Below are 72,089 nucleotides of genomic sequence, written 5' to 3'. Positions count from 1 at the left end.
AGGACCAACGGTATAATTTTTGTGAATTTTTGAAAACTTTGAAAAATGCACATTTCTGGGTATTAAGTTTATTATTACTGGCCAGGAATTTTTTTTGAAATCTCTAATCAACTAAGGAACTTTGCAAAACAAAAGTGCTACAGCAAATAAAGCAAGTGGAGGGAGAAAGAGATGTTGTTTACCTCCTCTATGCATATAAAAGGTATTTGTTAACAAGGTTGATCAAGTCTTGCCACCAAATAAATTTTACATAGCATATGAAGAAATAAACCTCAAATCAATCATGTTACCTTGAATTGTATTGATATGGATCCAATCATAAGATTTTGATAACCTTCTTTAGGCTCATATATAGGACAACCAATAGTTCCAACTTTGATAGTTCTCACATTAGAAATAGTATTGACTCCACATACTTTATCAATCCTCTTGGGGAAATAAACGGTATGCTCCTTATCATCAACATTGAAAGTAACCTTTCCTTTATTGCAATCAATAACAGCCCCTGCGGTGTTAAGAAAAGGTCTCCCAAGAATAATAGACATATTATCGTCTTCAGGCATTTCCAACACAACAAAATCAGTTAATATCAAGCAGTTATTAGTAACTTGAACAGGAACATCCTCACATATACCAACAGGAATAGCAGTAGATTTATCAGCCATTTGCAAAGATATATCAGTAGGTATCAACTTATCTAAATAAAGTCTCTTGTAAAGAGAAAAAGGCATAACACTAACACCGGCTCCCAAATCACATAGAGCAGTTTTAACATAATTATTCTTAATAGAACAAGGAATAGTAGGTATACCTGGGTCGCCCAACTTCTTTGGAACTTTGCCATTGAAAAAGTAATTAGCAAGCATAGTGGAAATCTCCTCATTGGGGATTTTCCTTTTGTTAGTAACAATATCTTTCATATACTTTGAATAAGGAGGCAATTTAATAGCATCAGTCAAAGGGATTTGCAAGAATAAAGGTTTCATCCAATCACAAAATTTATTATAGTGTTCTTCTTCCTTTAATTTTAGTTTCTTAGCAGGAAAAAGGCATTTGCTTTTGCACCCAAGGTTCTCTTTCATTACCATGTTTCTTAGCAATAAAATCTTCTTTAGTATACTTTTTATTTTTATCATGTTTTTTAGGCTCATCTTCAACCTCTTCTTTATCAGAAGCATCATTCTTATCATTATCATTATCATTATCATGTTCATTACCACTTTCAGTTTCAGCATCGGAAATAGAAATACTATTAGGATCATTAACAGGTTCAGAGGATTCTACAACATTTTTATGTTTCTTCTTCTTTTTCTTCTTAGAAGGAGCACTAGGTTCAATTCGTTGAGAATCTTGTTCAATTCTTTTGGGATGCCCTTCAGGATATAAAGGATCCTGGGTAGAGACACCACCTCTAGTTGTTACTTCATAAGCATGTTTCTCTTTAGAATTATTTTTTAGCAAAGTCACTTTGCACTTTAGTGAGTTGATCAATTTGAGTTTGAACCATTTGAAAATGTTTAACAAACATCTTAACATCATTGGAGGTTCTCTCCACAATATCATGCAAATTGCTAATAGCTTGAGAATTTTCCATTAGATGATTCTCTACTCTCATATTAAAATTTTCTTGTTTAACAATATAATTATCAAACTCATCTAAGCATTGAGCAGGAGGTTTCGAATACGGAATATCTTCCCTAGTAAAGCGTTGAAGAGAGTTTACCTCAATCATGGGTGAAGGGGGAATTATCTCACATATATCTTCTATGGGAGGTAGATTCTTCACATCTTCGGATTTAATACCTTTCTCCTTGAGAGACTTCTTAGCTTCCCTCATATCTTCATCATTCAATTCAATTAAACCCCTCTTCTTCAATATTGGCGTTGGAGTTGGTTCAGGTGTATTCCAATCATCATGATTCCGGCTTATTCTAGCCAATAATTCTTCAAATGTCTGAGTTCTTTTCCTGAAAACACAACCAGCACAACTATCCAAATATGCTCTAGATTCAATGGTTAGTCCACTATAAAATATATCAAGTAGATCATTCTTTTCTAAATCATGTCCAGGTCGAGCTCTGATAAGAGAACAAAATCTTGCCCATGCCGCAGGCAATTTCTCTTCATCTCCCTGGTCAAACCTATAAATTCTCTGTAAAGCAATATGTTGAGCACTAGCAGGAAAATATTTTCGAAAGAAAACATCACGCAAATCATCTGGACTTTTAATAGAACCAGGAGGCAAATTATTATACCAAGTTTTAGCATCATCCTTTAATGAGAAAGGAAATTTTTTAATGACAAAGTAAGTACGTATCTTGTCATCATCAGAAAACAAGCTACTCATAGAAGAAAGTTCATTCATGTGTTCTACAGCACTTTCTTTTTCAGTACCACAAAAGGGTGCTTTCTCTACAATAGCTATATGAGATAGATCAAGAGAAAAATCATAATCTTTATCCTTAATGCATATAGGAGATGTGGCAAATTTAGGATCAGGAGATAGCTTATGTCTAACAGTATATTGTGTAAGAAACTTTTTAATTTTACTTGCATCAGCAGTAGCATTGCATCTATTAATAAAATCATCATTAAGCTCCACATAATCTTCATCAGGATCATCACTAGAATAATCAAGTTCAGGTGAACTAACAGGTGTAGTGGCATTTTCATCAGGAGTTTCAGCATTTTCAATTTGTCTAGACCTAGCAATTGTAGCATCTATAAAGGATCCCAACAAACCACTATCATCAAGCACAGCAGAAACATTATCAATATTATGAGAGTTTTCAGATTCAGCAGACGTACCAGCTTGTGGCGGTGAAACAAGTTGACTTATCACAGATGGTGAATCAAGTGTAGCAGAGGTACTCAGAGTTGTACCTTTTCTTATAGTGGATGGTAATATGGCGACTTTAGAATCGCGAGCTTTACCCATGATGGAGAATTTGCAGCGAACAATATCAATCCAAGTGAACTTCCAAATAAAGCTATGCTCCCCGGCAACGGCGCTTTAAAAACAGTCTTGATGACCCACAAGTATAGGGGATCGCAGCGGTCTTCGCGGGAAGTAAATCCCAATTTATTGATTCGACACAAGGGGAGACAAAGAATACTTGGAGGCCTTAACAAATGAGTTGTCAATTCAGCTGCACTGGAAACAGACTTGCTCGCAAGAGTTTATCAGTAATAGTTTTATAGCAAGCAGTAGTGAAATAACAAAGAGCGAGTAACAGAGACAAGCGATAGTGATTTTAGTAAACAGCAGGATTAAAATACTGTAGGCACGGGGACGGATGACGGGCGTTGCATGGATGAGAGAAACTCATGTAACAATCATAGCAGGGCATTTGCAGATAATAATAAAACGATGTCCAAGTACAAAGCAATCAATAGGCATGTGTTCCAATTATAGTCGTACGTGCTCGCAATGAGAAACTTGCACAACATCTTTTGTCCTACCAGCCGATGGCAGCCGGGCCTCAAGGGAATCTACTGGATATTATGGTACTCCTTTTAATAGAGCACCGGAGCAAAGCATTAACACTCCGTGAACACATGTGATCCTCACGTCACTACCATCCCCTCCGGTTGTCCCGATTTCTGTCACTTCGAGGCCATTGGTTCCGGACAGCGACATGTGTATACAACTTGCAGGTAAGACCATAAACAATGAATATCATGATGAAACAATAACATGTTCAGATCTGAGATCATGGCACTCGGGCCCTAGTGACAAGCATTAAGCATAACAAGTTGCAACAATATCATCAAAGTACCAATTACGGACACTAGGCACTATGCCCTAACAATCTTATGCTATTACATGACCAATCTCATCCAATCCCTACCATCCCCTTCGGCCTACAGTGGGGGAATTACTCACACATGGATGGGGGAAGCATGGCTGGTTGATGGAGAGGCGTCGATGGTGATGATGGCGATGATCTCCTCCAATTCCCCGTCCAGGCGGAGTGCCAGAACGGAGACTTCTGGCTCCCGAGACGGAGTTTCGCGATGTGGCGGCGTTCTGGAGGCTTTCTGGCGACTTCGACTTCTCCCCGTGCGTTTTTAGGTCGAAGGCAATATATAGTCCGAAGGAGGGCGTCGGAGGCCGGCCGAGGGGGCCACACCACAGGGCCGCGCCGCCCTATGGTGTGGGGCCCTCGGGCCTCCACCTGACTTGTCCTTCTGGCTCCGCCAATATTCTGGGAAAATAGGGCCTTCTGCATAAATTCCGAGGATTTTCCTGAAAGTTGGATTTCTGCACAAAAACGAGACACCAGAGCAATTCTGCTGAAAACAGCGTTAATCCGTGTTAGTTGCATCCAAAATACACAAATTAGAGGCAAAACAATAGCAAAAGTGTTCGGGAAAGTAGATACGTTTTGGACGTATCTCCTACTGATCACATATCGCCACCATCACCCCGTGGGTACGACGTCGACCACGACATCGGTAGTCCATCTCCATCTCCAGCGCCGCCGCCTCCGCCCACTAAGACTCGGAATGCACCCAGCCGGAAGCGTTTCAAGAGTCCTGTCCGCAAGATATCGCCCCTCCCAAAAGTACCAAAGGTTCCTCCCCCCCGTCCTTACGATCGTACTGAGGAGGAAAATGATGCCATTGTTAAGAAATACAATTATGATTTTTTTCATAAGCCAAAACCTCCAGCGCCAGAGCCATACACAGAGAAGCAAATAGAATATGCTACTAGTTTTCTGAACACACCATCGCAGTATGAGTTACACGAGAAGAAGGATGACTATACACGCACTCTTGCGAAGGTAATTGACCAAAAGAAGGATGAAAAGGCTAAGGAGAAGGACATTGCTGGCACGAGCAAATCATCAGCTAGAAGTGCAGCCGAGAAAAATTCAAGTTCAACAAGTGCACCCCTCAAGGCCAAGCAAACGACAAAAGGCAAAAAGAGAAAGGAAGTTCCCCTCCTCGGAGATCAGCCCAAACAATCGATCCCAGCACTCAAAGTGTTTAATGTTCCCAAGGTGTACCAGGAACATGGTGGTCTCGATATGGAAGAAGCTGCAAGGCTAGCGGCTTCCTGTTCAGTTACCGTGGAGGAATTGCTGTCTGCAGCAGATGCTGCACTACCCACTGCTGATATAGCTCCTAAATTTGTCTACGGGGCCGACTTGGTCAGCAGAGAGCAGCTGCATAAACTGCCAACACATATGCGGAATTTGCATCAGTGGTACCTTGATGCATGCAAGGAGAACATAATGTACATCGTGGCGAGTATACCATGGGAATATTACTACCGAAAGGAGGAGATCCATATTGAGATGAATGAACTCTGGCAGTTATTCAATCTAGATGCCCTCGACAAATCTCTCATGAGTTGCTATTGCTTGTAAGTTGTTAACTACATATAAGTTCATTTTCATTCAGTTCATGTTCGTTTTCATTGCATATACTCATTATATCTTATGTGTTCTCTTATGCGGTGAAGATCAGTGAATGCAAAAGTAATAATATTATCAATGTTGGGTTTATTGACCCAGATAAAATACATGCTGAAACGGTAAAGCATAAACGCGAAGAAACGGGGGGAAACCTACTAAGGTTTTTGGGGGAGCAATATTTCTGTGATTCAATATTTTTTCCTTACAACTACAAGTGAGAGTCTTAATGATCTTTTATGCACATTCAATTTTTCTTACTCGATGTTAAGTGTAATTCCTGACGTATATGCATAACATGTGCAGCTTCCACTGGATTCTACTAGACATTCAACCTGATAAGGTAATAGTTGAAGTAAGAGACCCACTGAGTAGAGGCGTGGACGGGTTCCAGGACTTGCAGAAGTTGCTCCAAGTGTAATTTCCTTCATCGCCGCGCTTTATCTTTCGTGAGATATCAATTAATTATCCACTCATTCAATCATTCTTTTGCCTGGCAGGGCTTGGCAAGCTTTGAAGAATCATCATAAGGACATTACCTTTGCAAAGAAGCTAACATTTACTCCTGTACCGTGCCCCCAGCAGCCACAAGGGACGAATCTATGTGGATACTACGTTTGCGAGTCCATTCGCATGTTAACCACTGAGAAGCAGAACAAAAATAAATTCGACGTAAGCAATAACATTCACAACTTTATTTATTATCATCAATATTTCGTTATCAAGACTGATATAATCATACTCATCTCATTTTCGTATATAGGTCGACTTCATGCGGGATAGACTCCAACCAAAGGAACACCTACTAGGAATCGCGGAGGAACTGGCGGGACTTTTGGTTAGAGAAGTAATAAACAACAAAGACTTGTTTAGTCCAAATAGATGCTCTACCTCCAAATAGACGGTCGTTAGTACCGCTTGTCGATCGTGAGCTCCATGTATATATATAGGGAATCTACGAATATGTGTAAGGGGAATTGACTTTTGCTTCCAATATTTGTTTGATCGATCTATATATATATATATATATATATATATATATATATATATATATATATATATATATATATATAATGAATGAATGTGTACCACTTCTAGTAGCGTACAAATATATGCAACTTTTATTTTCGAATGAAAAAATGAAATAAAAGGGGGTCGGTGGCGCGGGGGGGGGGGGGTGCTGCACCTCTCAAACCCTAAAGCAGCAGCGTTGTGCGCGCGCCACGTAGAGGGTCTTTTGTCGCGGGTGGTAATACCGCCCGCGACAAAAGGGCCTGTGCCCTGCGCGCCCCGCGGCTGCCACGTGGTGGACCTTATGTCGCGGGTCGTAAGCGACCCGCGACAAAAGGTGGACCCTTTTGTCGCGCCTCCCTTGTCGCGGCTGGCCGCCCGCGACAAAAGGGTCATACCACCCGGAACAAAAGCCCTGTTTTCCACTAGTGTAAGTCAGGTGCCATGTCATCTATAGTCATCTTAGAGCCAACATGTACAATAGTGAGCTATAAAATTGTACTACTTTATTAGTGCATGGTCCACCATTCACTCTCACATAGTGCCTAGGAGCACGTGCTAGAGCTAGCTCTTGCATAAGAGCCCACTCATCTTCTCTCTCCTCTCCTCTCTCCTCCAACTAAGCAACAATATATTATTTTAATCCTTATAGCCAGCTGACTAGGACTTATTGTACTTGCTCTTATAGTTGGAGTAAGACTGCTCATAGTGGGAGTAACATAGCTAGTAACATCACACATCTCAAAGCATTTTGGTGACATGACATGCTAATAAATGAAGAAAGAGAGTGAGGTGGTAACTAGCTATGTTACCATCACATCACACACCTCAAGGCAAGATGAGTCTACAACATAATAAATGATACAATGCATAACACCACATATAAGTTACTACCCACTATGGAGGTAGTAACCTAGACTAATAACATGACATATGTTACTAGTCTAAGTTATTCCTCATTATGACCAGCCTAATATAGTTGTAACATCACCGAAAATCACACTCTACATATATGTGGGCGTCCCAGGCTTATCTTGGGCGTCCAATTATGCTTCAAGATTCGTGCAGCTCGACTGTGTACATTACAAAAGAACCCCTCCAGTGCAATTTATGTTCACTATAAATTCACCTCTAATCTATCGATGATTTACAATGAGATCCCTCTGTTACTCGTCTAGTAGGACCTTGCCGGTTGCCGCATGAACCATCAACATAATTAGCACATAATCAATTAGTACAGATTAAATAAATCAAGTACATAATCATTTTGTTGGCCATTTTTCCACCAAATCATGCCTGGCACTTCGTACCACATAATAGGTTCCGAATAATTTCCTTCTAGACAAATCCAAAATGTAAGAAGACTGTCACATTTGGTATGGATTTAGTTAAGAACCAGATTAGTTCGTATAAAAAATAGATACAAAAAGCCGTCCTTGGAGACTGCATTCCACCATACGGTTTACTGTGAGAGTAAAGTTTCATGGATTTAGACTAGGATCAATTAGATTCACCATATGTTTATTCTGAAAGGAAAGTTTCATGGGGGAACAATGGAGCCACGGAAACCAAACAATCTTTGGGGACCAAGAAGTTATAGGATGTGGTGGGAAATGTACAAAATCCAAAATTAAAACACGCAGAAAAATCAAATCTGCTCTCTTTACCATGAACTGCACAGCCAGCATCATCAAAAGAAAATGGATCTGGATCGAGCACAAAAAAGAAAAAAAAAGAAAAACGAATCTGTAGCTATCACAAAGAAGGAAACATGTCTTGGACGGTGAGGCGATGGAGACGACATGGTCCACTTCTCCTTCTTCCTGCCGCCGCCGACCAACCTGAACTTGCCGTCCAGCCTACCGCCGCCCGGTGGGGTGTGTGCAGGGGAGAACGAGAGGATGGGAGTTGGGAGGAGATAAGGTGTACATGTCCACTTTCGTTTCTATGGGGGGAAGATATGAACAAAGACAAGGTTGTGGATGAAAAATAATGTACACGGATCTTGAAACATTGTAGGCCATTGGATAGGCCAGGGACACCCACGCCTATGTAGAAAAACTGCGTTGTAACATCATACATTTCAAAACATTTTGGTGACATGGCATGATAATAAATGAAAAAAAGATTGAGGTGGTAGGTAACATACCGCAAAATCACACTTTTCAAGATAAGATGAGTCTACCATCTAAATAAATATGACCTTGCATGATAGATATACCACGCATACTCCCTCCATTCGAGTTCAGCATGCGCGTATCCCTAGGTCGTAAGTTTGACCATGATAATACAAAGGATATATTACAAAATATATATCATTAGAAAGCTTAGAAGTTCTACTTTCTAATGATATAATTTTTGTGATGTAAAATTATTATTATGTTGGCTAAATTGACAACTTAGAAATACGTGCAAGCCCTATGAACTAGGACGGAGGTAGTATGTTACTACCCATTATAGAGGTAATAACATAGAGTAAGAATATGCACATCCCAAAGCATTTTGGTGACATGGTGTGATAATAAATGAATAAAGAGAGTGAGGTGGTACTTAGCTATGTTACCATAACATCACACTTACCAAGATAAGGTGAGTCTACAATCTAATAAATATAACATGCATGATACTCCTGCCACATATATGTAATTACTATTCCATATAAAAGTAGTAATATAGAGTAGTAACATGATGACTAGTCAAGATGAGAGAGACATAACTTGTCTACTTTTTCCTAGATGTATACTTATTCGCGGACGGAGGAAGTACACGTGCTTTCAATTGTTACCATGGTGATTGGTTCTCCAACCCAAGGATCGCACACTAGCTGGCAAGCTCTAGTTGTAGTTTTACCCACTAATACTATTCTGATCGTATATCATTTATCTGTATTTTTTATGAGATAATAATAACTTGGTTGCCTGAGTCAAGTACGAGGTGCTATACCAACGCAAAGAATTTTCATTTATAATTTCTTAGGTTTGTGCGATTCAAACCCATAGGATATTTCCTAGCTATGTCATGTAATTCCAAAGGAAAGTTTCAACTAAATCAAAATTTGTGGAAAAAAGTCTTTATGTTTTATGACAACCATGTCTCGCACATAATCTTTTTGAGGGTTTCTCATGTCACTATGACACAACCAACAATGTTTATCATAGGTACGTGTGCCTCTGATTTTAATCATGCAAACCAAAGACACCCTAAATTAATATGTATGTGGCCTAACTTGGAAGGAGTCAAACAAGGTGATGCAAGAATTCTATAATTCAAAACTCTGGCCAAATGAATGTGACTGTTAACCTAGCAAAGTGAGTAAGAAAATTTGCACTACCTAGCTATACCGCTATGCCCAATTAAAAGGGCGTGCCAAATGATTGATATTTGATTACCTTTTCTAGCTTTGACTATGCAATGCATGCGCCATGCGGTAGTAAAATAGGTTGCTAAAGCATCTAGGTTAACGCATATTTCATCTTAGCAGTAATCTTCACAAATATTATTATAAGATTAAAATTAGTTACCGGTCATGTAAGCAGAGACGGAGCTGCCTTGAGGCCGCTGGGGTCAGCTGACCCCATGGAAAATACAAATTCCTTCACTAAATAGTATTACCTAGTTCTAATTTATAAACGATGACGTACCCCAAGTGAGATAGATAAGATTATAGTGAGATAGATAGATAGAGGTTAGGTGTAATTGATATCTTTTGATATTAATATATTCCCTTTATCGGAAAAAAGATTATAGTGATGACCCCAGTAGTATTTTTTCCAGCTTCTTTTATGCAAACATGACTCGTATTAGTTTTGCCTATTGTGATTTGAGTATCTAACCATTATTACTGGCCGGCAGGAGTTTTTGTAAATGTATATGTTCCTTCAAAGAAAAACAAAGTCAAGGAAAAGACTGCCATATGACGCATATTGACGCATCTCCTACTCCTAACTACGAAACTAACCTTTTTTTTTCTGCATACTCCAAGAGGAACACCTAACGTCCCTAGAAAAACAGAAACCCTTCTTGTTTAACACAAGATTCGCAACTGTGATTTTGATTTCTGACAGCGATTAGGGCTTAATAATCGCCCCGCCCTGACTTTGTCAGTAGTTGGTGTGCCGACACGAAGAACACAAGCTGCTGAAGTAAGCAACCTGCCCCTGCAATTGCAAACAAACTAACATGACATAAATACTCTTTTGAGGTACAAGTTGCAAGATCTTGCAGGTGAACATTTGGCAGAGAATCTAGCAGGTGACGGGTACTACTACACCGATAGACATAGCTTTGAACTGTCACGGTGACACCTGAAAAACATTCTTGAATAGAAAGCAAATGTGTCGACGGATAATGCATATATGAGATTGATTTGACTTGTGAAAGACATATTTTCTATAGCAAATGTATCTCACTATTATTGTACTTGGCAAGAACATGGGAGTACGTATTGGATTTTCGAAACTCCATTGTGAAAATGCTCCCGTGAGCACATCTTGTTGTCGGATGTCGAGCTATCTGTCCATCGATCATTGCATGGGCTGTATGCGCCTGTACATTTTGGGTCACTGATAATCCATCATGTTACTCCTTCGTGCGCATCCCAATACTCAATTACCAGGAGATTATGCGTTATTCATGCAAGTTGCATCATACTCACATGATAGGGCATGTGGCGCTTAGATCCATAAATTTTGGTGAGGCTGGCTAGCTAGGCTGCAGAAATATTCCTGGAATAATTGAGCAGCACATGTACTTTGCACGTACCATCAAGAAAATATTAGCCCAAGAAAGCGGATTTAATTAGTTAATTTGTTGTTTCAGTTTAACTTTATGTTTCGTTCCCTTTTATAAAATTGTAATGCTATTTTTTTAGGGATAATTGTAGCAGAAACAGCCTAAGATGATCCAAGCTAATTATCATTCCTCGGCGCCAGCCGTGTATGCCTTTTCAATGGTTCACTGAGCTATGCAAGCTTTTAATATTGTTATACGCTGATATGATTAAACCAGACAAACGAAGTACACCGTACACCTCAGGAATGTGCAAGCAACGACCATATACGCCACTTTATGGGTGTACGTTGATATGATTAAATCGGACAAAAAGTACACCCTGCACCTCAGGAATGTGCTATGTATGAATGACTACATACGAGGAGCATAATTGAAGAAATAGATAAGGCATACCATGATGTACGCGCTGTGGCTATTTTCCATGTGTCTCCGCCTTTGCCTGGCAAACAACAAATTAATGTACTCTTTGCCCAAAATTATCGTCAAAACAATCGGTAAGAATTAGCTCACTGTAAAAATTGCGGAAAACTTGACGGCAAAGTTTGGCTCCATTCAAACATCGGAAAAAACTCACGAGAAAGAAGAGCTCCCGGCACAGAAGGTAGACGCGTGTCCACACTGCCATGAGTGATGGAAAGTGTGATGGCGGCTTGGTTTGCCGAGTGTTGCTCTCGGAAAAGACTAGAGAAATCTATTTTTTTTTCACTTCTCATTCACATTGCTGAGTTTATTATGATGTGGAATTAGCTCAAAGATGCATCTTATAATGAAAAGTTCGATAATAATTACTGACAACAACAAATGAATAATATTATTTGTGCAACTTTAGGTCTAAAAATGCATCTATCTAGATCTAAAGTTGCACAAATCTAAATATGCAACATCTTCATTAACCACTAGAGAGCCAACATCTAAGATTGTTGTCTTGGAAATGTCCACTTACCTAGAAAATCCCTTGTGTGTAGCAGAATAATGTTTACAAAACGTATTTATTAACTAAATCATGACAAACTGTGTGTTTAGGGAGTCTTTGATTCATAGGAAATGAAAAGTATAGGAATACGAAAATCATAGGATTGGGATGTTATGTTGAATTCTATGGGAAGGTGAAGTTTGATTGTAGTAAAGTAATTTTTCCATGAGGTACTCCCTCCGTTCTCAAATAAGTGAATGTTTAGGCTCGTCCATAAAAGAGTGTACTTCTATGCTTCCAATGCACTTTAACGTAGCAAAAATTGCTTCTCTCTGATCGCACGGATATCAAACACAATAATATTCAGCACATATTATCTTTATTTTCTAAATGTTCTTAGCTTATTGGAGGTGAAAGAAACAAAGAGAGAGATATGTGGTTTGCATCTTTCCAATGCAATTGTCTCTCTCCATTTGATAATTTCTCTTGAAAATCCCGCACGTCCATTTGTTTATGGACGGAGGGAGTATGAGCTAAAAAAAAAATCTGTAGGATTTGCACTACCAGATTCCTATAAGATTAATTATATATGATATGTTTTTATGAATCAAACAACTTGTATACAAAAATGTTCATAGAATTCAAATCCAATACAATTTCTATACAAATTCTATGGGTAAAAAAAATCCTTTAGTTTACAAGATGTACATGTAGAGTGCACCTATCTAATCTGCCCATGGCCCTAGGTTTGCGAGGGCCGAGGGAGCAGTTCCACGTGCGGGCCACATCCCACGTGGTTCCTGCTGCCTGGTGCGGTGTGCGCCACCATGGATCCACCGGATGGCTGCGGCGGCTGCAGAATCTCCCCTGAACCTGGCTTGATCGGCCGGTAAAGCCGCCTCGATCTTTTCCCCACTGGATTCGTCGATCACAACTGCCGCCGCCCGCCGGCGTTTCTTCCGGAGAAGCTCGTCTCACTTCTCAGCAGTCCATGCTTCTCAGTAAGTTTTTCAGGGTGGTAGTTTAATTTGCAGGGGGTATCAACTATTCGCAGAGGGCCTTCGGGAGGATAGCATGCATCTATGTAGACATGCGACTTGCTCAGAACCTAGTACACACACGCGACGCGAGTCAATTGATCGTAGACGATAAGGCCGGCGGCCGGCAAACGTTGCGCACATGACATGTCCCGATGCGCATCCACCGGCCGGCATCGTGGCTACATCGATCGATCAGCAGCATGGGTCGACAGCATGTGCACTTTGGCCCGCCCCCAAGCAGCCACTAACCATCGGTAGCTAGACAGCCATCCTGCGGGCTCGATCGTGAACTCGCCGTTCTGATCACGACGGCTCAATGATATGTACTCGCATCAATGTGGTTAAACGAGCCCAAACAAATAAGCTGTCATCCAGCCATGTGGGCTGTGGTGCCCTATATGCATGCATGCAGGGTCTGGCTTTGAGATTTCGATTAATGGGGAGCATGCATGTCGATGAGCAATGGCCGGTCGATTGGTGGATGAGCAAGACTAGACAAGACTGCTTTTGACAGACCAATAAAGGATTTTGCTGAACACGACGATGATTTCTAGTAATTTCTAGAATACTTCCTCTGATTTCTTTGTATCTGCTGATGATTACAATATGTAGTACCATGTGTTCGAGGAACGATCATATAATATCTAGCGTCATGCATGCATAAACACATTGTTAGTGCTCACTATTTGATTTGCATGATCATCTCTTTGATTTGTGTGTGCGCTAAGTATGAGGGATACTTTTTGCATATGTTTTCTTGCTTTGGCCGATGATTACATGCACTATGTAGCACCAAATGTTGAAGGGATGATCTTCAGATCTTGTAATACCTAGCGCCGTGCACATACCTATTGCTAATTAATGCTTCCTCCTTGGTTTTGTGGGATCATCTCTTAGATTATATTGAGTTGTATAAAAATGAGGCTCTCTACGGATCAATGTAACCGAGATGGGGAAGTCACGCGCACCCGTAAAAAAATAGTTTATGGTAAAACTAAGGTAAGGTATAGCTTAAAATTAGAAATAACCAATAAAAGTTAAGATGAAAGGGCTTATATGGAATAGTGAAGAGATTAGAGATAAAGAGAAGCATTTGTTTATTTCGAAAACTATTAGGGGGCAAAAACTAGATTGTATTGTGTTGTTAGAAACATGAGGGTTTCATTTTTCTTCGGCTTTTTTGAGACACCTACCAGGTGGCCGAGACATTGCTTGGTTTTTCCTTCCGCCACATGGGCGCTCGGGGTATACTAGTAGAGTGTAACACAGAATCTCTAACGGTCGAACCCGTTGATCCGGGAGACTTTTGTGTGAAATTCCATTTGAGGCCCATGTCGGATGGGTTTGAGCGAGCTTTTCTGGCAATATACGGAGCTGCATAGGACGCCCATAAACCCCCTTTATTTGCCAAATTTGTTAGGGTCCGTGAAAATGAAATACTGCCTATGTTGGTAGGTGGTGATTTTAATATGCGCAATCCCCAAGAAAAGAATAAAAATATTTATAATGTGAGATGGATCTTTGCTTTTAATGCGATTATTGAAGACTTAAACCTAAGAGAAATAGTTCACTCCGGAAGACAGTTTACTTGGGAAAGTCGTCGAGAAAAACGTACATACGAAAAGTTGGACAGAGTGCTAGCGAGTGTAGAGTGGAAACAAAATATTCCATTTGTCTTTGTTAGGGCATTGACTAGATCGGGTCAGATCACCTCAGTAATAAACCCCAATTTTGATTTGAACTATCATGGTTAAGTGAGGAGGGTTTTTTAAAGAAATTATCAAGACATAATGGAAGGCCATTAATATCAGGAGGGATCATTTTAAGATATGGCGAAACAAGGTACGTCACCTTCGGCGCTTTCTAAGAGGATGGGCAAAAAAAGGAGTGGGAAATATAAAAAGGAGAGAGAACGGATGATGCGGCTTATTGACGAGCAAGATATTAGAGCCAAAAATTTCCCTCTTAATAAAGTCCAAAGCGATAAATTAAGATAGGCAAACGACAAGTTAATTAGCCAAGCTTTGAAGGGAGGAATAGTTAAATGGACTCAACACAAAAGTTAAACATATACAAGAGGGTGGAAATAACACGAAATACTTCCACCCTTTTTTTTAAATGTAAACATAGGAATAAAGCAAATTTATCAATGAGAGCAAGACGAAGGGACTATACTTCGCGAGGAAAATTTAAAGGTTTCTATAATAGGGTATTACAAAAATTTATTCAGGGCACGGGCCAAAGAGAAAATGTGATCTCAGACATTCCACCATTGTATCTAGAGGAGAACATACTTATCGCTGATTTCACAAAGGAAGAAGTGTTTGAGGCTATATATATCCGAAATGAACATAATAAAGCCCCGCGACCAGACGGGTTCCCAACTAAATTTTATCAAACTTTTTGGGAACTAATAAAACACAATTTTATGGCATTGTTTAGGAAGATGCAACAAAAAGAATTGCCACTTTATAAACTGAACTTTGGTATATAATTTCTTTAATACGTAAGAATGAATATGCGATTCAGATACAAAAATATCGCCTTGTTTGCCTACTATATATGAGTTTTAAGATATTCACAAATTTTGGTACAAATAGAATTAAGGGGATAGCCCCAAAATTAATTAAGCCTGGCTGCCATGCATATTCTTGAGGGACCATTTGGTCTTGCATGAAACCATTCATGAACTTTATAGGAAGAAAATTGATGGAGTTCTTTTCAAAATCGAGTTTCACGAGAATGATGTGGATTAAATGTGTAGTGTATATAGGATGGATGGGTAGGAGTAACGGTTAATAACGATATTGGCCATTATTTCCAAACAAAAAAGGGTTAAGGAAAGATGATCCCATATCCCCCATTTTATTTAATGTTCTGGCTGATATGTTGGCCTTCCTTATTGCAAGGGAAAAAAGAGGATGGACAAGTGGGATGACTTGTAACATATCTAGTGGATGGTGGAGTGTCCATTCTCCAGTATGTTGATGATTCGATTTTGTTCATGGAACATGAGTTGGAGAAGGCTAGGAACGTGCAATTGATTCTATAAATCTTCGAGAAATTATCAGGCCTTAAAATAAATTTCCACAAGACAGACATTTTTTGTTTTGGATAAACAAAAGAGATGGAGAACCAATACAAGCAAATCTTTGGGCCTAAGCTGGAGCTCTGCATTTTCGGTACATACGAGTACTTATACACTGCAGAAGATTACTAAACAAAGGATGTAATCCAGTGGAAAACAACTTTGAGAAAAGTTGGGATGCGGACAAAGCAAGTTGCTCTCATACTGAGATAGACTTGTTCTTATTAATTCATTTCTGACGAGCTTACCGATGTTCATGCTTTCTTTTCTGAAAATACTAGAAAGGATAAGGAAAATACTAAGCTTTTAACGGTCTCGTTTCTGTTAGCAAGACGATGACCACTAAAGAAAATATAGATTAACGAGATGGAACATCATCTGTCGACCCAAAGACCAAGGGGTATGGGGTTGAAGTACTTTATATAAAAATAAATGTTTGCTTAGAAAATGGCTTTTCATATTCTTAAATAAGAGGGAGTGTGTTGCTGCATAATAAATACCTTTATAACAAATGACCGCTAAACCAACTGACTCTCAGTTTTGGACAGGGCCAAGGGCGGAGCCAGGATGAGAATTGAGAGGGGGCAAGAATGTGCTTATTGAAGGAAAAATAATTTTTTAAGTGGGGGCAAACCTCTATTTAAGCTAGACTTTACAAAGATATTAAATGTTTAAGTGGGGGCAGCTGCCCCCTTGCCAATAGGCTAGATCGGCCCATGGACAGGGCTAATGAGAGTCAAGGAAGATTCCGTTAGAAGAGGATTGTCCAAATAGGGAACGAGGAGACGGCTCGCTTTTGGGAAGATAGTTGGCTATGTGATTTGACACTTGCAAGCCAATAGCCATCTCTATATAAAATCGTGCGATGAAAAAATATTTTAGTTGCTGATGTACTTTAGATATCGCCTCTAAATATGGAATTTAGGAGAATTATCACCAAAAATAAATGGGAGATTTGGCTGCAACTAGTGTGTACGCTTATGAGAGTCAACTTATCGAATGAAGATCACCCTATTGACCTACACTAGCATAAAATGGGACATCAAGATTTTTTCTTTTTTCTGAAACGGAGGACATCAAGATTTAGGAGGTCAATGACACAGCCGTCCTCAGCCAGGGCAGACCAGCTTTTGCCATTGCTCACGCCCTAAAGGTTGGAGACTTTCTCACCTTCAAGAAGCTAAAACTAAAAGAGTATAAATTGGTCATCTTTGATTACTCACGTTGTCAAGTGATGAAGAAATGCCCTAACCATGAAGATGCCACCAGGATGATCATGAATGATCGGCTCTCGTTACATTGGTTCTAAGTAAACTTTGTAGTTTGTCGTGTGGACTGTCGTTCTAATACGGTACTCTCCTTTTTTCAAAATGGGGTGAGCCCCGGCCTCTGCATCGGTTGATGCACACAACCTTTTATTAAGAAACGAAATATTCAATGTTTACAACTCAAGTATCAACGAGGGTCGATACAAAAAATCAACCATCGAAACAATAAAAAGACTACAAAGTACTCTAAGCATCTTGTAATCTATTAACATGCCGCCAAGTAGCCTGGTAAAAAACATGCACTCCCGCTGATCCTCCGGGAGCAAGAAACGCCAAAGCTGGATCCAGTGGACCATAGTATGGATAACCTACAAATAGTAGAGTGCTTTCTGTTAAAAACAATATCATTTCTGCAATTCCATATTGGCCAACATAAAGCCGAAACACCAATGCGAATTCTAGCTTTATCGTTTTTGTCAACTCCATTAAGCCAATTCCCAAACATATTTGTCACATTGGATGGAGGTGGAATATTATAAGCAACGAAAATAGCCCTCCAAATAAGCCTAGAAAAAGGACATGAAATAAACAGATGTTCTACTGATTCCTCAACGTCACAGAAAGAACACTTCGTATTTCCGTTCCAATTCATCTTTACTAGATTATCACGGGTTAAAAGGACCTTCTTACTAAGGAACCACATAAATATTTTTATTTTCAGTGGGATTTTTATTTTCCAAAGATACTTACAAAGATATCGTGTATGTCCATTTAACATCAGCATACATTGATTTAACCGTGAATTTCCCTGAAGATGTTAGCCCCCAAACAAACTTATCAGGATCCTCATTTAATTTGATCATCATTAAACGTTGACATAAGTGTGCCCGTTGATCCCATTTATCACCAATTAGTCTTCTCCTAAAACCAATATTTAAAGGAGTTGACCCCATAACATTTGCCACGGTATCATGCTTACGGTGGACTATATTATATAGTTGGGGATACTGAGTTGCAAGCGTTTGATCACCTAGCCATTTATCTTCCCAAAAACGCACTCCTTCTCCAGAGCCTACCACAAATTTACCTCTACTAAAAAATGCCTCCTTGATTTTCATTAGTCCCTTCTAGAATGGTGAGTCTGTCGGCTTACTTTCAACTTCAGCCAGAGTTTTTTTGTGATAGATACTTATTTTTCAACAATTGTTGCCATAATCCTTCTTCAGAAAGCAGTTTGAAAAGCCATTTACTAAGAAGGCAGAAATTTTTAATCTCCAACACTTCAATTCCCAAACCACCTTGGTCCTTGGGTCTACAAATTAAGTTCCACTTAGTTAACCTATATTTCTTTTTATTTTCCTCACATTGCCAAAAGAAGCGTGATCGGAAAAAATCTAACCTCTTCCTTAGCCCTTTAGGTAACTCAAATAAGGATAGCATGAATATTGGTAAACTAGTAAGAACTGAATTAATCAACACAAGGCGATCCCCATAGGATAATAATTTTCCAGCCCAACACCCTAATTTATTTTCAAACCTACTTTCCACTGGGTTCCACTCAGAGTTTTTTAATTTTCTATAATGAATTGGAATACCCAAATAACTAAAGCGTAGAGAGCCAGATTCACAACCAAATAGTTGTTTATACTGCTCCTCTTCCTCTTTAGCTTTACCAAAGCAGAAAATATCGCTTTTGTGGAAATTAATTTTTAGTCCTGACAATTCTTCAAAGAAACGCAAAATAAATTTAATATTTATAGACTTTTTAAAATCATGTTCCATGAACAGTATCGTATCATCAGCATATTGCAGGATGGAAATTCCTCCATCAAGTAGATGAGGGATGAGACCTTCTATCTATCCATCCTCTGTCGCCCTTGCTATTAGGATGACTAGCATATCCGCAATAATGTTAAATAACATATGTGACAGTGGATCCCCCTGTCAAAGCCCTTTTCTGGTTTGGAAGTAGTGACCAATATCATCACTGGCCCTGATCCCTACACTTCCTCCCCTCACAAATTGTTCGACAAGTTGACACCAACTAGGATGAAAACCTTTCATACGCATAACTTGTTGAAGAAAAGGCCATTTCACCTTATCGTAAGCCTTCTCAAAATCAATTTTAAAAATCACACCATCCATTTTCTTCCGATGAAGTTCATGGATGGTTTCATGTAGGAGAACTACTCCTTTAAGAATATGTCGTCCCAGCATAAAAACCGACTCTGTAGGACTAATAACTGTTTCTGCAACTGTATTAGCTCTAATAGTAGCGACTTTCGTGAAAATTTTGAAACTAACATTAAGAAGGCAGATAGGTCTATATTGCTGGATTTGGACCGCATTCTCCTTTTTAGGTAATAGGGTAATAACACCAAAATTCAGTTGATAGAACATTGACATTAAATCGCCCTTGATCACTTCCCAGAAGGTTTGGTAAAACTCAGCTGGAAAGCCATCAGGTCCTGGGGATTTATTTAACTCCATTTGAAAAATAGCATCCTTAACCTCCTTCTCTGTGAATTCAGCAACAAGGATATCATTTTTCTCTTGGGTCAATTGCGGTATATCCTGCATATATTCCTCATTTAAAGTGAGGGTAGAAGGGGCTGGCTCTCCAAACAACTTCTTATAATATTCTGAAATATATAATTGCAAATTTTCATCACCCACTATGGTTCCTTCCTCTTGCTCTAATTGAAAGATCTTTTTTCTGCGATGTTTTCCATTATCAATGAGATGAAAATATTTAGTGTTATTCCCCCCTTCTTGAATATGTTTTATCTGGCCCTTTGTGCCCATTTTGTCTCCTGATCTCTACGAAGTTTTGTTAAATCATCATTACCATTTCTTAGTTTTGCTCTCTCTTCATCATCGAGAGGAATAAACTCAGCTTTCAAATCTAATTCATCTATTATAGATACCAGTCTTTCTTTTTCTTTCTTGTATTGGCCACTTAAACACTTAGCCCAGCCCTTTAAAAAGCGCCTAAGATGTCTGATCTTGTACTGCCATTTGGCAATAGGAGTATTACCACGTATTTCAGCCTCCCATTCAGCTTTCACTATCTCATAGAAATTTTCATATCTCAACCATGAAGTTTCAAAAAGAAAAGTGAGTTTTGTTGCCAATATGAGCATGATTACCAGAATCAATCAACAAAGGGGCATGGTCTGAGCCAGTCCTTGTGAAGGCTCTAACTGTGACTAAAGGAAATTTTTGTTCCCATTCTACAGTGGAAAGAATACGGTCGAGCTTCTCATATGTAGAATTCTCTCTCCTATTAGCCCAAGTGAATTACCTTCCTGAGAGAGCAATCTCTCTCAGATTTAGACTTTCAATAATGGAATTCAAGATGAAAGGCCAATGAGGCTTGAAATTATCATTATTCTTGTCCTCTTTTCTTCTCAAAATATTAAAATCTCCCCCAATTAGGGAAGGGGTAGAGCCGGAATCCCCCATTCTGGCCAGTTCAGCATGGAATTCTGCTTTCTAACCATCTTGAGCAGCACCATAGACTGACACTAATACCCACATTATTAATCCCAACAACAATACCTCCCGATCTCCCATGTGGTGGAAGACAAAACCAAGAATAGTCTAAGCCATTTGCCATTTTTTTTAGAAAATGTATGTAAAAGTTTGATCTCCCCGTCTCCAGTTAAGGCGATGAAATCTAACTTTTCCTCTCTTATCTTTTCTTTGACAAACAAATGCTTAGCAACATCACCAAAACCTCCATAATTCCAAAAAAAATACCTTTAATAGACGACATTTTAACCTACGCATTTGTTTTTAAATCTAGTGCTTCTACGCACACCTGATAAATCAAATTCCTTCTTCTTTCTAACTTTCTTTAGATTAATGATTGGCATGAGTAGATCATCCTATTCCAAATTGTCTTGCGCCTCCTCTATTATCAAGTCTCCAGTAAGACTTGAAAATTTGGAGATTAGCAAATTATTTTGTCCTTCTTCCTTATGTAACTGAGCATCAACATTTTTCTTTAAGATAACTAGGCTTTGTTTAACATCTATCTCTTTAATAGTTTGAACAACTTTTAAAACTTATTTTCTATTTTTCCCCAAAGAAATACCTAAGCGATTTGCCTTAACCAAAATATCCTCATCAGATAAAGAAGCTAGGGAATGTTTGTGTTTATCATTACCTGTAGAAATAAGGTCGTGTTTGTGGCTAATATTCTGCATTGCCCGTTCCATCTGAGTGGCATCCGCATTTGGCTGAGCTCGAATCCTATCGCTCGCCCGAAAAGACAAAGCTGGAGGTGCAATCCCCCTAAAAGATGCCACATCAAAAGCCATAGAATTCTTCATAGTGCTTCCTTGAAGATCTTTTATAGTAGTTATTGAAGTACCCGAGAATTGTCGCGTTACCACTGTTGGTGACGGAAATTTTTGCGTATCAACAACAACACCAACACTATTGATTACCGATCTAGTATGGATATACTTGTGTTCTTTTGATATGGGCTGTTGTGATTGTGCTTAGTAACCTTACGAAAAACAGGAGAAGTGGTTACTGTAGCGCCTACGGTGATAGATGGTGGAGTGAAGAAACAGCTATCTTTGCTGACTGTATCGACTTGGCAGTCTCTATTGGAGATGTCTCTTTTAAACACTGCCCGAGGAATACAAATGTGGTAGCTCATGAGATTGCTAGGTTTGGGTTTGATAGCAAAATTTCTTGTATCTGGGACGATGAGCCCCCTAGCTTTCGTATGAGTAGTATTATAAATGATGTAACTGTGTAACTCTGGATCCAGCAAGTTTCTTACGCACTTTTTTCCTTACCAAGGTACCTAAGGGGACTGGAAGGTTTTTAATGAGGCAGCTTGCTGGAGGTTTTATATAATCATTGTTTCAAAAAAAAAACTAGTAGTCGTCTTTTGACTTCCTCCGTGGACTGCAAACCTTAAAACCAAAACTGTCACAACAGATTTATCCTAAGGACTAGAAAAAGCTTATTAAACTAAACTAGCAAACAAAATCCACAACATGGTATAAATCGCGTTTGTAACGGGGCATCCCAAGCCAGCGCCCGGAGCCTAAAAATTTCTAAAGCCTACCAAACATGCTGGAAACATATGATTTGAACATGTATCCTGTCAAGATGAGACGTGAAAGCTGAAGCCAAAACATGCACGCTCGATGCTCCTGCCATGCTACACCATCTACCCAGCTCCCTATATAGCTTCTATAGGAGGGAGTTCGCGAGACCGGCTTTTGTGAACATGGGGGCATGTGAACCCACTTTTTGAAAAGTTCCGTTTGTGATGTCAAGACATGTTTCAAAAATCGAAACACAAAATGATTTCCCAGATGATCTCAAATATGTGCCCTGGGCATGAGTTTCGTGACGAAAAAACATTTTATTTTTTCTCGGCAAAAAAATGAAATTTTGCAGGGCTATATAACAGTATATATGTGATGTATTTTGTCTTTTTTAGATTCTAAAATAAAAAAGTGGTTTCTCCACGAAAACTTTCTGCGCACACATGAAACATGCGTACGCACCCGGATATTTTTATTTCAGAATTTTCTCTCATTTCGAAAATGCATTTCCAACTAGGGTTCACGTGCACCCAGGTTCAAACCGGACTTTTCCGGAGTCCGCTATATATATCCTTGGTGTGTGGCGCAGGCAGGGCCCTTTCCGATAGACGAGAGAGTGAGTTGAAGGTGGCCCGGCCCCGGCCGCACGCCATGAGTAGACAGGGTGACCCGGTCCATGGCAATCAGTGGCCTAAACCAGCAAGATCGACTAACTTACCTAGCAGAGCTGGAAAACCATGCATTGAGATGCTTTCCCTCGAGCCCAACCACAGTACTCATGAGTTCACGATAATGTTCTCCTTTGGTAATTGCGCACCCGCTCGAAAATCTACTTCTACATCGTACATCCTACACAAATGCGCATTTTATTGACACATTTTCTTAATAACACTAGTCACAGTGGAGAGTACTACCTCCATTCTAAAGATTAAGGGTTATATTATTTTTAGAAAATCAAACCATGTCAAGTTTGATGGTGGATAATAATTAAATACATGTGAATGTTACTGCTTTCATGGTAGATAATATTCAAATAATGTGGTGTCATGTCGAGTCATATTTATTAGGTTGTAGATTTATCTTGTATTGAAAAATGTGATGTTATGATAAGAGTTTTGATAATATATGTAGTTACCACTAATCATCTCTCTCATATTTAATGACATGCTATGTCACCTAGATGCATATGTGGCATTGCATGAGGTTGTACTACCTATGTTATTTTCACTATAAGAATATATATCATGCATGCTATCTTGACAAAAATCTGATGTGGAACAACAATTAATGAGTAGAGGGGTGGGAGTGGTATCATTAATATGATATTGTATCATACTCCCTCCGTTCTCAAATAAGTGGACGTTTATCTTCAAACTTTGTCGACTAAAGAGTGAACTTCTACATTTTCAATTCACTTTAAATTAGCTAGCACATGATATCTTTATTTTGTACATGCTCTTAGCTTAGTGGAGGTGAAAAAATTAAAGAGGAGAGAGATGCTGGTTTGCATCTTCCTGATGCAATTTTTTTCACTTGATAACTTTGCTTGAAAAATCCGCACGTCCACTTATTTGTGGATGGAGGAAGTAGCATGTAAAACTATAAAATTTATGAAAGTATGTTATGTACATAAATTTGCATTTAGATTCAACGAAATATAAAATCGGATGGAACTATGATACTATACATTCTAGGGGTGATACCATAAACTAATATCTTATGCATAGTGCTGCTGTATGACTACTTCCCATGGTGACCAATCTTACTTATGGTTTTTTTTTTCATTGTGATCATTAATAGATTAGACGACCAGGGGTTACCTAAGGATACATCATTTTCCAAAAAAAAAAAAAGCGAAAATCCGCTGAATTTGTTGATAATCATCAACATCACTACAAAAAGTTCCTAAAAGTAACAAATTATGACTATGCCATTGTACCACCTAGCGACGACTACAAGCACCTGAGCGAGCCGAAGGCGTGCCGCTATCCTCGCCCCTCCATCACTGGAGGCGGGCAAAACTTGTCATTGTAAAGTCATCGTGCTAATCACCAAAGGTCCAATGTACGAGAGCACCATCCATCACCAATGATGAAAACTGTAGATTGGAAGAGACATATATGCAACCATACCAACGAAAACAAAACAAAAAAAGGTCGGAAGCTAGGAGATTCAGACACACACACACCACCAAACACCCTTTGCCGGTGCTAGGCACACCATCAGAGCGAGGATAGGGCAAGTAGGACATTATTATGAATTCAGGAAGTCGCTGCCGCTTCACCATCCCAAAGAAGAAACTAAAACTTCCTAAATGAAGGACGGAAATCCTCTCGTCGGCGAGGGGCCATGGGTCCACCGCACCTTCAAGGTCCTAAGGGCCGCCTGAGGCAGAACGAACCAGCATCATCGCCAGCGAGGAAACGGAAACCCTAGAGAGGTTGTTTCTCGCTTTGTTAATTAACATTCTAAAAAGACCAATCTGGTCGGACAAATGCCAACGTCAGTTTTTGTTTGCATCAATCTCCAAATTCCATTTAAATCACACTAGCTAGAAATATGGGCAATAGTCGAAGTCAAGCAATGTTAGCTATAGCACTTTTCCATGTTACTACCCTAGTCTCTTTTTTCACGTGGAGTATGAGGTATAGGAAGTGTCAATTGGGTAGCTTGCTTCGGTTGGGGATTCGGAGATATGTGTACGACGCGCTTGGGAATTGGGATAAGCAACCGACTTCAAAGTCAAGATCCACATGATTCTTCACATCTACGTGTCCGTACGTAGGAAAGGCTCCAATGTTTAACTACACAGAGAACATGCACGGCCTACAAGTTGTTAAATTCTGAACGTGCCGCTCACATGCGAATTAACGATGCAATGTAGTCACTAGTCAGCAGTCTAACGAACCGGCCCCTCACCTTCCCCGCAATATGACCAAATCACAGGTTGACCTTGTTGTGATTTGCACGGTTATTTCACATTTTGAAAGCTAATAATTCACCATATCGACAACACAAGAACTCATTTTCTATCAGTCACTTCGAATCCTTAAAGAAATATAATGAGATTCCCGCGTTGCAAACACGGCATTTAGGGTCCACGAAGCCGTTGAAGTAGTGGAGCTAGACTACGGATGAGTAGATCTCACTAGATTGAGGTTGAAATACTCGTTAGCTAACGAAACTAACTAACAAATCCCCCCTTGTGTCCACTGATTGTATTGACCAGCTAGAACACCTACCTGTATTCAGCAGCTCAAGGGATCACATGCCTGTCATGTGTGGTACAGGTACTCTTGAGAAGGCCAGCCCTGCATTGCATGTGTAGGCTAGCTAGAGTACATGGCCCCAAATTGACAAAGCTTAATTGCGTGCTAAGTTGGAAACATTTATTTGCTTGGAGATTAACTAAGCAACGACTTAACTGGGTCTGAACGCTGAATATTAACAACATGTTGAAGGGGCACGTGGCTTTCCGTTTAGGCAGAGCAAAGCAAAGAAGGAAAGGATCAACGACTCTAGCTATCAGCAAGTTGGTTTCAGTAACTGGGTATGAACTCTGAATATTCCAGGACGAGTCTACTAGCCAGACTCTGCAAGAATGGAGCAGATATTCTGAAAGATAATTGTCATTTGTGAGTATTTTTTTCTCTGCCTATTTGTTATATTTTTTTTATAGAAGTCCATTAGGCTGAATTGCATTTTTTCCTTAAAGAATTAGCGGAGAAGGCTTTGTCTGAATTTTTCTTGTCCTGATATTCGGCGTTCCCCTGTCAGCTTTTAGTCGAGCCTGCACTCTGAACTGAATTCAGAGCTTAGGAAAATGTAGCCTTGGGAGGGGCCATTATTTGAGCAGCCCAAGACTGCAGCCCAGTGATGTGCTGTACTGCTACCTGCTCCGCCTGGTTTGAACGTATTGGGCCATACTTTAGGTATCTTACTAGCTCACCCAGCTTCCTCTTAAAACCTTTGTTTTTTCTTAACTTGCACATGAAAAAGTGTTCTCATTAGGCTAAAGCCCAAGTCACAAAATGTACCCTAAAGGCTTCCATGTTCCAAAAAAAAAGGGAAACTCTGCTCTCTTACTCGCCAGCCTGTTACGAAAATTGAGCCTGTCCGCTATTTAACAAACGTGTTCTCTCAATTTTTGCATTACTTCGTTATTTATTCATCAACATATGTTCCGAAAAGTTATAAATAGATGTTCTCACACATATGTTTGTCTTGTTAGTTCTCAAAATCGTGATTTTACAAAGCAATATTAGTGGCAGAACAAAAAACCCACACAAAATAGAATAAAATAAAATATAAAAAATGGTCAAGAACTTCAAAATATCTTATGCAATAAAACATTATGGGTGAATACAAGAAGTTCAAGAGGAAACAAAAGAACGGTTTAACAAAAACAAAAATGTTTGGACGAAACGAAAAGAAGTATTATTTTATACCGGGTATAAAATATATATTAAGAAATTAGCTAATGATGTTGACAATTTATCTTGTAGCTAGGTTACAAATATTGAAATTAGGCACGCAAAAATGTTGTTACGAGCCATTAAGTTTACATGTCTTCCTCTTCATCCCACTCCTAATTATTTCAATGGTTGATGCCCTAGCAATTAGCACAAGTATCTCTTTCTAATTCTATATTCGTTGTCATCACATCGATTGCTACTCCCTGTACACCATCAATGTAATCTCCACTTCCATATTAATCTCCAATGGTATTCCCAAAATCAGACCCCGTATAAGCCAAACTTCAACATTAGCCTATTTCTGAGCCATTATAATCCTTTACGTACACAGTGAGATGTGGGACTCATTCGTCATTGAGACACATCTAGTGGGGCGGTAGCGGCTTTGACGTTGACAAAGGAGCGGTAGCGATGGGAATGCAGTAGGGGAGTATGAGGTAGGGCAAGAGCCCATTGTACAAGTGGGCCCATTGTATGAGGTAGGGGAGTATTAGATTTACATGTCCTCCTCTCCATCCCACTTAATTATTTCAGCGGTAACCACCCTGGCAATTCTCACAAGTATCTCTTTTCAATTCTACGTCCATTGTCGTTGCATCGATTGCTACTCCCTAAAACAATACACCATCAGATGTGATCTCCACATCCATACTAGTCAGTGTCTCCAAGGCAGTCCCAAAATCAGAGCCCGTAAAAGCAATATAAGGGTTGGCTCCTACTTCTTGGGGCCGGAAATGATGCACAAACTTCAACATTACCCCTATTTTGACCCTTTATGTACTCAGTGACATGTGGGACTCATTCGTCAGTGGGACAGATCTTGCAAGGCGGTTCAAAGCTTTGACGTTGACAAAGGAGCAGTGGCGGTGGGGATGCAGTAGGGGAGTATGAGGTAGGGCAAGAGCCCATTGTACCAGCGGGCCCGTTGTATGAGGTAGGGGAGTATTAGATTTACATGTCCTCCTCTCCATCCCACTTAATTATTTCAGCGGTAACCACCCTGGCAATTCTCACAAGTATCTCTTTTCAATTCTACGTCCATTGTCGTTGCATCGATTGCTACACCCTAAAACAATACACCATCAGATGTGATCCCCACATCCAAACTAGTCAGTGTCTCCAAGGCAGTCCCAAAATCAGAGCCCGTAAAAGCAATATAAGGGTTGGCTCCTACTTCTTGGGGCCGGAAACGATGCACAAACTTCAACATTACCCCTATTTTGACCCTTTATGTACTAAGTGACATGTGGGACTCATTCGTCATTGGGACAGATCTTGCAAGGCGGTTCAAGGCTTTGACGTTGACAAAGGAGCAGTGGCGGTGGGGATGCAGTAGGGGAGTATGAGGTAGGCTGAGAGCCCATCGTACCAGCGGGCTCTAAGGAGCTTTTTTTAGGGGCCTTCCTTCCTATAGTAGGAGTTGTAGTAGGGTCTTGCTACAATTGATCAATTTGTTGGTCGTAGCTCGAAATATGAAACTAGGGGGCTTGTTGGAGATGCTCTATAACCCATCCTTGTCCATACCCATAGATGATGGTTACTCTCTGCCTCGCAGTCCACCGTGGATGTCGTCTCCACCAATGTCTGGTCTAGTCCTTCTAGTCCCTACGCCTAAAACCTCCAACAATACCTCGTTTTTTGGGCCAATCGTGTCTTCATAACAATTTTTGCCATTTGCTTTTCACTCATGATCCTAACCACTCCGGCAAAATCCTCCTCTGACTCTATCGTTGATGTTCCTAACTAATTCCGCTTTAGCAAGGTTGAAATTGTAAATCACCATGATTCTACTCCGTCCTTTCCTAAAAGAAAGATGCACATGTTTTTCGAGATGAGAGTGGACTTTCGGAGCAGGTGCTTGGTGAGCACCCGTATCCATACCGTGTATACTGCATCAAGATTCGTGCAAATTCTTTTTGTTCCCCTCTCAAATAATTTCTCATTTTTGTATCTCTCGCACCACACATTGTTTGAACAAAAAAATTTGCAGATCAATTAAACATAACAATTAGAACATGAGAAAAATATTTTGGATTTTTTATTTCATTGTGTAAATATATATTTCAAGAATTTATTTTGAATTTTAAATAATTTGAAATTTGAAATTGCACAAAAAAATTCTGAGCTATTTTTGTCTTATTCCATTTGTTATTTTTTAGTGAATTGCAAAAAAATCAAATAAAAAAAATTACATAATTTGAGAGATATAAAAAAAGAGAAAATGAAAAAGTGTGAGGGTGCGCAGAGCGCACCTGCTCTCTCACACTTTTTCCTTTCGAGATTTAACTTCACCGAGCATTGGATCAATAAAATGGGTGTTGACCGCCACGAAATTCGTCCCATTCGAAACTCTTTTTTCCGGATATGAGAACCTAACTATATCCCTTTTTCAACATAAACCACGTATTGCTCGACTCATTCTGGTTAATGTCAAATTTCAAAAAACATGCTTGCAAGTTATCATCACGTCGAGCAATGATTTTCACAATCCGAAAGGTACTTCAAACGGGATCGCTCCCTCAGCGCCTTTGTGGGCGTGCATATGACGCAGTTTTAATTCAGTACGCACTTATCATCAACTCAGTGGCGATCAGATGCAGTTCGATCCCTGATTAACCTGAGCTTCCGCTAGGCGCGCCTTTCTGCGCACATGCAGCTCATACGCACAGGCGTCGCACCTACGCATTGGCCATGGACCACCCCTCGCGCCGTGCCGTCCTTCCAGGTGGTTGTGGCACGGCGGCGTGCGGACGGAAGTCGCTACGCTTCAACCACCGATTGCGTGCATGATCACCGGTTGCTTTCGATTTGCGGCGCCAGATTGGCTAGCTGCTTGAACTTCAACCTACTGGTGCTTTCAGTTTCAGCCTTTCAGGTCAGTGCGAGGTGATTGTCTTAGTTTCGGCTCATCCCTGGTATAACTCAGCACTTCTCGATCTGTAGCCGTTGCTGCTGGTAAGTACCACGATGAATTCTTCAAACAGCTCGCCTTGTCCTGGTTACTAAGTACATCTTAGTGTTAATCATCTCCACAGGGACATTTTAATGTATAACTCGTATTCTTGCAGAACAGAATCTCTGAAACCTTTAGCGATCCAGAGTACCCATTATAGGATCGAACTCATGACAAGATGATCCTCTGCTCCCTTTGCCGCGATCAGACTTCAGATGCTGACATGTTGTTTGATAATTAATCATCACTGTCATATCATATCACTATCATAAGGCATGGAGGAGAGTTAAAGGAGGATATGTGGTACAGGAGGTGTCATGGGACTCATGATATTGCGGCCCAGGTGCCATGGGAGGAATGATGCTCTTCATCCCCCTTCTCTACTGCCTTTTTTTCGGATATATAGTTAAAGGACGAATCCTAAGAAACTTCCCAGATCAGCTTTCTGGTGGGGAACATGTGAGCTACCTGTTGCAGAGCTGAACTTTGATCTCTGTGGGGATCAAATCAAATCCACTTTTGAATTTACGATACTTCTAGTACTTCCTGCTCGTCAGTAAAGTTCAAAGGAGAGCAGGGAGAGTTGGAGGTTGAAAGCCGCAAAATGATGGTGGCTTTTGTCATTCTGACTGTGAAGCAAGTGAGCTACAATCATCAGAAAGTACAAAAGATATGTGCTGAGTGAATAGCATTTGAGAAGAACTTTCTACGTGGGAAATTTGCTGCTGTTCGTCTGGCAGAACTTGTGAAGCTAACGTGGGTCTTCAGCAAGTTGCAAATCTTATTTGAAGCTGTGCTGAACCTTTTGCTCGTAGGTGCTGATCACATGTAGCATGACTGCCAATCTTAGGACCACCCGAGTTCGTTGGTGCCCTCTCCTTTACATTGGACGCAATCACCCATGTTGTGCATTTTCAATTAGCAGGCCTAACAACCATGATTTGGTGAAGAAAAGGAAAACACGCAGGGCATCAATCAGGTCGTCTCGTCAGTTAGCTCATCACAAAGGCGTCTCCGCATCTTTCATCTGAAATCTCCACCCCATCCTCGAAAAACTGCCGCCACGACCGTAATTTCCCACGGTGGTTCATCCGAAATGCGCACTCATACAAGAGCTTTTCAGCGGGGACACCTGAATTTTTAGAGGAGATGTGATCGATGTTCTTGCCCAGATGTCACCGAGAGAACGAATGGTGTGGACTGTGCTGTAAAGGAAGAGACAAAATTTCAACAGGGTGGACCAACAAATGACCGCGACGACTGTGCAGGGTCGTCCGCGTATAGCCCGGCCCGGCCAGCCCGCCAAGAGCAAGAGAGCTGTCAGCGTCACCCTCGGCGGAGGCAACGCTACGCCGACGGCTATCCTCGGTGTAGTCCTGACCACCGGCGTAGGCCTCGACACGGGTCCCTCCAAAGCCAGACCGTGATGGCGTTGTCACGGCGTTAGAGCTACGTCGAGGGCTGCCCTCGGCATAGCCTCCTCTCTTTTTCTTAATCTACGCCGACGGCTACCCGCGGTATAACCTTGAACTTTTTTCCCTCAACGCACCCCAATCGCCTTTTTAAGTTTCAACTGAATTGTAGAAAATGATAAAAAAAATTAAAACATAAAATCGTTTGAGATTCCTGTATGTTACGCAACCTACTATTAGGGAAAAATAACAAATTTGAATTTCAACTTTTGTTGCAAAAAAAGTTTATTTTTCGGTAAAAGGGCATGAACTTTTGCATACGAAATCAGGAAAATGTATAACCTATCAAAATGACCATCTCGAAAAGTTACATCCGATTTCACCTGGGTTTACCCGGTTGGCATTTTTTTAGATTCTAAAATTTCAAATGAAAATATGAAAGGAAGATTTTAATATTTGCTCAAAATTTTGGATTTTTAAAAAAAAAAATTAAAAATTACATCCTGCATAAATATTATTATTACTTAACCATTGATGTTTATTTAAATAATTTTTTAAAATTTAAAATAATAAAGAGTTGTGATATCACGGTTTAAGGGTTAATAAGATTGATATGGTAGTTTTATTTTCATTTCTTTCGCGGAAGCTTAACCCCCAAGGGCCGGGTCTATGAGGACGGTTCACGTGGCTATGGTGAAGAAGACCTCACCGAGTTACGCCGAGGGCTGCCGTCGACGGCCCAATGTGACTACATCGAGGGTTTCCGGCCGTTGGCGCCTTGCGTCATTCCTGTAGTGATTTGAGCAAGTCTTTGACATCTTTTTTAGACAGATGGCCATGATCATGACGGGATGTTTGCACTTGCCCACTCACGGTCACGGGTAACCGCAACAAAACATAGCCGCTAGCTTTGACAGTTTGCGAGACATTTTTCAACCAAACAAGTGGGATGTGACATCCAGCCACTTTTGCAAAGGAAGAAATAAGTAACAAACAAAATCTGCACTGGCTGAAACACGAACCGCGGTATGCCGGCCTAGCTAACACGGAGCCGGGTAGGGGTAGGTAAGTGCATGATTAGATCGATCCGTCTCGCTCGTCGTGCACCATGGTCTTTTTTTTTCCCTCGAACAAACTCGCACCATGTTCTCGTGCATCAATGGCCTGATTTGATTTGCCATTTCTGATAGCACTACACAACTCCGGACAAGCATACTCTCCAAAACAAAAACGCATAGCCCGCATCGCCACGTTTTATCCACGAAGTACCGGCCTCGTTGAGTCGTTGGTCCACACGGTTCCATTCGTCTCTACATTCCTAAAATAGAATAAAATGCCACTATTGTGCCCGTCTACTTCATCACCATTTTTAAAATTTCGGTGGAGGTTCTTCTCAAGATCGTTAGTATCAGATGTGCGTATATTTGGCCGGCTTGTGGAAAAGTTCCGGGAGGCAAGTGTGAAGTGAATTGTGACTCGAAGCCAAAAGACATGAGAGGCCTCCACATTCTCAACCTCAACAAATTTGTCGCGACACTTCAGCTAATAAATATGGCTTTTCGACCAGTGCCTCCGCCTATCCTTGCCTCGCCGCCCTCTAGGAGTGCCCGTGCTCCTAAGGAGGTGGCCACCACGCCTCGTCGGAGTGGTCGCATCGAGAAGCAGAAGCAACTGCGAAAGGATGCAACATCCAAGGAGCTGCTCGTGCGTGTTTTGGGCATCTTGAAAGAGAACACCGAGTTTGATGACAACGCCCTTGCTGATTTCATTGAAAAGTTTAAGACCCCTTTGTCGCCTCGCTCCATCACGATGCTTGGCTCCCTTGTGAAGAATGTAGAAAAGATGAAAAAGCCCAAGGGCAACAAGGTCTGCGCCAAGAAGAAGGCGGTTGAGATTACATGATGGATACACTTCATGCAATCTTCGTGTCAATTTGTCGAATATTTAGCACTTTGTCGTTGACAGTTGGTTCGATCTTGTTCTGTTGTTGTTTTAGACTTTGAGAGTAGTACGCATGTCGGAGGTACTTAAGTATGTATGGTTTTCGATCCGATTTTTCTTATAAACTGGATCATTTTCCTTTCTTCCTAAATGAATAGCCAGAGCTCCTAGGTGTTTGCTCCAAAAATAAATATGGCTTTTGGAGTCCTCATGGCTCGATTGGTGCTGCCCCAAGGACATCACACCCCTCATTTTCAAGTTCTCGAGTAAGAGAAAATGCAATGTCGGAAAGTCCATGGAGAATAACTCGTGGGTTTCTCAAATCAACATCCAAAATGGTCTTAGCACCAATAGCATTGCTCAATTTGTCAAGTGTTGAGAAATGTTTGTCTCACATTCAACTCCCCGACAGTTTTGTTTGGTTGGTTCTCCAAAATAGAATTTGGATAGCGGGTAGATTAGAGCGGCGAGGTTGGTAAAATTGTGGTCTTTGCGACCAAGTTTGGTCGTTCCTAAGAGAGTGGACCGCCCTTGAAGATGCCAACCGAAGTGATTGGGATGCCACGCAAACCATCATAGATTGGTGGAGAATTATCGTGCCAAAACGAGGGCCGTCAAGGAAAGCTATGGCATGTCTTATCATGCTTGTTTCATGGGAGATATGGAAAGATCGTGTATTCCGAACCGTTCGACCACCGTGGCTATGGCGATTCCAAGAACTAAAGACCAAGTGAAAATGTGGTCCTTGGTCGGAGCTAAAGCAGCGAGTAATGTAATGATGAGAGACTAGTTTTTATTTCAGGTGTGCCTTGCCTTTTGCCTTGACACGGGCTCTATCAGACTCTAAAAACCTTCTTGTTAACCAATGAGAATGGCAAACCTAAGATGCTGCGACGTCCGAGAGAGTTAGCCGTAGTGGTAGGTCTAGGTTTTGGTCCTTTATGGCGTTTGGCGTCTATGCCGGGAGGGAGGCGGCGGATCTTCTCAGTCAGATATGGCGCCGTACCATCTTCTTCCCCCGCTTCAAGGTGCTCCGGTGGTTGGAGCCGGCGTTGAGGAGGTGGAAGGGAGAGGAGATCTCCATAAATAAGGCTGATTCGGCGGGATCTGGTGGTCAAGGCCGGAGCTGCAAGCTTCTTCTCCTGATCTGCCATGGTGGCGTGATTGGAAAGGAGGCGCAGCTCTTGGTCGGCTGCCCACTGGATCTGCAGCAGGGGAGCGGCGAAGCTTCTCACCGGAGGTTCTCTACGGTGCCACCGTCGCCGTTCTACATGGCCGAAGGGCGGCCCCTCCAACCTCTTGTGATGGCTCTCGGCCGTCACTTCCAGGTCTTCTTCTCGAGGTTTCATACGGCGCCTCTGTCGCCGTTCATCTTGGCCGAAAGGTGGCCCCTCCAACCTCGAGCGACGGCGCACGGCCGTCACCTCCAGGACTCAATCAACCTCCGGCGGAGGTTCTCCAGCTTTGTCGTGGTTAGCTCCCACCTCCATGCCCCAAGTGGTCTGGTCCCCGGCGGCATGCAGGTTGACTACGGCGAGCTCTGCAGTGGTGGAGAAGGAGCTGGACCGGATTGCTTTTCTTGTTTCTTTCTTAGGGTCCTATGTGCAAATTGTGAGGGTCAGTTTGTAATTTCTAGTTTCTCTTTGATCCTTTATGTAATTTGTACTGCCACCGCTTTGACTGGAATGAAGCTCTAGGCCCTTCAAGGCCTCCCCTGTTCAAAAAAAAAAAAAAAAAAGCGCCGTGTCTTCCAAATTATCAACGACCTGGTTCGTGTTTGACTGGGGCGCACGCAGGGCTTGAATTCCTACGAGTGGATTCTCATTTCTCAACGACCGGCCGCTCGATGGCTCGACGTGCCCCTTTCCTGTGCTGGCTGGAGAAAGTCGTTGCCATGATGACTGGAGCGTGACCCAAAGAGGAATAAACCAAGATACTCCACCATGTGCAGCTGGTGCTGTTTCTGGAGAGTACGTAGTACAGTCTGCAGACGTGCGTACGTGTAGCATGTGGTGAACACGTCTTGTGTGTATATAAACTAACCTGTACATACGTGGCGACGTGGCGTCGCCCTGAACGTTACTTTACAAGTCAGATCACCTGGGTCAATCCCTTGAGCGTCACACAGCAGCTAGTATTCCCTCCGACCCGTTCAGCCGTCCGCGCCGCCGCCGTCGGTCTGCTCCGTGGGCGCGCCGCCGCCGCCGCCGGTCAAACCACGGAACGGTCGTCCAAGCAAGCTGCAACTAGAAGGAAATTAAGGCAGAGAGATCGTTCAGAAAAGACGGGGAAAGTCCATGGAAAGAAGAAGAGTCGGTTCAATAGAGGAAAAGAAAATACGGACCAGTAGAATATATTCTTGCACGTCGCACGTTGCTGATCTGACCTCGCGTTACGTTGCTAGCTGCCGAGTGCTGCCGTCGCTTCGGTTGGCCGCCGGCCGGCCGTCGTTTTCTTAACACGAACGAACGCATGACCGGCCGGCCGGTGCCGATCCACTCCGTCGCTACCTGCCATATATGGCCACGTTGCTTTCTGTTTCAGCATCTCAGCAGGATGTACGAGGTACGCACTACGCGTCACCAGTGGGCTTGTAAATTCTTTTCTTTTTTTACCGAGGAATGTAACATGGAGTACCCATTTTACTGCACTCACGATAGCCATGCTCCCCGCCACCCTCGGTGGAGCAGAACTTGAGCTGATTGGATGCCCGAGTTCTCACTGTGTTGTGCCCCGCACGGTTTTTAAAATATCCTTGGCCATGTAAGAACGGCTGAATCCGAATAGAGCAATGCGAATAGTTCTGGAGGCCGCAGCCGTTCCCTCAAAGTCATCCTTGTGTCGCACTTCGTCGATGCAAAAGGAAATCTTCCCCTACGCGAGCTCAACCGACCGTGGAAATGGTGCAAGCTGCAGTGAAAAAGGTGCAGTAAGGATTCTGTCACCTCCCGTTGAAACCATTCACCTATTTCTACCCACCACCCACCTCCCTATTTGAAACACTCCACCCTTCCCTTCATACTCCATTGCCAGGTCCTAGAGCAGGTAAGTGGCGCACTCTTCTCTGCTTCCTCGAGTTCTCCTTCACCTCCACCGATGATTGTAAGTAACCACACCTCCAGCTTCGTATCCTAGGGTTACATCTTGGTATGGTACAGTGGATATGTTTTGCATGTGAATTGCTAGTTGATATGTGATCTAGGTATGGTAGGGTCGGAATCTAGCATTGGCATCTGAAGTGCTTGTTCAAATGTGCTTCATCTCTGACCTCGTTGGCCCTGACAAGACTACTGACGCCCTCGACAAAGCTGTTGCAGGTAAGAGGAAGAGTGGCGCCATCGATGACGAGATCATGGCCTTCACCAACATGACGGACGTCGCCCGGGCCATCAGGTACAAAAAACTTGCTGACATGCACCATGACCTATACAAGGGAGTCATAAACATTGTTGCCTTCACCGGGGAGTCTCTCATGGCAGTCTCGGCCACCTCGTAGACTACAAGTCCTAGGGTACCAACTTTGTCAGCCTGGTTGAGGCACGTAGGATCCTCTGGTTGAGGATCTATCTAGCCAGGTACTACTACACTCTGTAGACATGTGGTGGCCTTGGGGCCATGGGGGTGGGGAGGCATGCATGAGGTGATGGTGAAGGTGATGGCATGATGATATGTAAATTTTGGTTGTAATTAAGGCTTAGAAACTACTGATGGCATGTATATTTTTATGAGGTGGTATATACTAACCCCTCATGTGATTATGGCATTGCGGTGTTAGGATGATGACACCCACTTTTTATTGGGGTGGTAGATTGACACCATAGCTGCGCGATGAACTTGCGATCCCACTTTCGGTAATGATCATGCATGCTCCTCTTAGTTTATGACCTGGTGTGAAATTGTGTGATGATTTGTTATGATTTCATTAATGCTTGTGATGATGTACCTTATTTGTTCTTCTTCTCCAGTGTTAGCGGTATGTGGTGTACAGAAGGAGGCGTGTAGGAGTCTACAGTTCATGTAAGGTCTGCCAAGATCAAGTTCATGGTTTCTCCAAAAATAGCTATAGAGGTTATAAAACTTCGAAGGATGCACGGGAGGAGTGCCAGAGCTTCTTGCTTGATCAGGTTATGGCAGGTCAACCAATGGTTGTTGTAGCTATGCCTATAGGCGAAGGAGCCCCTCGGGTCCGAGAGAGTAGGCTGAAAGATTTCATCATTGTCGACCTGATCGTGGTGATCGTCAAGATCTTATTTTTTTTTTTTCCCTCTAAGGGCATCTCCAGCGGCGCGACGCATTTCGGACACCCAAAATGTCCGCGAGTGTCCGTTTGCGTCGCCTGGCGGACGCGGAAATGGTCGCGCGTCCGTTTGCGTCTGGAGCTGGCTCCAGCGGGGCGACGCATTTTTGGCGCAGGCCAGATTTCAAAAAAAGATGAACTAGCATCGACTTTGCACGAAATTACAGCCGCAAATTGAGGTCTGCAATATGTTCATCACACTTTGCACAAGGTAGGGCGCAAAGTGGAGCAAAAGGGGCACAACAAGGCCTGAACAGCAATAAAAAAAAGTCCAAAAGGAGGCCAAGGTGCTAGCGCATGGCGATGGCGATCAGGCGTCTCGCGCGCGGATTTCGGCACGCCTCTTCGTGAACCTTGCCCTGGTGTCATCGTCGACGCCGCTCAAGTCGGCAAGCATGATCCTTGTGTCTTCTGCACGCAATTTGGCCTCGGCGTCTGCCTTTTTGGCCTCGACGTCCAGCTTTTGGACCTCAATGACCTCCTTCGCGAGGTTGTGGTAGATGGCAGCCGCGGCCTCTTTTTCCAGACGCCTCTTCTCATCCCTAGCAGCCATGGCGGCACGGTTGTCGGCCATTATCTTCTCCATGCTCTGGCTGAACGCAATGGCCTGCGCCTCCCGGACAAGATCGGCCTTGGTAGCCTTATGGCCTCGTGGACGAGGTGGAAGGGCTGGACGGCCTTGATCGTCATCTTCGCCGTCGAGGTTGATCGCTGTCCCATTCCTCACAACTTCGTTGTACGATGCAAAGCTTGTTATCCACTTGTTGGCGTTCTTGAGCACGTCCCAGCAATGGACCATATGGAAGCCCTTCTTATGCGTCGCCCTGAACTTCTCCAAGGCGCGGGATACCTGCGATCATAGCCGCCAATGATGTACATACAATGATGCAAATAGTGTATAATGATGATGGTTGTATCGTGTTTACCACTGTCATGATGCCAACGTCGCTTACGGGGTTGTTAATAGCATGTTCGACCGCCGAGCAGAACTTGCTTGTCTCTTGTTTGATGTAGTTCCATATTTTCCGGAGGGACTCTTCCGTCCGAGGGCTTGTGATATGGTAGGGCGGGTGGATCCTGGTCTCGTTGTACTGCTGCAAGACCTTGGCCCAATAGACCTTGCCCTTTTGCTGCGCGCCATCAATACAATCATGGCTCGTTGTCAGCCACGCTTCACACAAACACTTATCCTCGTCGTCGACGAAGCCTTGTGTCCTCAGGCTCTTCCCCTTCTTCTTCGTAGCAATGTCAGGCTGTGTTGGCGCGTCGTCGAAGTCGTCGACGGACACGGGTGTTGGCTGTGTCTGCTGGGTGGCGAACAGCCGTGCGGTTTCGATGTCCTCCGCATCTTGCGTTGCTGCCCGGTCATCATGCGGGCCTGTCCCGGCCGGATCACCGCGAACGAAGCTGCCGCCGTAGATAATTTCCTGGATGTCTGAGTCATGGCGGTCCTTCCAATAGTCCTACGAATAACCGGACGTCAGACGCATGATACACGGCAGTCGCACACATTGATAGAGCTGACGTACCGGGTCGTCCATCGTCGGGGCAGGCGGCGCCATTTTGTCGAACAGGATGCGGGGCTGTGGCATGCTCTCCTCCGGCACCTGGCGCGTCTTCTGTGTCGCGCCCGGGCAGGAATCGCCGCTTCTAGGCGTCCGGTTGAGGTCGGGAACCGCCGCCCCGTTGAACTGCTCCGGTGCCCCGATCAACTGCACCGGCGGCAGGCCGAAGGCGAACCGCGACGCCGGCGATCCCCTCTCTTGACGAGCATGTAGCCCTCTGCTAAGGTCGGCTGGAGGGCTACTTGTGCGACGCCGACTTTGATCTGCATCTGCCAGGCCTGCTCGTTGGCGGCCGCGGCAGTCTTGATCTTCTCGTTGGCGGCCTCGATGATTTTCTCCTCCGCGGAGAGCACCTTCTTTGCCGCCTTCGGCTTTGCCTCCCGGCCGCCGGCGGTGGCGGCCCGCTTTGCTTCCACCGGAGCTGTAGCCTCCATTCTGGCTATGGTCCTGGCTACGGGGGAGTGTGGGCGGCGGCGGGTGCGAGGGTTTGCTCCGCATCCATGGCGGTGGCTGCGGCGGCGAGGACGTCCATCGCTTTTGGACTGCTCGCGCCGGTCTAGTTTGCAATTTCGTGCGAGGAATGGCCAGTGGCGGGAATAATATCGGCCTCCCTGCCACTAACGCACGGGTCCTACGTCTCTTTCGGCGGACATTCCGCGTGACCGCCGAGCGTCCGCGGAGACGCAAACCTGGCACATATTTGGGCCAGGTTTGCGTCTTCGCGGACGGCTCGGTCACTTTGTGTCGCCCCGCTGGAGCAGGCCCCAGACACATTTCCGGTCACGGCGGACACAAACGGTCGCTCTGGAGATGCCCTAAGCGGATGTAATTGAGCAATGACACATTAAACTCACCATATTTAGACCATGGTAACACTATGCAACCTCGAGTGTGCAACCAAACACTATGATTTGCATCAGCCGAGGGAGAAGGGTTTTGTGCAGCCTACCAAACAAAGGACGAGAGTTGTCTACCCGGTGTAGAAAAAGACTTTTCAAGCTACCAACGAAGTAGAGAACATGACCAAGTACCATTCGAACCAGGCCTACCCTTCAATAGCCCTAGGTACAACCTACCAATGATCCCAGTTTGGTCCATGAAAATCACGCATGGCAACGAAAGGAGACATGACTTTCTTATTCTGTCTTGCCAGACAAATAAAAATCTCTCTCTTGTGGTGTTTTTCAGCGCTGCTGCCTGACCAAAATAGTGCATTTCCTGTGGCGTCATGTCAAATGAAGGAGGCACCTCCGACCCCTCAACAGTCAACAACCAACAACCCCGAAACGGAATCCGTGGGAACGGAAGTCCCTCTCTGCAAAAACGGCAAGTACTGCCACAAGTATAAATTTTCGTATGCTTTTCCTGCCGTTTCTGCCGCGCCCTTCCACCTCTGCTCCTTTCTTTCCCCTTCCTTCTCCATCCAACAACGACTCCTCCGGATCCCCTGCCGGCACCGGAGCAAGCGCCATGGGCGCGATAGTCTCCTGCATGTCCGGCCGCAACGGCCGGTCCCCCTCGGCCTCCCCGCCGCCCGCCGCCAAGCGGCGCTCCTCCGTCTCATCCCGCCGCGGCGGCGGCGGCAAGGCCGCGGAGATCGACGAGCAGGCGCTGGCCGCCGCCGCGGCGCTCGTGCTGGGTCAGCGCGGCGCCGGAGGCGCGTTCGACCGGTCGGCTTCCGTAAGGTACGCCGCCAAGCGGCAGCAGCAGGGCCCGCCGCTGCCGAGGAGCTCCAGCACGCGCCCGCGCTCGCTCGCCGACCCCGAGCTCCAGCCGCAGCACCTCCTCGCCAAGGTACTACCGGCGCCCTCCTTCCTTCAATTCCTTCGCCGCTTGCTTCCTCCGGTCGCATTGCTTCGTTGGTCCGCGTGCCGCCGCGTGGAAGTTGAACGCTGCTCCTTGTTGACTTTTCCTTTTACTCTACTCGCACGGGATTCCTGGTGGGGATCGGTTGGTTTTCGCGTCGCCCGTCATTTTCTACTAGTAAACGTTTCTTGAATCCATCGCGTCCTTCGATTTGTTGCCATGGCGAGGACAATTAGCTCGTGTGAGAACCAGCGGTGCTTCCATTTCGTTGGATATAACATGGAGAGGAGATAATTGCATATTGCTACCACAATTGAGGCTAGGGCTTCAAAAAACTACAACTTTTCCGGTCAATTGCAAAAAACTACCACTTTTGTGGTAGCAATATGCAATTTTCTCCATGGAGAGCCTGCAGCTCCAGGTGTCTGTCCATCCGTTCCTCCATGGCTGCACAATGTAATCCATACGACGAGCTGTCGAGCACTGATTTGGGAGAATTTCACAACGTGTTGGAAAGTACGGTTGTGTCATTGTGTGGGTGATAGGTGGTGGTTGTTGTTGGTACATATCGGGCATGATTCGGAATTCAGATGCCATTCCATTGATTGTTTCTCGTAGCCTCCTAGGACAATGATGTTGGCGCATGTGTTCATTTATTCTAGAGGACACTCGGATATCTTTTTCTCGAAAAAAAAATGGGGGATGAATGTTTAGCTTTTGTAAACAACTCTGTAAATACTTGCTTTATAATATAAAAATTGCAGTGGGATGCTCTCCCACAGTTTAGCCTCACAAAAAAGGGAGGGGATATCTCCCAACTTGTGCAATGGTGACGGATCCTCATTCCTGAAATTACTTAGTTCAAATTGTTTCAGTCACGGTGAATCTGTGTTATCTTTATTTAGTCAAGAAAAAGAAGTTTCGTTGTTACCTAGCCTCTCTTGACCGTTACTAAAAATGGCTGTCGGCAGCCAGCAGGCTTGACTTATATACAGCCATAATTGACCGCTGAGCAATCATAATTGATGATTCCTGTTGACTGTTCACTACTAAGAAGATTTTGGTTTAAGAACGGCCCCGGGCGTGTTTTGGTGGACAAGGGAGATTTGGTTTACTGGTAAATTCGTGTTTGCTATTTTCAATGTCACTGCTAAATTGTTAGATGTTGTTTTTCGAAAAGGAGGTTGAGACCCCCGGCCTCTGCATAGAAGAGATGCTTATGGCCTTAAGTTTTTTTGGATGTGTATATACGGTAAGCTGAATTAGCACGCATTTTGGCTGTAAATTGGGGTTTTATTTTCTAATAACGTGCAAACAACCACTTCTACAGTTGCAACTAGTAAAACGGTAGTACCCTTATGACAATTTGTCTGCTACTTCTGCTCCTGAATTCTGTTGAAACTTCAAAATATTTATTACAGATTGTCACTTAGGTAATGCAGATGTTCAAAGTTGTTTTAAGCTTGTCGCTCGTGTACACTTCCACACAACATAAATGTTGGCTATGTCCATTTGTGTGCAGACCGGAAGCAAATGGAGCTCTTCCATTAATTGGAAGATGTTACAATATTATTTGTATATCTAACCACGGTCATTGCATCCATATAGTATCTATTATCAGATTAACCAATGATTTACTTCTTCAACAGGATTTGAATACAAAAGATTTGGAAACCAACATCATTGTTCTTGTTCACGGAGGCGGGTTTGGTGCTTGGTGCTGGTACAAGACCATGTCACTTCTTGAAGATAGTGGGTTCAAAGTCAATGCCATCGACTTAACAGGCTCCGGGATTCATTGTTCTGATACAAACAAGATTAGCAGTCTTTCAGAGTATGCTGAGCCACTTACATCTTACCTTAAGGGCCTAGGTGATGCTGAAAAGGTATGGTCTCTTTTCAAATACTAATCATAATATGTTTCACATATTTACCAGAGTGTCCCTCAATTAGGAATGTTTATGAAGCTATAGTTGACTATTGTAGTTGATAAGATAATAAGAAGTTAAGATAGACACTACTGTTTCTTTTGCGAGTAAGATTGACAATATTAACCTAAGATTACAACCAACCATTTGATGAAGCATACATATAAGATAAGTGTTGTATGTTTCAGTGTTTGGAATTAATTTATAAGGGATATATTCTGTAAACGTATTTTGGGGATCATAATATTAGGAATTGTTCAAATTGATACTAAAATGTGAGTCTGTGACCACCAGCTAAGTTTTTCTGATGGTCATGGTTTGAAGTAGGAGAGTTAGTATTTGCTTAAATAGTTTTAAAATAGCTGCATCACATGCCATTAATGCGTGTGCAATTTATCTATTAAGAGGATGCCTTTTTTTTGTTAGTAAAGTAATTCTGGTGCGATCTGATGCATCGGCTTCAACTTCAAATTTTTTTCGTATTATTGGAATTTTATTTGTCGTGCTGGTTCTCATATATTCAACCACCACATAATTTCTTTCAAGAGATTTTTACTGTTGAGTTCAAGTGTACATCATGCCCCCTGTTCTCTGATATTCTTGCTATGCACATCATCTTTGCTAGCCCAACCAATTATACATCTTTTGATATTTTTGTTATAACACAGGTGATTTTGGTTGCACATGATTTCGGTGGTGCTTGCATATCCCATGCAATGGAGATGTTTCCCTCGAAAGTTGCCAAGGCTGTTTTCCTTTGTGCAACAATGCTGGCAAATGGACATAGTGCTCTTGATATGTTCCAACAGGTTGATCTCTATGACAGCTTAACTGTAATAAAAAATATGATGAAAAGTCTTAATTTTTATATCATGTTCAAGTTGGTATATCTTTCAAGGATTCTGCCTGATGCCAGACAATTCTACTCCATATGCTGCAGATGGATACAAATGGTATGCTCCAAAAGGCGCAGGAATTTGTATACTCCAATGGCAAGGACCGGCCTCCCACCGCTATCAACATCGACAAGGCTTTGATAAGAGATCTGTTATTCAACCAAAGTCCTGCCAAGGTATTATACTTTCCATGCTCATCTCCAACTATACCGCTCAATCCTATTTTGAAAACTGGACTCTGACACCCACTCATTGTGTTCCTGAAGGATGTAACCTTGGCTTCGGTATCCATCAGACCTGTCCCATTTGCCCCGATAATGGAGAAACTCGCCCTAACAGAAGAAAACTACGGGTCTGTGCGGAGATTCTTTGTTGAGACTACAGAGGACAATGCAATACCTCTCTCCCATCAGCAGAGCATGTGTGCGACCAACCCACCAGAGAAGGTTCTGCGGCTGAAAGGGTCCGACCATGCCCCTTTCTTCTCGAGGCCGCAAGCGCTGCACAAAGCCCTTGTAGAGATAGCAACCTTGCCACCAGCTAAGGCATCATGAGAGCTTGTTCTATATCAGATTTTTTTTTTCCAGCCAGCGAAATCGCCATGATTGTTCCCATGGCTGCTGCTGCTGGTGCTGTATATGTTGAGGTTGACAGTATGCTTTGAGGCAGAATGCCATGGTTCAGAAGTCATTATGCAGAATGCTGGTTCTGTCACGGTGCAGCAGCAGAGTTGGAGCTCTGAAATTCACCCTTATCTTGACGACATCATCTTGCAGTGTCCACTGACATATCATTGCTAATTAATTGTTGACGCATATGTAATTCTACTACAGCCACGTGAGGAAAATGAAAGGAAGTTGATGCTAGCTGATATATGTTTCTTCTATCGGTGTGAATTATGGTTTTACACAGCCGCATTTGCATGAAATCATATGTAATCCTGACTCAGGTGTCAGATCCTATGCGTGTGATAGTCTTTTGATCGGATTTCATCCTTGATCGCCGACGTAGCAAACGAGGTACTCTTGGAGGCTGCAGCGGCGTGGAAGGGGTATGATGACCTTACCTGGTTCTGAAGTCAAATGGTTGTTTACTTCCATCCTCCATTTCGAGGAGATACTCAAATGGCGGGTCAATCGTCCAGAAAACCAGGTGTCCAGCCTGATGACGTCTCTGACTCTCTGTTCGTCCTGTGCTTTGGGCTCGTGAGGTAACTGAAGTTAGGACGATGCCCCAGCTGCAGCATGTCGTGGGAGCCCATATTTGACGCTCTCAGCTTCGCCTCGCGGGACGACACGTGAAGTGGGCCGGCCCAGTTGATCGGTTGCTACTTGCTTTAATGCTTTCCTGTTCATTCTTATCAGTTCGTTTTTTTTTTGTTCATTTTCAAATATTTGGTGAAAAAAACCGATCAGATCCGAAAACTGTTCAGATTTTCAAAAAAGTTCAAACTTGAATAATTGTTCAGATTTGGAATACGTCCAGATTTTGAAAAAAACGATCAGATTTCAAAATTGTCCGGATTAAAAAAATGCTTAGATTTCTTTTTTTTTGGAAATATTTGAATTAAAAATGTTCAAATTTTATAAAAAGAAATAAAAAACAGAAAACCGAAAACAAAGGCGAAAATGAGAAAGAAAAACCAGTGAATCTGGACAAGTAAACATGAATATTCTAGAACAATACCAAAATCGAAAAAACACAAGCACGAGTGCTAGGCCAGCCCACGTAAGAAACTCAGAGGATACGCGATGTGGCAGCTAATTAAAAAGGAAGAAAGGGATTAAAATAACATAGGTAGATACCGTATCATGACACACATTGATAAGGGGTTGCCTGATCTTCTCAGTAAGCGATGGGTGGTGATGAACACGCGATGGTAGCAGCGGAGGGAATCGATGATAGGAGGATAACTTGTATGATGCCGATGAAGTCTCTCGATTGATTCTTGTCGCCAATGCAACAGCTCTCAACCCTGCAAGATATTCGCAACTCCACACACTTGCACATGTAGCCGCCGACCACGAAGCGGTAGATTGCAATCTTCTAATCCTCAATGAAACAGCAGATCACACAAACTTTCAATAGCATAAAACTCCAGATTGCAACGAATTCGAGAGTTGAGATTCAATATTTTTGCATAGCAAACAACTAAGAACTAGGGTTTATCTTAAACGTGGTCTAAAGCAACTTTGGAGGCGTCCTGGGCACTTATATAGGCGTCCGGGACGACCTCAGATCGAAAAAATACGAAAATAACCGACCAGAATAGATCTGGTCGAGACAGACTCGGACTCGACCGGTCTGGGGGCCGGTCTACCGGGCCTGGGACCAGCCGGTCCGGTTTGGACCGGGCCAGGGACCGGGTGGTGACCGGATGCGGGGATTTCGGCTCAGTACCCCGCCCGGTCTGCGTCAGCGGGCCGCCCTGTTGGCGCCGGGGTGGATCCGGCGTGCCGCCCGCTCGGACCAGGCTAGAGACCGGGCGCGCCGGCGTGGCGGCCGGTCTGACCGGGTGCTGGCCCGGCCTGGACTTCATCTTCCCTTCTCGCGCATGCCTCCCGCTCCTCCCTCGCGCGTCCATGGGGTATCTTCATCTCCAGCTCCATGTCCAGCTTCACATCCTTCTTCATGTCCAGTTGCTCTTCTCCTCCTCGTGCGATGCTCGTCCCCTCTTCATACCTGATGATACACAAGTAACAAGACTTAGGAAGTATAAAGTTCTCATCAATCAAAGTATCGTTTAGGAAAAAGTTCACCTGTTGTTTAAGTAGCTTCGCACGAGCCCTTGTAAAAGGTCCAATCCGAACTTCATTGGACTTGAGCTTCACAGCAGCTTCATCTTCATTTGGTAATGACGGAGGTAGTAGTATGGTAGGGATGTCCTCATCATCTCCCCCCCCCTTCAAAAGGCGTCGACCTCGATGCTTGATGTCTACGCACGCTTCTATTCTTGTAGACAGTGTTGGGCCTCCAAGAGCAGAGGTTTGTAGAACAGCAGCAAGTTTCCCGTAAGTGAATCACCCAAGGTTTATCGAACTCAGGGAGGTAGAGGTCACAGATATCCCTCTCAAGCAACCCTGCAATTACGATACAAGAAGTTTCTTGTGTCCCCAACACACCTAATACACTTGTCAGATGTATAGGTGCACTAGTTCGGCGAAGAGATAGTGAAATACAAGTAATATGGATGATTGTAAGTAGTAATTGCAATCTGAAATAAAGATGGCAGCAAGCAAACATGTAACAGAACTTGTTGGAAACGGTGTTTCAATGCTTAGAAACAAGGCCTAGGGATCATACTTTCACTAGTGGACACTCTCAATATTGATCACATAACTGAATAAATAAATGCTACTTTCTACACTCTCTTGTTGGATAACAAACACCATTCATTGTGTAGGGCTATAAAAGCACACCTCAAGCCGGAGTAAACAAGCTCCACAACATCCGGAGTTCATATTAAAGTAACCTCTAGAGTGCATAATAGACCGTTGCAATTTAGACCGAGTACTAACATAGCATACACACTGTCAACAATAGCTATGAAAGGGGAATAGATCGCATCAATACTATCATAGTAATAGTTAACTTCATAATCTACAAGAGATTACAATCATAACCTACGCCAAGTACTACATGATGCACACACTGTTAACATTACATCATGGAGGAGGAATAGACTACTTTAATAACATCACTAGAGTAGCACATAGATTAATAGTGATACAAAGCTCATGATCACATAAAGATCACACCATGGGAGAGAGAGAGATGAACCACATAGCTACCGGTAGAGCCCTCAGCCTCGGGGGAGAACTACTCCCTCCTCATCATGGGAGACAACAATGGCGATGAAAATGGCGGTGGTGTCGATGGAGATGACTCCGAGGGCAATTCCCCATCCCGGCAGCGTGCCGGAACAGAGACTTCTGTCCCCCAAAACGGAGTTTCGCGATGGCGGCGGCGTCCCTGGAGTCTTTCTGGAGTTTCGTCAATTGTTGTAGGGTTTTTACGTCGCGAGGGATTATATAGGCGAAGAGGCGGAGTCGGAGGAGCCAGGGGGCTCCCTCCCCATAGGTTGGCGCGGCCAGGGGCCACCCGCGCCGCCATATGGTGTAGGTCCCCTGCTGCCCTTCCTTGACTCCTCTTCGGTGTTCTGGAACCCTCCGTGAAATATAAGATCGTGGGCTTTTGTTTCGTCGAATTCCAAGAATATTGCCCGAACAGCCTTTCTGAAACCTAAAACAGCAGAAAACAGGAACTGGCACTTCGGCATCTTGTTAATAGGTTAGTTTCGGAAAATGCATAAAAACGATATAAAGTGTATATAAAACATGTGAGTATTGTCACAAAACTAGCATGGAACATAAGAAATTATAGATACGTTTGAGACGTATCAAGCATCCCCAAGCTTAGTTCCTACTCGCCCTCGAGTAGGTAAACGATAACAAGGATAATTTCTGAAGTGACATGCTATCATAATCTTAATCAATACTATTGTAAAGCATATGAGATGAATGAAGTGATTCGAAGCAATGGTAAAGACAATGACTAAACAACTGAATCATATAGCAAAGACTTTTCATGAATAGTACTTTCAAGAAAAGCATCAATAAGACTTGCATAGGTGTTAACTCATAAAGCAATAAATTCTTAGTAGAAAGTTTTGAAGCAACACAAAGGAAGATATAAGTTTCAGCGGTTGCTTTCAACTTCAACATGTATATCTCATGGATAATTTTCAACACAAAGTAATATGATGAATGCAAATAAGCAAGTATGTAGGAATCAATGCACACAGTTGACACAAGTGTTTGCTTCTAAGATAGAAAGAAGTAGGTAAACTGACTCAACATAAAGTAAAAGAAAGGCCCTTCGCAGAGGGAAGCATGGATTACTATTTTTGTGCTAGAGCTTTTCATTTTGAAAACATAGAAACAATTTTGTCAACGGTAGTAATAACTCATATGCGTTATGCATAAGACATCCTATAAGTTGCAAGCCTCATGCATCGAATACCAATAGTGCTCGCACCTTGTCCTAATTAGCTTGGATTTCCATGGATTATCATTGCATTACATATGTTTCAACCAAGTGTCACAAAGGGGTACCTCTATGCCGCCTGTACAAAGGTCCAAGGAGATAGATCGCATTTGATTTCTCGTTTTTGATAGATCTCAACTTGAGGACATCCATACCGGGACAACATAGAAAATAGATAATGGACTCCTCTTTAATGCATAAGCATTCAACAACAGATAATATTCTCATAAGAGATTGAGGATTAATGTCCAAACTGAAACTTCCACCATGATACATGGCTTTGGTTGGCGGCCCAATGTTCTTCTCTAACAATATGCATACTCAAACCATTTAATCATGATAAATTACCCTTACTTCAGACAAGATGAACATGCATAGCAACTCACATGATATTCAACAAAAGTGTGATAGTTGATGGCGTCCCCAGAAACATGGTTACCGCTCAACAAGCAACTTATAAGAAATAAGATACATAAGCTACATATTCTTTACCACGATAGTTTTTAAGGCTACTTTTCCATGAGCTATATATTGCAAAGACAAAGAATGAAATTTTAAAGGTAGCACTCAAGTAATTTACTTTGTAATGGCAGAGAAATACCACATAGTAGGTAGGTATGGTGGACACAAATGGCATAGGTTTTGGCTCAAGGATTTGGATGCACGGGAAGAATTCCCTCTCAGTACAAGGCTTTGGGCTAGCAAGGTTGTTTGAAGCAAACACAAGTATGAACCGGTACAACAAAACTTACATAAGAACATATTGCAAGCATTATAAGACTCTACACTGTCTTCCTTGTTGTTCAAACACTTCACCAGAAAATATCTAGACTTTAGAGAGACCAATCATGCAAACCAAATTTCAACAAACTCTATGGTAGTTCTTCATTAATAGGTGCAAAGTACATGATGCGCGCAAGAGCTTAAACATGATCTATTTGAGCAAAACAATTGCAAAGTATCAAATTATTCAAGACCATATACCAATTACCACATGAAGCATTTTCTGTTTCCAACCATATAACAATGAACGAAGCAGTTTCAACCTTCGCCATGAACATTAAAAGTAAGCTAAGAACACCAGTGTTCATATGAAACAGCGGAGCGTGTCTCTCTCCCAAACAAAGAATGCTAGGATCCGATTTTATTCAAAAAAAAACAAAAACATACAGACGCTCCAAGTAAAGCACATAAGATGTGACGGAATAAAAATATAGTTTCACTAGAGGTGACCTGATAAGTTGTCGATGAAGAAGGGGATGCCTTGGGCATCCCCAAGCTTAGATGCTTGAGTCTTCTTGAAATATGCAGAGATGAACCACGTGGGCATCCCCAAGCTTAGACTATTCACTCTTCTTGATCATATATCATCCTCCTCTCTTGACCCTTGAAAACTTCCTCCACACCAAACTCAAAACAAACTCATTAGAGGGTTAGTGCATAATCAAAAATTCACATATTCAGAGGTGACATAATCATTATTAACACTTCTGGACATTGCTCAAAGCTACTGTAAGTTAATGGAACAAAGAAATCCATTCAACATAGCAAGAGAGGCAATGCGAAATAAAAAGGCAGAATCTGTCAAAACAGAACAGTCCGTAAAGACGAATTTTTTAGGGGCACTTAACTTGCTCAGATGAAAAAGCTCAAATTGAATGAAAGTTGCGTACCTATCTGGGAATCACACACGAAAATTGGCAGATTTTTCTGAGTTACCTACAGAGAGGCCTACTCAAATTCGTGATAGCAAGAAATCTGTTTCTGCGCAGTAATCCAAATCTAGTATCAACCTTACTATCAAAGACTTTACTTGGCACAACAGTGCAATAAAATAAAGATAAGGAGAGGGTCCTGCAGTAGTAACAACTTCCAAGACACAACAAAACAGTAGCAAAATAAAAACATGGGTTATCTCCCAAGAAGTGCTTTCTTTATAGCCATTAAGATGGGCTCGGTAATTTTAATGATGCTCTCATAAGGATGAGAGTTGAAGCAAAGAGAGCATCAAAAAGCAAGTATGAAATAAATTTAAGCCTAACCCACTTCCTATGTAAAGGAATCTTGTAAATAAACAAGTCATGTAAGCATAACGCAACAATCATAGAAAGGCAACACAAGCGCGACTTCAAGATTCTCAACATAAAGAGGGGAAACTTAATATTATTAAGATGCATATAACCATGTTTCCCTCTCTCATAATAACTTTCAGTAGCATCATGAACAAACTCAACAATATAACTATCACATAAAGCATTCTTATTCACATGCATAAAAGTATCATTACTCTCCACATAAGCATAATCAATTTTATTAGTAATAGTGGGAGTAAAACTATCACAACCATCATTGTAATCATCATAAATTGCAGGCATGATATAATCATAATAAACTTTATCCTCCATAGTAGGTGGCACCAAAATACCACTATCATTATAATCATCATAAATGGGAGGCAAAGTATCATCAAAGAAAATTTTCTCCTCCATGCTTGGGGCACTAAAAATATCATGCTCATCAAAACCAGCTTCCCCAAGCTTAGAATTTTCCATAGCATTAGCAATAATAGTGTTCAAAGAGTTCATGCTAATAACATTGCTACAACTATTTTGCAAACAAAGTTCCATGGGTTTTTTAATTCTCTCTTCAAACACATCATGTCCTAATTCAATATAAAGTTCATAAAGATCTCTAATTTTTGTTGTTGTTTTCCATTAAGCCTAACTAGTGAAAATAAAAACAAGAAACAAAAAGATATAATTGCAGGATCTAAAGGAAATAGCTTCGAGCACTCACACACCGCCAACAGTGCTAGGAAATAGCTTAGTAGTCGGAGGATGTGAATACCTTTTACCTTACCTCCCCAGCAACGGCGCCAGAAAATAGCTTGATGTCTACGCACGCTTCTATTCCTGTAGACAGTGTTGGGCCTCCAAGAGCGGAGGTTTGTAGAACAGCAGCAAGTTTCCCTTAAGTGAATCACCCAAGGTTTATCGAGCTCAGGGAGGTAGAGGTCAAAGATATCCCTCTCAAGCAACCCTGCAATTACGATACAAGAAGTCTCTTGTGTCCCCAACACACCTAATACACTTGTTAGATGTATAGGTGCCCTAGTTCGGCGAAGAGATAGTGAAATACAAGTAATATGGATGATTGTAAGTAGTAATTGCAATCTAAAATAAAGATGGCAGCAAGCAAACATGTAACAGAACTTGTTGGAAACGGTGTTTCAATGCTTAGAAACAAGGCCTAGGGATCATACTTTCACTAGTGGACACTCTCAACATTGATCACATAACTGAATAAATAAATGCTACTTTCTACACTCTCTTGTTGGATAACAAACACCATTCATTGTGTAGGGCTATAAAAGCACACCTCAAGCCGGAGTAAACAAGCTCCACAACATCCGGAGTTCATATTAAAGTAACCTCTAGAGTGCATAATAGACCGTTGCAATTTAGACCGAGTACTAACATAGCATACACACTGTCAACAATAGCTATGAAAGGGGGAATAGATCGCATCAATACTATCATAGTAATAGTTAACTTCATAATCTACAAGAAATTACAATCATAACCTACGCCAAGTACTACATGATGCACACACTGTCAACATTACATCATGGAGGAGGAATAGACTACTTTAATAACATCACTAGAGTAGCACATAGATTAATAGTGATACAAAGCTCATGATCACATAAAGATCACACCATGGGAGAGAGAGATGAACCACATAGCTACCGGTAGAGCCCTCAGCCTCGGGGGAGAACTACTCCCTCCTCATCATGGGAGACAGCAATGGCGATGAAGATGGCGGTGGTGTCGATGGAGATGACTCCGGGGGCAATTCCCCGTCCCGGCAGCGTGCCGGAACAGAGACTTCTGTCCCCCGAAACGGAGTTTCGCGATGGCGGCGGGGTCCCTAGAGTCTTTCTGGGATTTCGTCAATTGTTGTAGGGTTTTTACGTCGCGAGGGATTATATAGGCGAAGAGGCGGAGTCAGAGGAGCCAGGGGGCTCCCTCCCCATAGGTCGGCGCGGCCAGGGGGCCACCCACGCCGCCATATGGTGTGGGTCCCCTGCTGCCCTTCCTTGACTCCTCTTCGGTGTTCTGGAATCCTCGGTGAAATATAAGATTGTGGGATTTTGTTTCGTCGAATTCCGAGAATATTGCCCGAACAGCCTTTCTGGAACCAAAAACAGCAGAAAACAGGAACTGGCACTTCGGCATCTTGTTAATAGGTTAGTTTCGGAAAATTCATAAAAACGATATAAAGTGTATATAAAACATGTGAGTATTGTCATAAAACTAGCATGGAACATAAGAAATTATAGATACGTTTGGGACGTATCAATGCTCCAAGGTCTTCTCCGTCATATGGTGTCAAATCAGCAACATTGAAAGAAATACTGACACCAAACTCATTAAGTGGAAGATCTATCGAGTATGCATTATCGTTGCTCTTGGAAAGTACTTTGTAAGGACCAGCACCACGAGGAAGCAACTTGGACTTCCGCATCTTTGGGAACCTATCCTTGCAAAAATGTACCCAGACAATATCACCGGGCTTGAACAACATCTCCTTGCGCTTCTTGTTCATCCTTGCAGCATTGCTCTTGCCCTTCTTTTCTATCAACTCTTTAGTCTTCACATGTATCTTCCGTACAAAATCTTCCCTCTTGGATGCCTCCATATTAACTCTCTCATGTATGGGCAAAGGCAACAAGTCAAGTGGAGTAATGGGTTTGAAACCATACACCACCTCAAAAGGACACAGCTCTGTGCTAGAATGTACCGCCCTGTTGTAAGCAAACTCCACATGCGGCAAACACTCTTCCCACTCCTTCAGGTTCTTCTTGATCATGGATCTCAAAAGTTGTGACAAAGTTCTATTCACCACTTCAGTTTGACCATCAGTTTGGGGATGACAAGTAGTACTGAAAAGTAGCTTTATCCCTAGCTTTCTCCAAAGTGTCTTCCAGAAGTAGCTCATGAAATTCACATCACGATCAGAAACAATAGTCTTCGGGACTCCATGTAGTCGTACAATCTCCCTGAAAAACAGGTTAGCAATATGCGACGCATCGTCGCTCTTGTGGCAGGCAATAAAATGTGATATCTTAGAAAATCTGTCCACTACCACAAATATAGAATCATGGCCTCTTTTAGTACGCGGCAAACCTAACACAAAATCCATACTAATATCTTCCCATGGTGTAGTAGGTGTTGGTAAAGGAGTATACAAACCGTGAGGCTTCAGCTTGGATTTGGACTTGTTGCAAGTAATGCACCTCTTCACATACATGTCCACATCTTGCCTCATCTTTGGCCAATAGAAGTGACCAGCGAGCATGAGTAGCGTCTTCTCACGCCCAAAGTGACTCATCAAACCTCCAGCATGTGATTCCAGCAATAAAAGCAAACACACAGACGATTCTGGAACACATAGTTTGTTAGCTCTAAACAAGAACCCATCATGTATGTGATGTTTCTCCCATGCTTTACCAATAGCACACAAGCGATATGATTCAGCAAAATCTTGATCAGTGGCGTACAAATCACATAGTACTTCTAATCCAGGAATTTTAACATCAAGATGAGTTAATAGCATAGTTTTCCTAGATAGAGCATTAGCAACAATATTATCTTTTCCCTTCTTATGCTTAATAATATATGGAAAAGACTCAATGAACTCAACCCACTTAGCAAGACGCCTATGCAAAGTAGATTGGACTTTCATATATTTCAAAGCTTCATGATCAGAATGTATGATAAATTCTTTTGGCCACAAATAATGTTGCCAAGCCTCAAGAACTCTAATTAAGGCATACAATTCTTTATCATATATAGGATAGTTCAACTTAGTACCAGAAAGTTTCTCAGAAAAATATGCAATTGGGCGACCCTCTTGCATCAACACAACACCAATTCCAATACCACTAGCATCACATTCAATCTCAAATTGCTTATTGAAATCAGGAAGTGCAAGCAACGGTGCAGAAGTTAACAATCTCTTAAGTTCATCAAAAGCATGATCTTGGACAACGCCCCACTCAAAAGCAACACCTTTTTTAGTCAATTCATTCAAAGGTGCAGCAATAGTACTAAAATTGGGCACAAATCTTCTATAAAACCCAGCAAGACCATGAAAACTTCTTACTTGACTCACATTCATGGGAGTAGGCAAATTTTAAATAGTTTCAATTTTAGATACATCTACCTCTACTCCATACTGAGGGACAACATAACCCAGAAATATGCGAAAATTGTATTTGACACATGAGTACCAGTGCTCTTGATTTTTAAAAATCATATTTTTGGATTTGAAAAAATATGAAATTAAATACCCACATACATATAAACATTCTGAAGGTACGGTAGAAATTTTGAAGAAAAATATGTTATATTTTAAGCTATACAAAAAAGGTAAATTTCTGACAAATATATACCTCTATACGTAGCCACAAATTTTTTTTTTCTTGTAGCTCAAAATAGAATGCAATTTCTACCGAAACTTTGCATGAATATTTAGAATATGTGTATGTATTCATGGAATAAATGTGATGATTTTTTGAAATGCAGAAATTCAGTTTTTAAATATTTTAAAAACTGAGAGCACTGGTGCTCATGTGCACCAAATTTGCTTCCAGAAATATGACCTTATCTTTGCAAAATGTGCACTTCTGAAGATTACCATAGAGTTTATTATCACACAACACTTGCAAAACATGTCGAATATGTATACTATGATCAGATTCATTGCGGCTGTAGATTAATATGTCATCAAAGTACACAACCACAAATTTGCCAATAAAATCACGCAAAACATGGTTCATCAGTCTCATGAAAGTGCTAGGTGCATTAGTCAAACCAAAAGGCATTACTAACCACTCATATAAACTAAATTTTGTTGTAAAGGCTGTTTTCCATTCATCCCCTTCTTTCATCCTAATTTGATAATAACCACTACGCAAATCAATTTTAGAGAAAACAGCAGCACCACTCAATTCATCTAGCATATCCTCTAAACGGGGAATATGATGACGATATCAAATAGTAATGTTGTTTATCGCTCTACAATCTACAAATATACGCCATGTACCATCTTTCTTAGGAACTAGAATAACAGGAACATCACAAGGACTAAGGCTTATGCGGATATAACCTTTGTCGAGTAGCGCTTGTACTTACTTCTGTATCTCCTTCGTATCTTCGGGATTTGTCCTATATGACGCCCTATTGGGCAGCAAAGCTCCGAGGATCAAGTCGATTTGATGCTCAATACCTCGCAATGGTGGTAGTCCTGTGGGTACCTCCTCCGGAAACACGTCACCAAATTCCTGCAAAACATTAGAAACACCAAGAGAAAGATGGGTCATGTCGTTAGAAACCAAAACCGTACCCCTGTACATGAGCACAAGAGGCATGGCTGTAGGATCCTCACTAAATTCTCTCATGTCTTGTTTGGTGCTAATGAGACTAAGGAATTCACTCTCTCACTTTTCGTTATATCACTCACGGAATTACAATTCTCTCGCCTATCTATGGATGCATCCTCTAAGTTTATTTCAATCTTCTGACGAGACTCATTGACAATTTGCTGTGGTGACATAGGCTGTAAGTTAATTTTCTTGCCCTTGAACTCCAAGTGATATGTATTGGAGCGGCCATTGTGTTGCACAAAACGGTCATAGAGCCATAGCCGGCCCAACAGCAGGTGACAAACCGTCATAGGAACCACATCAAAATCAATGGAATCCTTATACGGTCCAATCTCAAAATCAACACGCACCATGTGGCTCACCTTCATCTCACCATTATTTCTCAACCACTGAATATAATAGGGATGCGGGTGCGGTAGATACTTCAGTTTCAACTTGGCACATAACTCTTTGCTTGCTAAATTGCGACAACTCCCGCCATCAATAATGACCTTGCAAGCTTTATCAGGACCAACAAGTGCCTTTGTTTGAAACAAATTGCAGCGCTGAGTAGATGTACTTGACTGCATATTAAGAACACGCTGTGACACAACAATAGTTTGAGCTTCAGAAGGATAAGCATTGATACGCGTACAGCACGCGTCCGTTGGGAACCCCAAGAGGAAGGTGTGATGCGTACAGCGGCAAGTTTTCCCTCAGTAAGAAACCAAGGTTTATCGAACCAGTAGGAGCCAAGAAGCACGTTGAAGGTTGATGGCGGCGAGATGTAGTGCGGCGCAACACCAGGGATTCCGGCGCCAATGTGGAACCTGCACAACACAACCAAAGTACTTTGCCCCAACAAAACAGTGAGGTTGTCAATCTCACCGGCTTGCTGTAACAAAGGATTAGATGTATAGTGTGGATGATGAATGTTTGCAGAGAACAATAGAACAAGTATTGCAGTAGATTGTATTCGATGTAAAAGAATGGACCGGGGTCCACAGTTCACTAGAGGTGTCTCTCCCATAAGATAAATAGCATGTTGGGTGAACAAATTACAGTTGGGCAATTGACAAATAGAGAGGGCATGACAATGCACATACATGATATGATGAGTATTGTGAGATTTAATTGGGCATTACGACAAAGTACATAGACCGCTATCCAGCATGCATCTATGCCTAAAAAGTCCACCTTCAGGTTATCATCCGAACCCCTTCCAGTATTAAGTTGAAAACAACAGACAATTGCATTAAGTATGGTGCGTAATGTAATCAATAACTACATCCTCGGACATAGCATCGATGTTTTATCCCTAGTGGCAACAGCACATCCACAACCTTAGAACTTTACATCCTTTGTCCCAGATTTAATGGAGGCATGAACCCACTATCGAGCATAAATACTCCCTCTTAGAGTTAAGAGTAAAAACTTGGCCAGAGCCTCTACTAATAACGGAGAGCATGCAAGATCATAAACAACACATAGATAATAGATTGATAATCAACATAACATAGTATTCTCTATCCATCGGATCCCAACAAACACAACATATAGCATTACAGATAGATGATCTTGATCATGTTAGGCAGCTCACAAGATCCGACAATGAAGCATAATTAGGAGAAGACGACCATCTAGCTACTGCAATGGACCCATAGTCCAGGGGTGAACTACTCACTCATCACTCTGGAGGCGACCATGGCGGTGAATAGTCCTCCGGGAGATGATTCCCCTCTCCGGCTGGGTGCCGAAGGCGATCTCCTGAATCCCCCGAGATGGGATTGGCGGCGGCGGCGTCTCTGGAAGGTTTTCCGTATCGTGGCTCTCGGTACTGGGGGTTTCGCGATGAAGGCTATAAGTAGGCGGAGGAGATAGGTCAGGGGGCGTCACGGGGGCCCCACACGCTAGGGCCGCGCGGGCCCCCTGTAGGCCGCGCCGCCCTAGTGTGGCGGCGCCCCGTGGCCCCACTTCGTCTCTCCCTCGGTCTTCTGGAAGCTTCGTGTGAAAATAGGCCCCTGGGCGTTGATTTCGTCCAATTCCGAGAATATTTCCTTACTAGGATTTCTGAAACCAAAAACAGCAGAAAACAAAGAATCGCTCTTCGACATCTCGTTAATAGGTTAGTGCCGGAAAATGCATAAATATGACATAAAGTATGCATAAAACATGTAGATATCATCAATAATGTGGCATGGAACATAAGAAATTATCGATACGTCGGAGACGTATCAGCATCCCCAAGCTTAGTTTCTGCTCGTCCCGAGCAGGTAAACGATAATAAAGATAATTTCTGGAGTGACATGCCATCATAACCTTGATCATACTATTGTAAAGCATATGAGCTGAGATCAAATCATTCAAAGCAAGTATCTATATTGATATAAGAGATGATAATGCAAGAGTTAAACAAGCTAGAAGTTTTCATGAATTATTGCTTTAAAGACATGAAACCGTACAAAGTTCATTAAGGATGTGTTAAGTATTCAGCGTAGAAGTTCTATCCTTCATTCCAAGCATCAAGTAAATTTTCACAACATAAGAAGGATTCAGTCAAGTAAACATAAACATGAACGTCATGAATCAACTGTTTCGAAGTCTACTCAACCGGTGAGCGCAAGCATTTGGTATTAGCACCAGGATGTTATGGCATAAAGAACGTTAATGGGGGTTTGGAAGGCCAAATGGAAGAAAGGCTTGCAAAGCTGTAAATGACCATTAGACAAGAGGAAGCCTTATGATCGAAGCTATGCAAGGAGTAGTGATTGCCATGCAATGGATGCACATAGAGCTATATGTGTATGAAAGCTCTCCAATGGAACTAGTGGGGGTGCATCCAACTTGGTTGCTCACGAAGACCTAGAGCACTTTTGAGGAGGCTCATCATTGGAATATACAACCCAAGTTCTATAGTGTAAGTTCCCCACATAGTTATACTAGTAAAACATGAAAACTCTCTCATATGAAGTGTAGGTGCTAAACATGAGCACAAATGATGACTATGAATAATGCGGGTGCTAAAACATGAGCACAAGTGTGGATAAAAGATAGTAATGCTGCCCCCTTTTTCTTTATTCTCTTTTTTTTCTTTTCTTTTTTCCTTTTTTTTCTTTCTATTTTTTCTTTCTTTTCTTTTTTTCTCTTTTTGATGGCCTCCACGGCTCTTTTCATTTTTAGGGGCAACATCCTAATATGACAACACACTTTTTGGTACAAATAACTCATAATGAATGAAACATGATGTATGAAACTGTATGCCTCTGCCAGTGTAGCAGGATGTGCAATGATCTAGCGTAACATGGGTAAACTCACATCAGCTGTATAGAATCATGCAAAGCAATATATAAATAATGAATGACAACATGGCATGTAATGTAAAATGGATGTTGCATGGCAATATATCTCGGAACAGCTATGGAAATGCTGTGGTAGGTAGGTATGATGGCTGTTTTGAGGAGATGTATGGGCTTATGTGTAGGAGAACAAGAGAAAGTCCTCCCACGAGTTTGGATGTACTGGCGAAGTATGCACAGTTCTCAATGTGAGCAAAAGGCAATGCGCAGTACCGAAGAGGCTAGAAAATTTGGATGGTGGAAGTGCCAAAAACCGTAGCTTAACATTAGTCAAAAAGAACTCACAAGCTTATTGCAAACATCTAGCAGGTTCAACATTAAGAGCATGATTAAAATTTACTCCAAGGAGGGCCGTTCACGGTGGCACAAGTACCCCGCTAGCTCCCTCGACCTTCATGACAACTTAGTTATTACGATGAACTCTCAGACATGGAAAGCTATCAAGTCCAATTACACCTTCAACTATTTAAATAGAGTTTGTAGTACGGCACAAGCTTAAAGACAACAATCCACTACTAATTTTAACTTATTTATCCAGCAAGCCTTACCATCTAAATACCTCAAAACATTTGCAAAGAATCAAGTTATCAAAGCTCAATGTTCTACAAGTATTTTATTATACACTACCACATGCAACATTTCCCGTTTCCAACGATATAACAAATTAACGAAGAAGATTCAACCTTCGCCATGAACATTATGAGTAAAGCCTAAGGACATATTTGTCCATATGCAACAGCGGAGCGTGTCTCTCTCCCACACAATGAATGCTAGGATCCATTTTATTCAAACAAAACCAAAAACAAAAACAAAAACAAACAGACGCTCCAAGCAAAGTACATAAGATGTGATGGAATAAAAATATAGTTTCACTAGAGGAACCTGATAATGTTGTCGATGAAGAAGGGGATGCCTTGGGCATCCCCAAGCTTAGACGCTTGAGTCTTCTTGATATATGCAGGGGTGAACCACCGGGGCATCCCCAAGCTTAGAGCTTTCACTCTCCTTGATCATATTGTATCATCCTCCTCTCCTGATCCTTGAAAACTTCCTCCACACCAAACTCAAAACAACTCATTAGAGGGTTAGTGCACAATTAAAATTTACATGTTCAGAGGTGACATAATCATTCTTAACACTTCTGGACATTGCACAAAGCTACTGAAAGTTAATGGAATCGAAAAATCCATCAAGCATAGCAAAACAGGCAATGCGAAATAAAAGGCAGAATCTGTCAGAAACAGAATAGTTCGTAAAGATGAATTTTATTGAGGCACCAGACTTGCTCAAATGAAAATGCTCAAATTTAATGAAAGTTGCGTACATATCTGTGGATCACTCACGTAAATTGGCATAATTTTCTGAGTTACCTACAGAGAATTAGGCCCAGATTCGTGACAGCAAAGAAATATGTTTCTGCGCAGTAATCCAAATCTAGTATGAACCTTACTATCAACGACTTTACTTGGCACAACAATGCACAAAACTAAGATAAGGAGAGGTTGCTACAGTATTAACAACTTCCAAGACTCAAATATAAAATAAAAGTACTGTAGTAAAAACATGGGTTGTCTCCCATAAGCGCTTTTCTTTAACGCCTTTCAGCTAGGCGTAGAAAGTGTGTATCAAGTATTATCAAGAGACGAAGTGTCAACATCATAACTTGTTCTAATGATAGAATCAAAAGGTAACTTCATTCTCTTTCTAGGGAAGTGTTCCATACCTTTCTTGAGAGGAAATTGATACTTAATATTACCTTCCTTCATATCAATGATAGCACCAACAGTTCGAAGAAAAGGTCTTCCCAATATAATGGGACAAGATGCATTGCATTCAATATCCAAGACAACAAAATCAACGGGGACAAGGTTATTGTTAACGGTAATGCGAACATTATCAACTCTCCCCAAAGGTTTCTTTGTAGAGTTATCAGCAAGATTAACATCCAAATAACAATTTTTCAATGGTGGCAAGTCAAGAATGTTATAGATTTTCTTAGGCATAACGGAAATACTTGCACCAAGATCACATAAAGCATTACAATCAAAGTCATTGACCTTCATCTTAATGATGGGCTCCCAACCATCCTCTAGCTTCCTAGGAATAGAAGTTTCGCGATTTAATTTCTCTTCTCTAGCTTTTATGAGAGCATTTGTAATATGTTTCGTGAAAGCCAAATTTATAGCACTAGCATTAGGACTCTTAGCAAGTTTTTGTAAGAACTTTATAACTTCAGAGATATGGCAATCATCAAAATCCAAACCATTATAATCTAGAGCAATGGGATCATTATCCCCAATGTTGGAAAAAAATTCAGCAGCTTTATCACATGCAGTTTCAGCAGTTTTAGCAGTTTCAGGCAGTTTTTCACGCTTTGCATTAGAAGTGGAAACATTTCCAACACCAATTCTTTTACCATTATTAGTAGGAGGTTCAGCAACATGTGAAGCATTAGCATTACTAGTGGTGGTAATAGTCCAAACTTTAGCTATATTATCTTCTTTTTCATTTTCTTCTTTCTCCCACCTAGCACGCAATTCGGCCATCAATCTTATATTCTCATTAATTCTAACTTGGATGGCATTTGCTGTAGTAACAATTTTATTATTATGATTTTCATTAGGCATAACTTTCGATTTCAAAAGATCAACATCAGCAGCAAGACTATCGACTTTAGAAGCAAGTATATCAATTTTCCCAAGCTTTTCTTCAACAGATTTGTTAAAAGCAGTTTGTGTACTAATAAATTCTTTAAGCATGGCTTCAAGTCCAGGGGGGTGTGTTCCTATTATTGTTGTAAGAATTCCCATAAGAATTACCATAGCCGTTGCCATTATTATAAGGATATGGCCTATAGTTGTTACTCGAATTGTTCCGATAAGCATTGTTGTTGAAATTATTATTTTTAATGAAGTTTACATCAACATGTTCTTCTTGAGCAACCAATGAAGCTAACGGAACATTATTAGCATCAACATTAGTCCTATCATTCACAAGCATAGACATAATAGCATCAATCTTATCACTCAAGGAAGAGGTTTCTTCGACAGAATTTACCTTCTTACCTTGTGGAGCTCTTTCCGTGTGCCATTCAGAGTAATTAATCATCATATTATCAAGAAGCTTTGTTGCTTCGCCAAGAGTGATGGACATAAAGGTACCTCCAGCAGCTGAATCCAATAGGTTCCGCGAAGAAAAATTCAGTCCTGCATAAAAGGTTTGGATGATCATCCAAGTAGTCAGTCCATGGGTTGGGCAATTTTTAACCAAAGATTTCATTCTTTCCCAAGCTTGTGCAACATGCTCATTATCCAATTGTTTAAAATTCATTATACTACTCCTCAAAGATATAATTTTAGCAGGGGGATAATATCTACCAATAAAAGCATCCTTGCATTTAGTCCATGAATCAATACTATTCTTAGGCAGAGATAGCAACCAATCTTTAGCTCTTCCTCTTAATGAGAAAGGAAACAATTTTAGTTTTATAATGTCACCATCTACATCTTTATACTTTTGCATTTCACATAATTCAACAAAATTATTAAGATGGGCAGCAGCATCATCAGAACTAACACCAAAAAATTGCTCTCTCATAACAAGATTCAGTAAAGCAGGTTTAATTTCAAAGAATTCTGCTGTAGTAGCAGGTGGAGCAATAGGTGTGCATAAGAAATCATTATTATTTGTGGTTGTGAAGTCACACAACTTAGTATTTTTAGGAGTACCCATTTTAGAAACAGTAAATAAAGCAAACTAGATAAAGTAAATGCAAGTAACTAATTTTTTGTGTTTTTAATATGGCAAACAAGATAGTAAATAAAGTAAAACTAGCAACTAATTTTTTTGTATTTTGATTTAGTGCAGCAAACAAAGTAGTAAATAAAATAAAGCAAGACAAAAACAAAGTAAAGAGATTGGAATGTGGAGACTCCCCTTGCAGCGTGTCTTGATCTCCCCGGCAACGGCACCAGAAAAAGAGCTTGATACGCGTACAACACGCGTCCGTTGGGAACCCCAAGAGGAAGGTGTGATGCGTACAGCGGCAAGTTTTCCCTCAGTAAGAAACCAAGGTTTATCGAACCAGTAGGAGCCAAGAAGCACGTTGAAGGTTGATGGCGGCGAGATGTAGTGCGGCGCAACACCAGGGATTCCGGCGCCAACATGGAACCTGCACAACACAACCAAAGTACTTTGCCCCAACGAAACAGTGAGGTTGTCAATCTCACCGGCTTGCTGTAACAAAGGATTAGATGTATAGTGTGGATGATGAATGTTTGCAGAGAACAGTAGAAAAGTATTGCAGTAGATTGTATTCGATGTAAAAGAATGGACCGGGGTCCACAGTTCACTAGAGGTGTCTCTCCCATAAGATAAATAGCATGTTGGGTTAACAAATTACAGTTGGGCAATTGACAAATAGAGAGGGCATGACAATGCACATACATGATATGATGAGTATTGTGAGATTTAATTGGGCATTACGACAAAGTACATAGACCGCTATCCAGCATGCATCTATGCCTAAAAAGTCCACCTTCAGGTTATCATCCGAACCCCTTCCGGTATTAAGTTGAAAACAACAGACAATTGCATTAAGTATGGTGCGTAATGTAATCAATAACTACATCCTCGGAGATAGCATCGATGTTTTATCCCTAGTGGCAACAGCACATCCACAACCTTAGAACTTTCTGTCACTGTCCCAGATTTAATGGAGGCATGAACCCACTATCGAGCATAAATACTCCCTCTTGGAGTTAAGAGTAAAAACTTGGCCAGAGCCTCTACTAATAACGGAGAGCGTGCAAGATCATAAACAACACATAGATAATAGATTGATAATCAACATAACATAGTATTCTCTATCCATCGGATCCCAACAAACACAACATATAGCATTACAGATAGATGATCTTGATCATGTTAGGCAGCTCACAAGATCCGACAATGAAGCATAATTAGGAGAAGACGACCATCTAGCTACTGCTATAGACCCATAGTCCAGGGGTGAACTACTCACTCATCACTCCGGAGGCGACCATGGCGGTGAAGAGTCCTCCGGGAGATGATTCCCCTCTCCGGCAGGGTGCCGGAGGCGATCTCCTGAATCCCCCGAGATGGGATTGGCGGCGGCGGCATCTCTGGAAGGTTTTCCGTATCGTGGCTCTCGGTACTGGGGGTTTCGCGACGAAGGCTATAAGTAGGCGGAGGAGATAGGTCAGGGGGCGTCACGGGGGCCCCACACGCTAGGGCCGCGCGGGCCCCCTGTAGGCCGCGCCGCCCTAGTGTGGCGGCGCCCCGTGGCCCCACTTCGTCTCTCCCTCGGTCTTCTGGAAGCTTCGTGTGAAAATAGGCCCCTGGGCGTTGATTTCGTCCAATTCCGAGAATATTTCCTTACTAGGATTTCTGAAACCAAAAACAGCAACTGGCTCTTCGGCATCTCGTTAATAGGTTAGTGCCGGAAAATGCATAAATATGACATAAAGTATGCATAAAACATGTAGATATCATCAATAATGTGGCATGGAACATAAGAAATTATCGATACGTCAGAGACGTATCAAGCATCAAAACCATCACTGTCATAATCATCATCATCTGGAGCGTTTGGATCAACATCATCTCCAGTTTCATACTCATTGTCTTCATTAATAATCATCACTTTGCGATTAGGACAATCTCTCTTGAAGTGACCCTTGCCACCACATGTATGACAAGCCATATCGCGGTTACGCGCTGTTGACATGTTAGAAGCAGCTCCACTTGCTGCAGGAACAGGCTTCTTTTTGTTGGGCACATTAGAGAACGGCTTGCTAGGCGAAGTAGAAACATCCGCAGGGCGCGAAGATGGCACCATGGAGGGTGGCGCCCTAGGCGTCTATCGCCCAGCTCTCGTAGCACGACCCTTCATTTGCAGTTCTTCAGCCAACTGGGACTCAACTTCTCTTGCATGATGTAGTAGCTCATTCATAGTAATGTAATTGTGATGACGCACAATGCCTTTGATGTTAAACTTGAGACCATTCATAAATCGCAGTAGTGTCATCTCAAGCGACTCACGGACACGGGCACGCTGCATAAGCATCTCCATCTCCATGTAGTAAGCATCCACCGTCATAACACCTTGCTTCAATTGGGTCAACTTGTCAAATACTGAATGCAAGTAATTGGTAGGAACAAAAGGAGCTCTCATTGCCGCCTTCATAGCACGCCATGTGATAATAGGCAGCTCACCATCTTCTTCTCGAGCACGAACAAGTCCATCCCACCAACGCAATGCATAACCATCAAATTCAGAGGAAGCAAGCTTGATCTTCCTATCTTTAGTATATTCATGTAAACGCCATAATCTCTCAATCTTCAGCTCCCATGTGAGATATTCTTCAACATCAGTACCTCCTTCAAATCTGGGAATTGAGAACTTGGGCTTACCCAAACCATATTCTTGTTGTTGTGGAAGAATACGTTGGGCTCCGACGGGGACATAACCACGACCACGGAGACCATCACCAACACCACGGCCAATACCACGACCCATACCACGGCCTTGAGCATTAGCAGCTTCTGCATTGTCACCTTGCACACTGCCATCTTCATCAAGTGGTGGTTGTTGTGGTTGTACCATAGTACGTATCTCACCAACGGCGTTAGTCAAAGTTTGTATCGATGCTTGAAGAGTCGCCATCGATGTTTGAACATTGGTAACAGCTGTAGTAGCTTCATCAACCTTCAAGTGGACACCCTGAATGTCCTTGTCCAATGCTTCAGTAGACACACGGATTTCACGTTGTAGGTGATCACGTAGTGCCTCGTACTCCAACCAAGTAACTGTAGCAGTTGGGTCCTTTTTCTGCATCACATCAACATTCTCAGAAGAAGACATGATTAGTAGGTTAGTGCACTAAACAAAAATCTTTGGTGGTACTCTCACAACTCACTCAAAACTGATAAGAAAGGTAAATCTTACCACTCCAAAGTGAATTAGTATTGCTTACCAACTTGGATTGACGGAATAGTGCACGGATGTAGCTAAGCGAATATCAAGGGTATAAGAACAAATCACACGACAAAGCAGGATATATGTGGGGCTGTAGGTAGGCTACCTATTTGCACCAATAACAAGCTCGAGGGTTGACCGTAGACAACCAATGATACTCACACAAGGCGATAAATGTGGCATTGCAACTATTTGTAGGAAAGGTTGCAATACACTAGAGAGATGCTAGCAAAGCTCAACGAAACAGGCACAAGATTGCTCAACTACAGGTGCAGTAAAGAAAACTTAGGCCTTCACTTGATTCAACTAGCCCTTCACTTTTTCTTTTTGAATTTTTCTTTTTGTATAACACGCAGCTATGTAGCTCTTTTTGATTTTATGACTCAACTCCTTGATAACACGGTGATGTCTACGCCCCCTCCTTTTCCTGTAGACAGTGTTGGGCCTCCAAGAGCAGAGGTTTGTAGAACAGCAGCAAGTTTCCCTTAAGTGGATCACCCAAGGTTTATCGATCTCAGGGAGGAAGAGGTCAAAGATATCCCTCTCATGCAACCCTGCAACCACAAAGCAAGAAGTCTCTTGTGTCCCCAACACACCTAATAGGTGCACTAGTTCGGCGAAGAGATAGTGAAATACAAGTGGTATGAATAAGTAGTAGCAACGGCACCAGAAAAGTGCTTTGCCCAGGACAGTAAACAAGCAGTAGTAACGCAGCAGTAGTAACGCAAGAAACAAGAAACAAGCAGCGATAGCAGTATTTAGGAACAAGGCCTAGGGATCATGCTTTCACTAGTGGACACTCTCAACATTGATCACATAACAGAATAGATAAATGCATACTCTACACTCTTGTTGGATGATGAACACCATTGCGTAGGATTACACGAACCCTCAATGCCGGAGTTAACAAGCTCCACAATTCAATGTTCATATTTAAATAACCTTAGAGTGCATGAAAGATCAACACGACTAAACCAAGTACTAACATAGCATGCACATTGTCACCTTCACACTATGTAGGAGGAATAGATCACATCAATACCATCATAGCAATAGTTAACTTCATAATCTACAAGAGATCATAATCATAGCCTATGCCAAATACTAACACGGATGCACACACTGTCACCATTACACCGTGCAGGAGGAATAGAATACTTTAATAACATCACTAGAGTAGCACATAGATGAATAGTGATACAAAACTTATATGAATCTCAATCATGTAAAGCAGCTCATGAGATTATTGTATTGAGGTACATGGGAGAGAGATGAACCACATAGCTACAGCGGAGCCCTCAACCTCGGGGGTGGATTACTCCCTCCTCATCATGGAGGCAGCGATGGCGGTGAAGATGGCGGTGAAGACGGCGATGGAGAAGGCTCCGGGGGCAATTCCCCGTCCCGGCAGGGTGCCGGAACAGAGAGTTCTGTCCCCCGAATTGGAGTTTCACGACGGTGGTGGCGCCCCTGGAGTCTTTCTGGAGTTTCGTCAATTGGTGCTGCGTTTTTAGGTCGAAAGGGGTTTTATAGGCGAAGAGGCGGCGCAGGAGGGCTGACAGGGTGGCCACACTATAGGGGGGCGCCGGCCCCCCCTTGGCCGCGCCGGCCTAGGGTTTGGTGGCCCTGTGCCCCCTCTCTGGCGGCTCTCGTGTGTTCTGGATGCTTCCGGGCAAAATAGGAACCTGGGCGTTGATTTCGTCCGATTCCGAGAATATTTCGTTACTAGGATTTCTGAAACCAAAAACAGCAGAAAACAGGAACTGGCACTTCGGCATCTTGTTAATAGGTTAGTTCCAGAAAATGCACGAATATGACATAAAGTGTGCATAAAACATGTAGATATCATCAATAATGTGGCATGGAACATAAGAAATTATCGATACGTCGGAGACGTATCAGCATCCCCAAGCTTAGTTTCTGCTCGTCCCGAGCAGGTAAACGATAAACAAAGATAATTTCTGGAGTGACATGCCATCATAACCTTGATCATACTATTTGTAAGCATATGTAATGAATGCAGTGATCAAAACAATGTATATGACATGAGTAAACAAGTGAATCATATGGCAAAGACTTTTCATGAATAGTACTTCAAGACAAGCATCAATAAGTCTTGCATAAGAGTTAACTCATAAAGCAATAATTCATAGTAAAAGCATTGAAGCAACACAAAGGAAGATGAAGTTTCAGCGGTTGCTTTCAACTTATAACATGTATATCTCATGGATATTGTCAACATAGAGTAATATAATAAGTGCAATATGCAAATATGTAGGAATCAATGCACAGTTCACACAAGTGTTTGCTTCTTGAGATGGAGAGAAATAGGTGAACTGACTCAACAATAAAAGTAAAAGAATGGTCCTTCAAAGAGGAAAGCATCGATTGCTATATTTGTGCTAGAGCTTTGATTTTGAAAACAAGAAACAATTTTGTCAACGGTAGTAATAAAGCATATGTATCATGTAAATTATATCTTACAAGTTGCAAGCCTCATGCATAGTATACTAATAGTGCCCGCACCTTGTCCTAATTAGCTTGGACTACCGGGATTATCGCAATGCACATGTTTTAACCAAGTATCACAAAGGGGTACCTCTATGCCTTTGTACAAAGGTCTAAGGAGAAAGCTCGCATTGGATTTCTCGCTATTGATTATTCTCAACTTAGACATCCATACCGGGACAACATAGACAACAGATAATGGACTCCTCTTTTATGCATAAGCATGTGGCAACAATTAATTTTCTCATATGAGATTGAGGATATATGTCCAAAACTGAAACTTCCACCATGGATCATGGCTTTAGTTAGCGGCCCAATGTTCTTCTCTAACAATATGCACGCTCTAACCATAAGGTGGTAGATCGCCCTTACTTCAGACAAGACGAACATGCATAGCAACTCACATGATATTCAACAAAGAGTAGTTGATGGCGTCCCCAGGAACATGGTTATCGCACAACAAGCAACTTAATAAGAGATAAAGTGCATAAGTACATATTCAATACCACAATAGTTTTTTAGGCTATTTGTCCCATGAGCTATATATTGCAAAGGTGAAGAATGGAAATTTAAAGGTAGCACTCAAGCAATTTACTTTGGAATGGCGGAGAAATACCATGTAGTAGGTAGGTATGGTGGACACAAATGGCATAGTGGTTGGCTCAAGTATTTTGGATGCAAGAGAAGTATTCCCTCTCGATACAAGGTTTAGGCTAGCAAGGCTATTTGAAACAAACACAAGGATGAACCGGTGCAGCAAAACTCACATAAAAGACATATTGAAAACATTATAAGACTCTACACCGTCTTCCTTGTTGTTCAAACTCAATACTAGAAATTATCTAGACCTTAGAGAGACCAAATATGCAAACCAAATTTTAGCATGCTCTATGTATTTCTTCATTAATGGGTGCAAAGTATATGATGCAAGAGCTTAAACATGAGCACAACAATTGCCAAGTATCACATTATCCAAGACATTTTAGCAATTACTACATGTATCATTTTCCGTTTCCAACCATATAACAATTAACGAAGCAGTTTCAACCTTCGCCATGAACATTAAAAGCTAAGAACACATGTGTTCATATGAACCAGCGGAGCATGTCTCTCTCCCACACAAGCATGAATTTATTCAAACAAAACAAAAACTAAAGCAAACAGACGCTCCAAGTAAAGTACATAAGATGTGACCGAATAAAAATGTAGTTTCAAGGGAGGAACCTGATAAGTTGTCGATGAAGAAGGGGATGCCTTGGGCATCCCCAAGCTTAGATGCTTGAGTCTTCTTGAAATATGCAGGGATGAACCACCGGGGCATCCCCAAGCTTAGACTCTTCACTCTTCTTGATCATAGTATGTCATCCTCCTCTCTTGACCCTTGAAAACTTCCTCCACACCAAACTCAAAGCAAACTCATTAGAGGGTTAGTGCATAATCAAAAACTCACATGTTCAGAGGTGAAACAATCATTCTTAACACTTCTGGACATTGCCCAAAGCTACTGGAAGGTAATGGAACAAAGAAATCCACCCAACACAGCGAAAGAAGCAATGCAAAATAAAAGGCAGAATCTATCAAAACAGAACAGTCCGTAAATACGAATTTTAAAATGGCACCAGACTTGCTCAGATGAAAATGCCCAAATTGAATGAAAGTTGCGTACATATCTGAGGATCACGCACGTAAACTGGCATAATTTTCTGAGTTACCTACAGAGAATTAGGCCCAGATTCGTGACAGCAAGAAATCTGTTTCTGCGCAGTAATCCAAATCTAGTATGAACCTTACTATCAACGACTTTACTTGGCACAACAAAACACAAAACTAAGATAAGGAGAGGTTGCTACAGTAGTAAACAACTTCCAAGACACAAATATAAAATAAAGTACTGTAGCAAAATAACACATGGGTTATCTCACAAGAAGTTCTTTCTTTATAGCCATTAAGATGGGCTCAGCAGTTTTAATGATCCACTCGCAGGAAATAGTATTCGAAGCAAAAGAGAGCTTCAAGAGGCAAATTCAAAACAAATTTAAGTCTAACATGCTTCCTATGAATAGGAATCTTGTAAATAAACAAGTTCATGAAGAGCAAAGTAACAAGCATAGGAAGATAAAACAAGTGTAGCTTCAAAAATTTCAGCACATAGAGAGGTATTTTAGTAACATGAAAATTTCTACAACCATATTTTCCTCTCTCATAATAACTTTCAGTAGCAACATGAGCAAACTCAACAATATAACTATCAAATGAAACATTCTTATCATGAGTCTCATGCATAAAATTATTACTCTCCACATAAGCATAATCAATTTTATTAGTTGTAGTGGGTGCAAATTCAACAAAGTAGCTATCATTATTATTCTCATCATCAAATATAGGAGGCATATTGTATTCATAATCAAATTCATCCTCCATAACAAGTGGTAACAAAAGACTACTATCATTATAATCATCATAAATAGGAGGCAAAGTATCATCAAAGTAAATTTCCTCCTCATTGCCCGGGGGACTAAAAAGATCATGCTCATCAAAACCAGCTTCCCCAAGCTTAGAATTTTCCATAGCATTAGCAACAATAGTGTTCAAAGCATTCATAGTAATAACATTCCCATTAGCATGCATATAAAGTTCCATGGGTTTTTTAATTCTCTCTTCAAACACATCATGTCCTAATTCAAGATAAAGTTCATAAAGATCTCTCATTTTGTTGTTTTCCATTATGCCTTACTAGTGTAAACAAGAAACAAAAAGATGCAATTGCAGGATCTAAAGGAAATAGCTTCGAGCACAAACACAACGGCGCCAGAAAAGTACTGTTACCTGGAACCGGAGTATGAGTGCCTTTTACCTTTCCTCCCCGGCAAC

General features: G+C 41.9%; 1 protein-coding gene across 1 annotated transcript; it reads left to right on the top strand.

Annotated features, from left to right (window-relative positions):
* Positions 1-40,609: 40,609 nt before the first annotated feature.
* On the top strand, positions 40,610-44,579 carry LOC127332716 (putative methylesterase 11, chloroplastic). The gene is made up of 5 exons (XM_051359044.2): positions 40,610-41,043; positions 42,705-42,941; positions 43,652-43,792; positions 43,924-44,055; positions 44,146-44,579. The coding sequence occupies exons 1-5, from the start codon at positions 40,720-40,722 to the stop codon at positions 44,431-44,433; spliced, it is 1,122 nt and encodes a 373-aa protein (XP_051215004.1). The 5' UTR covers positions 40,610-40,719; the 3' UTR covers positions 44,434-44,579.
* Positions 44,580-72,089: the final 27,510 nt, after the last annotated feature.

The sequence above is a fragment of the Lolium perenne genome, chromosome 2 (assembly GCF_019359855.2).
Source record: "Lolium perenne isolate Kyuss_39 chromosome 2, Kyuss_2.0, whole genome shotgun sequence".
Lineage (NCBI taxonomy): Eukaryota > Viridiplantae > Streptophyta > Magnoliopsida > Poales > Poaceae > Lolium > Lolium perenne.
This window is presented reverse-complemented; position numbering and strand designations above follow the sequence as displayed.

Coding starts and splice junctions, on each gene's coding strand:
- LOC127332716 (XM_051359044.2), top strand. CDS start 40,720: ATGGGCGCGATAGTCTCCTGCATGTCCGGCCGCAACGGCCGGTCCCCC. Junction 41,044..42,704: donor CGCAGCACCTCCTCGCCAAG/GTACTACCGGCG, acceptor CTTCTTCAACAG/GATTTGAATACAAAAGATTT. Junction 44,056..44,145: donor TCAACCAAAGTCCTGCCAAG/GTATTATACTTT, acceptor GTGTTCCTGAAG/GATGTAACCTTGGCTTCGGT.